Here is a 72,089-nt window from a genome sequence, read left to right as displayed (position 1 = left end):
TGCCAAAGCTTCCCCTGTCCGCGGATTGGCTCCCCAACCATGCCCGGCGGTGGTGGCACCGGACTCAGTCTGCAGCCGCCACGCCAAGTTCTCAAAAAAAAATAACACAGGCGACTGACGCCGCCGGGATGTCGGCCCATCGGGAGCGGATCATCGGGGGAGGGCCTCACATAACATCATGAGGTCGTTTCGCTGGCGTGCAGCATACTCGTACAGTATGCGATTTTGGAGGGGGCAGAGCATCGCAACAGCGCTGCCTAACCCGATTTCGGCCCCGACAGAGATTCTCTGGCCGATCGGCGAACGTAATTACGGTGTGGGATACTGGACAATCACGCCCCCTGTGTTGATGCCAATGTACAATTCGAGGACTTTCCTGACGTCAAATGTGGCGCTTCGTCTGCACCTCTTCATTTACTGTCGAGGAATTCGCACCAATGACATGTGAAACACAATCCATTCCAATGAAAAATGGTGCGGGATTCGCTGGGACCGTGATTTACATTCGGCAGGCAGACAAGGTGAAACCACACATATACATTGTAAACCCCAAAGACACTTAAACCAGCCAATAAGAGGGCACTGGTTGTGCTGGAGCGCATCCATACAACACTGGGTCGGCTGGGGCCAGAGGAGACCCAGGAGGCGGCCTGGAGGGTGAGGGGGGCGGGGGGGGGGGGGGGGGGGGGGAGGGGGGGGGACGACAACTGTATGACTCGTGGCCATGATTCACGGTGGACTGCAAGCGGCATTTGCTGCTGCATGGTTGCCATGCCGTGTAAAGTAAAGGTGGGAAAATATGTCATTTTAAACATGGAAGCCTCACAAATCCTGACCTGAGGGTACATGGGAAAATGTAGGGAACAATACCACGAAAGGATAACAGCAGCTGCAAAAGAAGGTTTTGAACTGCGGCCTTTCGCAAACAGGCGTTAAGAAAGCAGCTTGTGACTGCTGAAACTGTAAAACTGATGCATATTTTTCCAGTCAAAGCAGATTGAACTTTTAGTTGCATAAAAAAAACAATATTTCGCACCATCTTTGAAGTTAATTATTTTAGTGAGCAGCCAAAAAATAATTGCCAGGATCTTCAGTTGGATTGGGTGACAAAATGTTTAGGTGTGAACTTCTGCTGACAACATTTGAATATGCGAAGCTGGAGACAACATACTAACGCCAAATCAGAGTCTGAATTCTGACAAGCTAAGGGCACTATTTGCGAATAAAACCACTTTAGAAGTGATAGGATCCAGAACCGCTCTAGGATCAAAGAACTTTTGAACATTACAAAAGAAAAAAATGTAATAAGAGTTCCATGAGCTGAAGTCATGCTCAACATAAATATATAGTCGTGTTGGAAGTAATTGCGATTAAAGGTACCTTGAACAATCAATAGAAAAACAAAGTTATTTTCCGGTAATATCATCTAAACTTCAGAACTGTGGTAAGGGAAATATAAACCCTGAATCGGTAACAGCGAACAGAGTGAGCTCTCATAGCTGGCGTCGGTCATGGGACGAACAGAATACAGACACTGAGCAGAACAGCGAATCCGTCAGGAGAAAAGCAAAAGATAAATTAAAAAGCTTGTGAAGATATCCTGAAGGTCTATCAACTAACAAGCAGAATCCAGAAGGAAGATATTTCTACTTTTCTGTGAAGACTGTGATTGCAGCAATTAAAACAACAAATATAATAACGAAATAACGTGATGTTTTAACCTGAAACAGTAGTTATTACAAAGTCTACTTCAATTACGAAGAAACGCGTGATCCAGGATCGATGTTACTATGTGGAAAGTAGATGAAATCGTCTATAAAGATATGGGTTATACCGGGGGATAACTTGAAAACATAGATTGACCCGAATAGCACACACCTAAGTCTGCATAGGTGACAGGTAGTGAAAGTTCCTGTTCACCATTTAGAATGCCGTATTGACCCTTTTTGGCATGTGGGGATTCTAAGAATAGAACATGGAACATAGAACATACAGTGCAGAAGAAGACCATTCGGCCTATCAGATCTGCACCGCCCCACTTAAGCCCTCACTTCCACCCTATCCCCGTAGCCCAATACCCCCTCCTAACCTTTTCGGACACTAAGGGCAATATAGTAGGGTCCCAATCCATCTAAACCGCATGTCTTTGGACTGTGGCAAGAAACCGGAGTGCCTGGAGGAATCCTACGCAGACACGGGAAGAACGTGCAGACTACGCACAGTCTGTGACCCAGCGGTTAAGCGAATCTGGGACCCTGGCGCTGTGAAGCCGCAGTGATATCCAGTTGTGCTACCGTGCTACCCATAGTGGTGAGTTTTTTTTACTTTAGACGGAAATGGTGTTCCATGCCCGTCCACCCCGACCCAACAGTCCATCTCCTGGTCATCCCCCACTACTCCCGCCCAGCTCTGGCAGTAACACCTCGCCGAGCAGCACAACTGTCAGCATGCTATGGCGATGTTGGACAATTTTTGTACCCCCTTTCTCTGCCTCAGCAGCCACCGTGCTGCTTTCACGATTTTTAAAAACGCACAGGAACCACGTCGTCGGGAACTCAGTCAATTGGAGGAGCAGAATCGCGGAGGCCCTTGAGAGTACCGAGTCAGTCCAACTAATGACATGGAAAAAGTGTTTACTGTACATACGTTTCGGAAGGCATTGGCGCTGCTGTCGACGTGACAGAGAATTCGATTTTGCGCTGGGGCACTGCCTGTGCAGAGTCTGCACGTTCTCCCCATGTCTGCGTGAGTTTCCTCCGGGTGCTACGGTGTTCTCACACAGTTCAAATGCGTGCAGGTTTGGTCGATTGGCCATGCTAAATTGCATTTAGCGCCCAAAAGGTTAGGAGGGTTTATTGGGCTCCGGGGATAGGTTGGAAGTGAGGGCTTAAGTGGGTCGGTGCAGACTCGATGGGCCGAATGGCCTCTTTCTGCACTGTAAGTTCTATGTTCTATGTTCTATTTCGAACAATATTTCGTTTTTATTACTCAAGAAATATATTTTCTAGAAAGATACGTTGAACTAAAATGAAGCCTGTGATCTCAAAAACATTTTTCTATGAATTAAGAATCATTTAGAATGTAAAAATATGAAGTCTAATTAGTTAGTTGCTTTCGAGGAACGGAAATTTCATCTAAAACAACAAATTAATAATTACAATATTCTAATGTATGGAATCAATGAGAAACCAAAAGCATGTTTTCTGATTTAAAGATACTGTGAAGATAATTATTCTCCAGTGTATTCCTCCAGGGCTCAGAAATGAGACAACATTACAAAAATTAAACTTTTTCAAGAGTACAGAATATAGAGCATAGAACATCGAGCAGAACTGCACAGTACAGGCGCTTCGGCCCACGATGTTGTGCCTGCCATTTATCCTACTCTAAATCAACCTAACCTATACCCATTCAATTTACGCAGTCCATATGCCTGTCCAAGCGTCGCTTAAATGTCCTTAATGACTCTAACTCCACCACCTCTGCTGGCAGTGCATTCCACGTACCCACCACTCTCTGTGAAATAACCTACCTCTGACATCTCCCCTGTACCTTCCTCCCATCACCTTAAAATTATGTCCCCTCGTAAAAGCCATTTGTGCCCTGAGGAAATGTCTCTGGCTATCCACTCTAACCATGCCTCTCATCACTTTGGATACCTCAGTCAAGTCACCTCTATTCCTTATTCGCACGCTAGAAAAGCCCTAGCTCCCTCAACCTTTCTTCTTAAGACATGCACCCCCATTCCAGGCAGCATCCTGGTAAATCGCCCCTCCATCCTCTCCAAAGCATCCACATCCTTCCTATAATGAGGCGACCAGAACTGGCCACAATATTCCAAATGTGGTCGAACCAGGTTTTTACAAAGCTGCAGCATAATCTCGTGGCTCTTAAACTCAAGCCCCCTGTTAATAAAACCCAACACACCATACGCCTTCTTAACAACCCTGTCAACCTGGATGGCAACTTTGAGGGATCTATGTACGTGGAGCCTTAGCTCCCTCTGCTCCTCCACCCGTCAAAAAATCCTGCTTTTAACGCTGCATTCAGCATTCAAACTCGACCTTCCAAAATGAATCACTTCACAATTATGTCCGTTGAACTTCATCTGCCACTTCTCAGCCAAGCTCTGCATCCTTTCAATGTCCTATTGACACCTGCAACAGCCCTCGACACTATCTTCAACTCCACCCACCTTACTAACAAACGTACTAACCCACCCTTCCACTTCTTCATCCAAGTGATTCTAAAAATCACAAAGAGCAGATGCCCCAGGATAGATCCCTGGGAGACACCACTGGTCACCGACATCTAGGCAGAATAATTTCTATCCATTACCACTCCCTGTCATCTTTCAGACAGCTAATCCTGTGTCCATGCAGCCAAATATCCCTGTTTACCATACCCCCTGATATTCTGATTGAGCCTACCACGGGGAACCCTCAAATGCCTTACTGAAATCCATATCCATCACATTCATTGCCTTGCCTTCATCAATGTGTCTCGGCTCATCCTCAAAGAATTCAATGAGGCTTGTGTGGCATGATCTGCCCTCACATTGCAATGCTGACTATCTTTAATCAAACTATGTTTGCTAAATAATCATAAATCATATCTCTCAGAATCTTTTCCAGTATTTTGCTCACCACAGACGTAAAACTGACTGATCTGTAATTCCCAGAGATTTCCCATTCCCTTTGTGAACAGGAGAACAACATTCGCCTCTCTCCAATAATCTGATACTACTCCAGTGGAGATTGAGGACGCAAATAACTTGCTAAAATTACAGCCCCGATGCGCTGGTAAAATTTACATAATCGTTATGGTTCACTTGGACGGTGGCTGCACGTGGAGCAATACGATTGTCAGCGATTTGAGAGGCGTTAGCCTAATTTTAACTGTGCAACTGATCGTGTGTGATAGTATTTTGTCTTTTTTCGTGTTAATAAACCTTTCACTTTTATATCAGAACACAAACATTTATTTGTTTCTGTACTGCCTAGATGAGTAAGTTTCATTCTCCATTTCAAGTAGTATTGCTTATTAAGCAAAATGTCCCCGTCGGATTTGGTTTACTCCGGAATTGCCCGCAGTTGTAGCAAAACACGGATAGCCAAATTAAACAATCTTTCAGCTCACTCACTACAAAAGACTGCAGACAAGGCCATCTACTCACCTCGCCAACGTAACTACCTTACATAATTATCGATGGCAACAACTGACGTGCATGATCCGGCTATCCACCTCATCTGAATATGCGCCTTCACAGTAGCACACTTCCAGATAGAAGATACAGTGCAGTAGGAGGCCATTCGGCCCATCGATTCTGTACCGATCCACTTAAGCTCTCACTTCCACCCTATCCCTGTAACCCTGCTACCCCGCCTACTCCTAACATTTTGCACACTAAGGTAAATTGAGCACGGCCAATCCACCTATTCTGCACATCTTTGGTCTGTGGGAGGCAACCACGCAGACACGGGGGAACGTGCAGACACGGCACAGACAGTGACCCAGCGGGGAATCGAACCTGGCACCCTGGCGCTGTGAATCAACAGTGCGAACCACTGTGCTACCGTGCCGCCCATAAATAATAGATAATAACCAAATACGTGACAACCAGCCAGTTGCCAATTCTTGCAGCTGGACAAATTCACGTGCCGCATCACTCACTAACATGGTCGACATCACTGAATTGCCATAAAAATATAGAACATACGAGCAGGAAGAGGCCGTTTAGCCATTCTAGACTTCCACGCCGTTCCTTATATTCATGGCTGATCTTTCAACTCAATAGCATCATGTTGTGTACCCCTCCAGCCTTTGATCCCATTCACCCCGAGAGCTACTTCGAACTGCGACTTGAAAATATCGTGTTGTGTCTTTTACTGATTTCTGTGGTTGGCGAATTAATCAAGCCAGCCACTCTCTGGGTAAAGGAAATTATGCTGATCACAGTCCTAAATTCTCTTCCTTTTTGGAAGACTGTGACCTCTGGTTCCGGCCACCACCTCAATCTCTCCAATATCGGACATGCTTCTTTCATCCACCATGATGTGCTGTTAGAATGTTATCAGTTTCAGTGAAATCTCCTTCTATTCGTCTGAACTTCATCTAAGAAAATCCTCTCCAACTCAATCTCTCCTCATAACTATGTATTTCCAACCAATGAAAAAAATCTGATAATACGTCTTTGCAGTGCCTCGATAGGAATAATATCCTTCCTCCGGTACGGAGACCAGAACTGCACTAAATGTACTAGCTGTGGCCTCGGCTAGACGCAATATAATTGCAACAAGACATTACTGCTCCTGTACCTGACTCCTCCTTCTATTAAGATTCCATGTGCCTTTTGAATGCCTGCTGCCCCTGCATGCATAGCTTCAGCTACAGGTGCCCGAAGATACAAAGGTCGCGCAAGGTCGGGTTATTAACAACCTAAGGTCGTGTTCATAGAATTTACAGTGCAGAAGGAGGCTGTTCGGCCCATCGAGTCTGCACCAGCTCTTGGAAAGTGCACCCTACCCAAAGTCAACACCTCCACCCTATACCCATAACCCAGTAACCCCATCCAACACGAGGGCAATTTTGGACACTAAGGGCAATTTATCATGGCCAATCCACCTAACCTGCACATCTTTGGACTGTGGGAGGAAACCGGAGCACACGGAGGAAACCCACGCACACACGGGGAGTCTGTGCAGACTCCACACAGACAGTGACCCAAGCCGGAATCGAACCTGGGGCCCTGGAGCAGTGAAGCAATTGTGCTATCCACAATGCGACCGTGCTGCCCTTAAGAACAAATTAATCGACACTATAGCTTTCTACCGTAATCCATGTACCTATCCAATTGCTGCGTGAAGGTTCCTAATCTTTCCGACTCAACTACTTCCACAGGCAGTGCAGTCCATGGGTAAAGAACCTACCTTTGACATCCCCCTATATATTCCACCATTCACCTTAAATTCATGTCCCCTTGTAATGGTTTGTTCCACCCGGGGAAAAAGTCTCTGAAATTCTATTCTATCTATTCCCCTGACCATCTTATAAACCTCTATCAAGTCGCCCCTCATCCTTCTCCGTTCTAATGAGAAAAGGCCTAGCACCCTCAACCTTTCCTCGTAAGACCTATTCTCCATTCTAGGCAACATCCTGGTTAATCTCCTTTGCACCTTTTCCAAAGCTTCCACGTCCTTCCTAAAATGGGGCGACCAGAACTGTACAGAGTACTCCAAATGTGACCGTACCAACGTTTTGTACAGCTGCATCTTCACCTCTCGGCTCTTGAATTCAATACCTCTGTTAATGAACGCTAGCACACCATAGGCCTTCTTCATACCTCTATCCACTTGAGTAGCAACTTTCAAAGATGTATGAACGGAGATAGACCCCACGATCTCTCTCTATCTCTCTGCTCCTCCACATTGCCAATAACTCTACCGTTAACCCTGTATTTCCACATTCATATTTGTCCTTCCAAAATGGACAACCTCACACTTTTCAGGGTTAAACTCCATCTGCCACTTCTCAGCCCAGCTCTGCATCCTATCTATGTCTCTTTGCAGCCGACAACAGCCCTCCTCACTATCCACAACTCCACCTATCTTCGTAACGTCTGCAAATTTATTGACCCACCCTTCAACTCCCTCATCCAAGTCATTAATGAAAATCACAAACAGCAGAGGACCCAGAACTGACCCCTGTGGTACGCCACTGGTAACTGGGATCCAGGCTGAATATTTGCCATCCACCACCATTCTCTGACTTATATCGGTTAGCCAGTTCGTTATCCAACTGGTCAAATTTCCCATTATCCCATGCCTCCTGACTTTCTGCATAAGCCTATCATGGGGAACCTTATCAAATGCCTTCGTAAAATCCATGTACACTACATTGACTGCTTTTCCTTCACCCACATGCTTGGTCACCTCCTCAAAGAATTCAATAAGACTTGTAAGGCAAGACCTACCCCTCACAAATCCGTGTTGATTATCACTAATCAAGCAGTGTCTTTCCAGATGCTGAGATATCCTATCCTTCAGTACCATTTCCATTACTTTGCCTACCACCGAAGTAAGACTAACTGACCTGTCATTCCCAGGGTTAGCCCTAGTCCCTTCTTTGAATCGGGGCACGACATTCGCCACTCTCCAATCCACTGGTACGATCCCTGTTGACTGTGAGGACGAAAAGATCATTGCCAATGGCTCTGCAATTTCATCTATTGCTTCCCATATAATCCTTGGATATATCCCGTCAGGCCCGGCGGACTTGTCTATCCTCAAGTTTTTCAAAATGCCCATCACATCTTCCTTCCTAACAAGTATTTCCACGAGCTATCCAGTCTGTTTCACACTGTCCTCTCCAACAATGTGGCCCCTCTCATTTATAAATACAGAAGAAAAGTACTCGTTCAAGACCTCTCCTATCTCTTCAGACTCAATACGCAAACTCCAGCTACTGTCCTTGATCGGACCTACCCTCGTTCTAGTCATTCTCATATTTCTCACATATGTGTAAAAGGCCTTGGGGTTGTCCTTGATCCTTTCCGCCAAAGATTGTTCATGCCCTCTCTTAGTCTCCTGATCCCTTTCTTCAGTTCCCTCCTGGCTGTCTTGTATCCCTCCAGCGCCCTGTCTGAACCTTGTTTCCTCAGCCTTACATAAGTCTCCTTCTTCCTCTGAACAAGACATTCAAACTCTCTTGTCAACCATGGTTCCGTCACTGGACCATCTCTTCCCTGCCTGATGGGACATACATATCAAGGACACGTAGAACCTGTTCCTTGAACAAGTTCCACATTTCACTTGTGTCCTTCCCTGAAAGCCTGTGTTCCCAACTTATGCGTTTCAATTCTTGTCTGACAACATCGTATTTATCCTTCCCCCAATTGTAAATCTTGCCCTGTTGCACGCACCTATCCCTCTCCATTACTAAAGTGAAATTCACAGAATTGTGGTTACTATCTCCAAAATGGTCCCCCACTAACAAATCTATCACTTGCCCTGGTTCATTGCCAAGTACCAAATCCAATATGACCTCCCCTCTGGTCTGACAATCTACATACAATGTTAGAAAAGCTTCCTGGACACACTGCACAAACACCACCCCATCCAAATTATTTGATCTAACGAGTTTCCACTCAATGTTTGGGAAGTTGAAGTCACCCATGACTACTACCCTGTGACTTCTGCACCTTTTCAAAAGCTGTTTCCCAATCTGTTCATCCACATCTCTGCTACTATTGGGGGGGCCTATAGAAAGCTCCTAACAAGGTGACAGCTCCTTTCCAATTTCTGACTTCAACCCATACTACCTCAGTAGGCAGATACTCCTCGAACTGCCAGTCTGCAGCTGTTATAATATCACTAATTAACAATACCACCCCCACCCACCCACCTCTTTTACCACCCTCCCTAATCTTATTGAAACATCTATAACCAGGGGCCTCCAATAACCATTTCTGCCCCTCTTATATCCAAGTTTCCGTGATGGCCACCACATCGTAGTCCCAAGTACCGATCCATGCCTTAAGTTCACCCACCTTAATCCTGATGCTTCTTGCATTGAAGTATACACACTTCAACCCATATCCGTGCCTGCAAATACTCTCCTTTGTCAGTGTTCCCTTCCCCACTGCCGATCTACACGCTTTGGCGTCCTGAATATCGGCTACCTTAGTTGCTGGACTACAAATCCGGTCCCCATTCCCCTGCCAAATTAGTTTAACCCCCCCCCCCCCCCCGAAGAGGACTAGAAAACCTCCCTCCCAGGATATTGGTGCCCGTCTGGTTGAGATGCAACCCGTCCTCCTTGCACAGGTCCCACCTTCCCCAGAATGCACTCCGATTATCCAAAAACCTGGAGCCCCCCCCCCCCCCCCCCCGTACACCATTCCTGCAGCCACGTGTTCAACTGCACTCTCTCCCTATTCCTAGCCTCGTTATCACGTGGCACCGGCAAGAAACCAGAGATGACAACTCTATCTGTCCTGGCTTTTAACTTCCAGCCTAACTCCCTAAACTCGTTTCTTCCCTCCACACCCCTTTTCCTACCTACGTCGTTGGTACCAATGTGCACCACGACTTCTGGCTGCAACCCTCCCCCCCCCCCTTAAGGATCCTGAAGACACGATCCAAAACATATCTGACCCTGGCAACCGGGAGGCAACATACCTTCCGGGAGTCTCGCTTGCGACCACAGAATCTCCTATCTATTCCCCTAACCATTGAATCTCCTACTACTATTGCGTTTCTATTCTCCCCCTTCCCTTCTGAGCCCCAGAGCCTAGCTCAGTGCCAGAGACCTGGCCGCTAGGTCTTTCACCGGTCGGTCATTCCCCCCCCCCCGCCCCCCCCCACCACGCCCCCAACAGCATCCAAAGCGGGACACTTGTTTTGAAGGGGAACGGCCACGAGGGATCCCTGCACTGTCTGCCTGTTTGTTTTCTTTCCTCTGACTGCAACCCAGCTATTCTTGTTCTGCACCTTGTGTGTGGTTACCTCCCTGTAACTCTTCTCTATCACTCCCTCTGCCTCCCGGATGATCCGAAGTTCATCCAGCTCCAGCTCCAGTTCCCTAACCCGGTCTTTGAGGAGCTGGAGTTGGATGCACTTCCCGCAGGTATAGTCAGGTATCCCTCACCACCCACATCCTACAGGAGGAGCATGCAACTGGCCTAGCCTCCATCCCCTCTTACCTTACAGAATATTGCTGCCTTGTGGACCAACTGGACCTCCGCCCCCCGACTCTGCTCCCAGTCAGCTGCACTCTCTGTTAACTCCTGGCTCCCTTCTCGCTCTTTGCGGAAATGTAGGAAACTAAATGAAAGGAGCACCTTACTCCCTCCTCACCTAACTCCCTCAGTCACCAAACTCTCACTATAGCACTCAAATGCACCAAATTCAGCACTCAGTGCAAACAAAGTCTGCACTGTAGGGGGATCACTTTTATACTGTGAATCTAGTCTCTGAAAACTGGCCTAATCCAATTAACTAATTAACAAGCTCCAGCTGCAAGTACCGACAAGTAGAACCTTTATTTAAAGCTGATTGATAATTCACCTTCTTCTAAACCAAACAGCAACGTTTAAGTTAATTAACTAAATAAAAGGAAGACTAGACTTTAGATAAAAATGAAGGTTATTAATTTGTTTTCACGTGTTTGCCACAAATGTGGATAGCCTAATATTTATCCATATAATATTGCTTCTATCATGTATTTGCCCACTCACCAACTTGTCCAAATCGCATAGAAGGATCGCTGCATCCTCCTCACAACTTATCTTCCCACCGAGCTTTGTACCATCCTCACTTTCTGTCACGCCCACGTCAGACAAAGGAACAATAGCTATCTAACGACTTCGCATATCTCACTCACCCATCACCACGTGCACCTTATAATCATTCACGTGTTCTCCCACCCACCCAGGTAGCGCATTATCATTACCACTTCATCTCATTATCAGGTCATTCACTTAGCGGCACATTTACGCATTTATTCATGTGACTGACGAAAGTTTGCACTTATCCACGCACTTTCTCATCGATTCTGCAATGTAACCATCACTTCACTGAATCATTTTCATCACAGCGTAACGGGAGATCAACCATGATCGTGGTAAGTGTGTATGTTCGAGTGGGCGGGGTGGGAGGGGGTGGGGGCGAGCCTTTTGGTGTCAATGGAAAATCGGTTTAACATAATTTCTTGAGTCTGTAATACTCTGCCTTTTATTTCCTGATCTCTGTAAAAGCCTTTGGTATTCTATTTCAGAACATATGATCAATGTCGATCCCCTTACAAAGTACACTAGATTTTCGCGATGTCCTTCCCCTTGGAAGAGAGCATTAACCACTTTGAATGAAATTAATTGTCACAAGGATTTAACAGCGTTGTTATGCAGTGGGTGCCTGGAACTCGCTACCGGAGGAGGTAGTGGAAGCAGGGACGATAGGGACATTTAAGGGGCATCTTGACAAATATATGAATAGGATGGGAATAGAAGGATACGGACCCAGGAAGTGTAGAAGATTGTAGTTTAGTCTAGAAGATTGTAGTTTAGTCGGGCAGCATGGTCGGCACGGGCTTGGAGGGCCGAAGGGCCTGTTCCTCTGCTGTACATTTCTTTGTTCTTTGTTCTTTATTTTGATTCAAATCTACCACCGCCCGCTCATCCCAACATTGCAATTTAACAGTCAAGTTTCAAATTAATCCTTTTGAGACATAAGTCTGAACGTTTCTCCGGTGTCCAACCACTTCGAATTTAACAGTGTAATGCTGATTTTAGTCTAATTTAACTCCTTTGGCAGTGGAAATATCGCACCCTGTGGTTCATCCATTTTCTGTGTGTTCCGTTGTTGCAAAATTGTCACCACTTTATACAGTTGGAACGCATTATCGAACCAGTCTCAGTTCTGTTATGGCTTTTGTTTGCAACGTTAGTGCACACTGAATCATCACCCACCTCCATCACCAATGCAACCACTCTCCTCCGCCCCCACACTGACGATCCCAATATCCAACCCCAAGGAAATTATTCCTTGCTAGCTTTATTTCTGTCACAATTCAAATCGGAGGTTGGGTGGATTTTGCCTCTTTTGGACGAGCTTAATCTCTGGCTGCTTATGGCCGATGAACTGACCGATCTCACTTGATAGTATCCACGAAAACTCCGTCTCCCTTCGACCGAAAACCCTCTTGCTTTCCAAGTTTTACTTGCTTCGTTATCTGCTGTGTTAAGTAACTGCCAACTATGTTAAATGTAGCTGGGCATGTGCCTGAAGCGTTGTAGCCTGGAACCTACTGGGCGGCACGATGGCACAATGGCTATTATTACTGCCTCCCGGGTCCCAGATTCAATTCCGACTTCGGGTGACTGTCTGTGTGGAGTTCGCACTTTCTCCCCGTATCTGCATGGGGTCCCTCCGGGTGCTCTGATTTCCTCCCACAGTCCAGGGCAGGTGCTAAATTGCCTCCTAAAGTACAAAAATATTAGTTTGGGTCACTGGAATCGGGTGGAAGCCTGGGCTTAAGTCCGATGCTCTTTCCAAGGTATAGTGCAGACTCGATGGGCCGAATCGCCTCAGTCTGCACGGAAAATTATATGATTCTATTCAATAATACAAGGCTGCAGACTGAGTGTTGGAATGCACTATTAAAATGAGAGCTGTTTATTTTATCTGTCTTTTCCTTGCTTGTACACTTTGGTTGAATTTGCTCCTCCTTCGCCATAGCATTTTTATGTTCCCTGATTCGAAACATGCATAAGACAAGACTGTCTGCGTGCTTTTGACCCGGGTGCTGCAATTTCTGCCCAAAGTCAAAAGATGGCAGACCATAAGAACATAAGAACTAGGAGCAGGAATAGGCCGTCTGGCCCCTCGAGTCTGCTCCACCATTCAATTAGATCATGGCTGATCTTTTCTGCACTCAGATCCACTTTCCGGCCCGAACACCATAACCCTTAATCCCTTTATTCTTTAAAAAACCTATCTACCATTATTTTAAGAACATTTAATGAAGGAGACTCTACTGCTTCAGTGGGCAAGGAAGTCCATAGATTCACAACCCTTTGCGTGAAGAGGTTCCTCCTAAACTCAGTCCTAAATCTACTTCCCCTTATTTTGAGGCTATGTCCCCTAGTTCTGCTTTCACCCGCCAATGGAAACAACCCGCCCGCATCTATCCTATCTATTCCCTTGATAATTATATATGTTTCTGTACGATCCTCCCTCATCCTTCTAAATTCCAACGAGTGCAGTGCTAGTCTACTCAACCTCTCCTAGTATTCCAACCCCTTCAACTCTTGGGGTTAGCCCAGTGAATCTCCTCTGCACACCCCTCCAGTGTCAGTACGTCCTTTCTCAAGTAAGGAGATCAAAACTGAACACAATACTCCAGGTGTTGCCTCACTACCACCTTATACAATTGAAGCATACCCTCCCTAGTCTTAAAGTCCATCCCTCTAGCAATGAATGCCAAAATTCCGTATGCCTTCTTAATCACGTGTTTCACCTGCCAATCAACTTTTTGCAATTCATGCACTAGCACACCCAAATCTCTCTGTACAGCAGCATGTTTTCATATTTTATCATTTAAATAATAATCCCTTTTGCTGTTATTCCTCCCAATATGGATAACCTAACATTTGTCAACATTGTATTCCATCTGCCAGACCCTAGCCCATTCACTTAACCTATCCAAATCCCTCTGCAGACTTCCAGTATCCACTGCACCTTTTGCTTTACCACTCATCTTAGTGTCGTCTGCAAGCTTGGACACATTGCCCTTGGTCCCCAACTCCAAATCATCTGTGAAAATTGTGAACAATTGTGGGCCCAACACTGATCCCTGCGGGGCACCGCTAGCTGTTGATTGCCAACCACAGAAACACCCATTCATCCCCACACTTTGCTTTCTATTAATTAACCAATCCTCAATCCATGCTACTACTTTACCCATAATGCCATACATCTTTGTCTTATGCAGCAACATTTTGTGTGGCACCTTGTCAAAGGCTTTCTGGAAATCCAGATAACCACATCCATTGGCTCCCGGTTATCGACCGCACTGGCAATGTCCTCAAAAATTCCACTCATTAGTTGGGCACGACCTACCCTCTTTGAACCCGTGCTGCGTCTGCCCAATGGGACAATTTCCATCCAGATGCCTCGCTATGTCTTCGTTGATGGTAGATTCCAGCATCTTCCCTACTACCGAAGTTAAGCTCACTGGCCTAAGCTCAATTGCCCACTTTCTGCCTACCTCCTTTTTAGACAAAGGTGTCACGTTTGTTAATTTCCAATCCGCCTGGACCACCCCAGAGTCTGGTGAATTTTGGTAAATTATCACTAGTGCCTTTGTGATTTCCCTAGCCATCGCTTTTCGCACTCTGGGATGCATTCCATCAGGGCCAGGAGACTTGTCTACCTTTAGCCCCATTAGCTTGCCCATCATTACCTCCTTCGTGATATCAATCCTTTCAAGGTCCTCACCTGTTATAGCCTCATTTCTATCACTGGCATCTTATTTGTGTCTTCCACTGTGAAGACCGACCCCAAAAACCTCTTCAGTTCCTCAGCCATTTCCTCAGCATCCATTATTAAATATCCCTTTTCTTCCCCCAAAGAACCAATATTAGCCTTCGCCACTCTTTTTTGTTTTATATATTTGTGGAAACGTTTACTATCTGTTTTTATATTCTGAGCAAGTTTACTCTCACAATCTATCTTACTCTTCTTTATTGCTTTTTTAGTAGCTTTCTGTTGCCCCCTAAAAATGTTCCAGTCCTCTGGTCTCCAACTAATCTTTGCCACTTTGTTTGCTTTTTGCTTCAATTTGATACTCTCCCTTATTTCCTGAGAGATCCACGGTCGATTTTCCCTCTTTCTACCGTCCTTCCTTTTTTTTGGTATAAACCTTTGCTGAGCACTGTGAAAAATCGCTTGGAATGTTCTCCACTATTCCTCAACTGTTTCTCCATAAGGTCTTATCTTCCAGTCTACCTTAGCTAGTTCTTTTCTCATCCCATTGTAATCTCCTTTGTTGAAGCACAAAACACTAGTGCTTGATTTTACCATCTCATCCTCCATCTCCATATGAGATCATGAACCAGATCTAGGACCGCTTGTTCCCTCGTAGGTTCCATTACATACCGTTCTAGGAAACTATCACGGATACATTCTATAAACCCCTCCTCAAGGCTGCCTTTACCAACCTGGTTAAACCAATCGACATGTAGGTTAAAATCCCCCATGATAACTGATGTACCATTTCTACATGCATTCGTTATTTTTTTGTTTATTGCCTGCCCCATCATAATGTTACAATTTGGTGACCTATAGACTACTATCAGTGACTTTTTCGCCTTACTATTCCTGATTTACACCCAAATGGATTCAACCTTATCCTCCATAGCACCAATGTCATCCCTCACTATTGCCCGGATGTAATGCTTAAATAACAGAGCTACACCACCTCCCTACCACCCACTCTGTCCTTCCGAATAGTTTGATACCTTCGGATATTTAACTCCCAGTCGTGACCATCCTTTAACTATGTTTCAGTCACAACTACTAAATCACAGTCATTCACGATGATTTGCGCCATCAATTCATTTACCTTATTCCGAATACTACGAGCATTCAGGTAAAGTACACTTATGTTGGGTTTTTTTTGCCTCTGTTTTGAATTTATCATCTCGATCAGTAACCTCGCCCTAGTTATATTTCCTCTTAACTTTTCTCCTAATTTTCCTTGTCGTTGAACCCAAATCTTCCTGCCGCGTCGCTTACCATTAATGTTTTTACTTCCAGTTTTATTCCTTTTAGTATTACTGGGCCTATTCACTGAGCTCCCCTCGGTCACTGTACCTTGTACTTTCGCCCTTTTTGATTTTTCACTGTGGCTTCTCTGCCTTACACTTTCCGACTTACTGCCTTTTGTTTCTGCACCTGTGTTACTACCTTCCAACATCCTGCATCGGTTCCCATCCCCCTTATTATGCCACATGAGCTTAAACCCTCCCCAACAGCTCGAACAACCCCCCCCCCCCCCCCCACCCACGACATCGGTTCCAGTCCCTGCACAGGTGCAGACCGTCCGGTTTGCACTGATCCCACCTCCCCCAGAACCGGTTCCAATGCCCCAGCTATTTGAATCCCTCCCGCTTGCACCATCTCTCGAGCGACACATTCATCCTATCTATCCTGACATACCTACTCTGACCAGCTCGTGGCACTGGTAGCAATCCTGAGATTACTTCCTTTGAGGTCCTACTTTTTAGTTTAACTCCTAACTCCGTGAAATCAGCTTGTAGGACCTCATCCCGTTTTCTACCTATATTGTTGCTGCCTATTTGCACCACGACAGCTGGCTGTTCACCCCTCCCCCACCCCTCCTTGCAGAATGTCCTGCAGCCGCTCCGAGACATCCTTGACCCTTGCACCAGGGAGGCAACATAGAATCAGAACCGGTCCGCAGAACCACCTGTCTATTCCCCTTACGATTGAGCCCCCTATCACTAAAGCCCTGCCATTCTTATTCCTGCCCTGCTGAGCACCAGAGCCAGCCAAGGTTCCATGAATCTGGCTGCTGCTGCCTTCCCCTTGTGAGCCATTTCCCTCAACATTATCCAAAGCGGTGTACCTGTTTTGCAAGGAGATGACCACATGGGACACCTGCACTGCCTTCCAACTCTTGCTCTGTCTTTTCGTCACCCATTTTCTATCTCCCTCAGTATCTTTCACCTGCGGTGTGACCAACTCGCTAAACGTGCTATCCAGGACGTCCTCAGCATCGCGGGTGCTCCAAAGTGAGTCCATATCGGTACCAATGACATAGGTAGGAAAAGGAATAGGGATGTAAGGCAGGAATTCAGGGAGCTAGGGTGGAAACTTAGATCGAGGACAAACAGATGTATTATCTCAGGTTTGTTACCCGTGCCAAGTGCTGGCGAGATGAGGAATTGGGAGACAGAACAGTTGAACAGAGAGAGGGTTTCATATTCCTGGATAACTGGGGCGCATTCTGGGGTAGGTGGGATCTCTACAAACGGGATGGTCTATACCTGGAGCAGACGGGTACCAATATCCGGGGGGAGGGGGGGGGAGGCATTTGCGAATACTCTTTGGGAGGTTTTAAACTGTATCAGCAGGTGATCGGGAACCTGAATTGAAGCTCCAGTATACAGGAGGTTGAGAGTAGTGAGGTCATGAGTAACGTTTCAAAGTTGCAGGAGTGTACCGTCAGGCTGAAAGGTGGTTTAAAGTGTGTCTACTTCAATGCCAGGAGCATCCGGAATAAGGTGGGTGAACTTGCGGCATGGGTTGGTAGCTGGGATTTCGATGTTGTGGCCATCTCGGAGACATGGATAGAGCAGAGACAGGAATGGTTGTTGCAGATGCCGGGCTTCAGATGTTTCAGTCAGCTCAGGGAAGGTGGTAAAAGAGGGTGAGCGGTGGCATTGTTCGTCAAGGACAGTATTACCATAAGACCATAAGACATAGGAGTGGTAGTAACGCCATTCGGCCCATCTAGTCCACTCCACCATTCAATCATGGTTGATTTCAACTCCATTTACCCGCTCTCTCTCCATAGTCCTTAATTCCTTGAGAAATCAAGAATTTATCAACTTCTGTCTTAAAGACACTCAACGACCCGGTCTCCACCGCCCTCTGTGGCAATGAATTCCATAGACCCACCACTCTCTGGCTGAAGACATTTCTCCTCATCTCTGTTCTAAAGTGACTCCCTTTTATTCTAAGGCTGTGCCCCCGGGTCGTCGTCTCCCCTACTAATGGAAACAACTTCCCTCCATCCACCCTATCTCAGCCATTCATTATCTTGTAAGTTTCTATTAGATCTCCCCTCAACCTCCTGAACTCCAATGAATATAATCCCAGGATCCTCAGACGTTCATCGTATGTTAGGCCTACCATTCCTGGGATCATCCGTGTGAATCTCCGATGGACCAGCTCAAGTGCCAGTATGTCCTTCCTGAGGTGTGGGGCGCAAACTTGCTCACAGTATTCTAAATGGGGCCTAACTAATGCTTTATAAAGCTTCAGAATACATCCCTGCATTTATATTCCAAGCCTCTTGAGATAAATGACAACATTGCATTTGTTTTCTTAATTACGGACTCAACCTGCAAGTTTACCTTTCGAGAATCCTGGACTAGGACTCCCAAGTCCCTTTGCACTTCAGCATTATGAATTTTGTCACCGTTTAGACAATAGTCCATGCCTCTATTCTTTTTTCCAAAGTGCAAGACCTCGCACTTGCCCACGTTGAATTTCATCAGCCATTTCTTGGACCACTCTCCTAAACTGTCTAAATGTTTCTGCAGCCTCCCCACCTCCTCCATACTACCTGCCCCTCCACCTATCTTTGTATCATCGGCAACCTTAGCCAGAATGTCCCCAGTCCCGTCATCTAGATCGTTAATATATAAAGAGAACAGCTGTGGCCCCAACACTGAACCCTGCGGGACGCCACTCGTCACCGGTTGCCATTCCGAAAAAGAACCTTTTATCCCAACTCTCTGCCTTCTGCCTGGCAGCCATTCGTCAATCCATGTTAGTACCTTGCCTCGAAAACCATGGGCACTTATTTAACTCAGCAGTCTCCCGTCAGGCACCTTATGAAAGCCCTTTTGGAAGTCAAGATACATAACATCCATTGGCTCTCCTTGGTCTAACCTATTTGTTATCTCTTCAAAGAACTCTAACAGGTTTGTCAGGCACGACCTCCCTTTACTAAATCCATGCTGACTTGTCCAAATCCGACCCAGCTCTTCCAGGAATTTAGAAATCTCATCCTTAACAATGGATTCTAGAATCTTGCCAACAACCGACGTTAGGCTAATTGGCCTAAAATTTTCCATCTTTTCCATTGTTCCCTTCTTGAACAGGGGGGTTACAACAGCGATTTTCCAATCTTCTGGGACTTTTCCTGACTCCAGTTACTTTTGAAAGATCATAACTAACGCCTCCACTATTTCTTCAGCTATCTCCTTTAGAACTCTAGGATGTAGCCCATCTGGGCCCGGAGATTTATCAATGTTTAGACCTCTTAGTTTCTCTAGCACTTTCTCCTTTGTGATGGCTGCAATATTCAACTCTGCCCCCTGACTCTCCGGAATTGTTGGGATATTACTCATGTCTTCTACTGTGAAGACTGACCCAAAGTACTTATTCAGTTCCTCAGCTATTTCCTTGTCTCCCATCACAACATTACCAGCGTCACTTTGGAGCGGCCCAATGTCAACCTTTGCCTCCCATTTGTTTTTAATGTATTTAAAGAAACTTTTACTCTCATTCCTAATGTCACTGGCTAGCCTACCTTCAAATGTGATCCTCTCATTCCTTATTTCTCTCTTTGTTATCCTCTGTTTGTTTTTGTAGTCTTCCCAATCTTCTGACTTCCCACTACTCTTTGCCACATTATAGGCTTTCTCTTTTGCTTTGATGCATTCCGTAACTTATTTTGTCAGCCATGGCTGCCTCGTCCACCCTCTGATAACCGTTCTTTTCTTTGGGATGAACCTCTGTACTGTGTCCTCAATTACTTCCAGAAACTCCTGCCATTGCTGTTCTACTGTCTTTCCCACGAGGCTCTGCTCCCAGTTGACTTTCGTCAGTTCCTCCCTCATGCCCCTTTATTTAACTGTAACACTTTGACATCTGATTCTACCTTCTTTCTTTCAAATTGGAGATTGAATTCGACGATATTATGATCACTGCCTCCTAAGAGCTCCCTTACTTGAAGATCTTTTATCAAGTCTGGCTCATTACATAACACTAAGTCCAGAATGACCTGTTCCCTCGTGGGCTCCATCACAAGCTGTTCCAAAAAGCCCTCCTGTAAACATTCAATGAATTCCCTTTCCTTGGGTCCACTGGCAGCATTATTTACCCAGTCCACCTGCATATTGAAGTCCCCCATGATCACTGTGACCTTGCCTTTCTGACATGCACTTTCTATTTCGTGGTGCATTTTGTGCCCCCGGTCCTGACCACTGTTAGGAGGCCTGTACATAACTCCCATTATGGTTTTTTTGCCTTTGTGGTTCCTCAACTCTACCCACACAGACTCCACATCATCTGACCCGATGTCGTTTAGTGCTATTGATTTAATTTCATTCCTTTTTTAAAAAAAATATATTTTATTCAAACTTTTGTGGCCAAACATAACAGTACATAGTTTTTCTTTTGAACAACAATAAAACAATATAAATAACCGTGGCCAGTTTTAAACAAATAAATAAATAATATATAAACTAAAACAAAAACAAAACTGAGTGGCAACTGCCTTTTTCAAAAATAGTTACTCTCCAAAGATACAGTCCAACAATCCAATATACATTACCTATAACAAGTGTCTATACATACACAATGACATCCCTGAGAGTTCGTCCGGTTCCTCCCCCCACCCCCTCCACCCTGGGTTGCTGCTGTTGTCTTCTTCTTTTCCATTCCCTCTATCTTTCTGTGAGGTAGTCGACGAACGGTTGCCACCGCCTGGTGAATCCTTGAGCCGAACCACTTAATACGAACTTGATCCGTTCTAACTTTATAAACCCTGCCATGTCGTTTATCCAGGTCTCCACACCCGGGGGTTTGGCCTCCTTCCACATTAACAATATCCTGCGCCGGGCTACTAGGGACGCAAAGGCCAAAACATCAGCCTCTCTCGCCTCCTGCACTCCCAGCTCTCGAATATAGCCAACGCCCAGCTTGGTTCGACCTGGACCCCCACCACCTTCGAAAGCACCTTTGCCACCCCCACCCAGAACCCCCGCAGCGCCGGGCATGACCAGAACATGTGGGTGTGATTCGCTGGGCTTCTCGAGCATCTCCCACACCTATCCTCTACCCCCAAAAATGTACTAAGCCGCGCTCCCGTGATATGCGCCCTGTGTAACACCTTAAATTGTATCAGGCTTAGCCTGGCACACGAGGACGATGAGTTTACCCTACGTAGGGCGTCGGCCCACAGCCCCTCCTCAATCTCCTCCCCCAGCTCTTCTTCCCATTTCCCTTTCAGCTCATCTACCATGATCTCCCCCTCGTCCCTCATTTCCCTATATATGTCCGACACCTTACCATCCCCCACCCATGTATCTGAGATCACTCTATCCTGCACCTCCTGCGTCGGGAGCTGCGGTAATTCCCTCACCTGTTGCCTCGCGAAAGCCCTCATTTGCATATACCGAAATGCATTCCCTTGGGGCAACCCATATTTTTCCGTCAGCGCTCCCAGACTCGCAAACGTCCCATCTACGAACAGATCTCTCAATTGTACTACCCCAGCTCTTTGCCATGCTCCAAATCCCCCATCAATTCTCCCCGGAACAAACCTATGGTTATTTCTTATCGGGGACCGCACCGAGGCTCCCGTTTTTCCCCTATGCCGTCTCCACTGCCCCCAAATTTTTAATGTAGCCACCACCACCGGGCTTGTGATGTATTTCTTCGGTGAGAACGGCAACGGTGCCGTCACCATTGCTTGTAGGCTAGTCCCCCTGCAGGACGCCCTCTCCAATCTCTTCCACGCCGCTCCCTCCCCTTCTCCCATCCACTTACACACCATTGAAATATTGGCGGCCCAGTAATAGTCGTTTAGGCTCGGTAGTGCCAACCTCCCCCCCCCCCCCTCTCTGTCCCTACTACGCTGCAAAAATCCCCTCCTCACTCTCCGGGTCTTCCCGGCCCACACATATCTCATAATACTCTTCTCGATTCTCTTGAAAAAAGCCTTCGTGACCACTACCGGGAGGCACTGAAACAAAAAAGGAATCTCGGGAGGACGACCATTTTAACCGCCTGCACCCTACCTGCCAGTGACAGGGACACCATGTCCCATCTCTTAAAGTCCTCCTCCTTCTGTTCCACCAACCGCGTTAAATTAAGCCTGTGTAATGTACCCCAATTCTTGGCTATCTGGATCCCCAAGTACCGGAAGTGCCTTGTTACCTTCCTCAACGGTAAATCCTCTATTTCCCTGCTCTGCTCCCCTGGATGCACCACGAACAACTCACTTTTCCCCATGTTCAATTTATACCCTGAAAAATCCCCAAACTCCCCAAGTATCCGCATTATCTCTGGCATCCCCTCCGCCGGGTCCGCCACATACAACAACAAATCATCCGCATACAGAGATACCCGGTGTTCTTCTCCTCCCCTGAGTACTCCCCTCCACTTTCTGGAACCCCTCAATGCTATGGCCAGGGGCTCAATCGCCAGTGCAAACAATAACGGGGACAGAGGACATCCCTGCCTCGTCCCTCTACGGAGACGAAAATAATCAGACCCCCGTCCATTCGTGACCACGCTCGCCATCGGGGCTCTATACAGCAACTGTACCCATCTGATACACCCACCTCCAAAGCCAAATCTCCTCAGCACTTCCCACAAATAATGCCACTCCACTCTGTCAAATGCTTTCTCGGCATCCATCGTCACCACTATCTCCGCTTCCCCCTCTGGTGGGTGCATCATCATTACCCCTAGCAGCCTCCGTATATTCGTGTTCAGCTGTCTCCCCTTCACAAACCCAGTTTGGTCCTCAAGAACCACGCCCGGGACACAATCCTCTATCCTCGTTGCCATTACCTGGGCCAGAATCTTAGCATCCACATTCAGGAGAGAAATGGGCCTATAGGACCCGCATTGCAGCGGGTCTTTTTCCTTCTTTAGGAGGAGCGATATCGTTGCCTCTGACATAGTCGGGGGCAGCTGCCCCCTTTCCCTAGCCTCATTAAAGGTTTTCATCAGTAGCGGGGCCAGCAAGTCCATATATTTCCTATAGAATTCCACTGGGAATCCGTCTGGTCCCGGGGTCTTCCCCACCTCCATGCTCCCAATCCCTTTCACTACTTCCTCCGTCTCAATCTGTGCTCCCAGTCCCGCCCTCTCCTGCTCCTCCACCTTAGGAAATTCCAGCTGATCCAGAAATCACATCATTCTCTCCTTCCCTTCCGGGGGGCTGAGTTTCGTATAATCTTTCATAAAATGCCTTGAACACTCCAATCACTGTCTCCGCTCCCCGCTCCATCTCTCCTTCCTCATCTCTCACCCCCCCATCTCCCTCGCTGCGCCCCTTTTCCTCAGTTGGTGGGCCAGCAACCTGCTCGCCTTCTCTCCGTATTCGTACTGTACACCCTGTGCCTTCCTCCATTGTGCCTCTGCATTACCCGTAGTCAACAAGTCAAATTCTACATGTAGCCTTTGCCTTTCCCTGTACAGTCCCTCCTCCGGTGTCTCCGCATATTGTCTGTCCACTCTCAAAAGTTCTTTCAACAACCGCTTCCTTTCCCTACCCTCCTGCTTTCCTTTATGTGCCCTGATAGATATCAGCTCCCCTCTAACCACTGCCTTCAACGCCTCCCAGAGCACTCCCACCTGAACCTCCCCATTGTCATTGAGTTCCAAGTACCTTTCAATACACCCCCTCACCCTTAAACACCCCCCCCCCCTTCATCTGCCAATAATCCCATGTCCATTCTCCAGGGTGGGTGCTGTTCTTTTTCCTGCCTTATCTCCAGGTCCACCCAATGTGGAGCGTGGTCCGAAATAGCAATAGCCGTGTACTCCATCCCCGTCACCTTCGGGATCAGTGCCCTTCCCAACACAAAATAGTCTGTCCGTGAATAAACTTTGTGGACATTGGAGAAAAACGAAAACTCCTTACTCGTAGGTCTACTGAATCTCCAGGGGTCTGCTCCTCCCATCTGCTCCATAAAGTCCTTGAGCACCCTAGCGGCAGCCGGCCTCCTCCCGGTCCTGGACCTCGATCTAATACGGTCCAGCCCTGGGTCCAGCACCATATTAAAATCTCCACCCATTACCAACTTTCCCGCCTCTTGGTCCGGGTTGCGTCCCAACATATGCCTCATAAAATTGGCATCATCCCAGTTCGGGGCATATACGGTCACTAGAACCACCGCCTCCCCTTGCAATCTGCCACTCACCATCACGTATCTACGCCCACTATCCGCCACTATGGTCTTTGCCTCAAGCATTACCCGCTTCCCCACTAATATAGCCACCCCCCTGTTTTTTGCGTCTAGCCCCGAATGAAACACCTGCCCCACCCATCCTTTGCATAGTCTGACCTGGTCTATCAGCTTCAAATGCTTCTCCTGCAGCATAACCACATCTGCCTTAAGTTCCTTCAGGTATGCGAGTACCCGTGCCCTCTTAATCGGCCCGTTCAGCCCTCTCACATTCCACGTGATCAGCCGGGTTGGGGGGCTCTTCCCCCCCCCCCCCCCCTTGTCAAACTACCATCTCCTTTTTCAATCCAGCTCCTCACCCGGTTCCCACGTAGCCGTATCTCCCCCCAACGGCGCCCTCGCGCCCCGACCACCCCACCCCATACCAGCTCCCCCTTCTCCCCAGCAGCAGCAACCCAGTTAACCACCCCCCCCCCCCCCCCCCGGCTAGATCGTTTTCTAGCATAATTGCACCCCCCATGTTGCTCCCAGAAGTCAGCAAACACTGGCCGACCTCGGCTTCCCCCCGTGACCTCGGCCCCCACTGTGCGAGGCCCCCTCCTTCCTGCTTCCCTGTTCCCGCCATGATTACCATAGTGCGGGAACAAAGCCCGCGTTTCCCATTTGGCCCCGCCCCCAATGGCCGGCGCCCCCAGCTCCTCATCCTCCCTCCCCCCCTCCCCCACGACATGGGGAAGAGAGAAAAGTTACAGGGTCGCAGGATTAACAACTTGGAAATCATCTCTTCCCCCCTTCCCCCCCTTCACCCCACGTAATCACCCCACCACTTTATCCCAAACGTTCTTTTTCTAGCCCGCTTATTCCAATTTCTCCTCGACAATAAATGTCCACGCCTCTTCTGCCGTTTCAAAGTAGTGGTGTTTACCTTGATGTGTGACCCACAGTCTTGCCAGCTGCAGCATTCCAAATTTAACCTTCCTTTTGTGCAGCACCGCCTTGGCCCGATTAAAGCTTGCCCTCCTTCTCGCCACCTCCGCACTCCAATCTTGATATACACGGATCAACGCGTTCTCCCACCTACTGCTCCGGGTTTTCATTGCCCATCTCAGGACATTCTCTCTGTCCTTATATCGGAGAAATCTCACCACTATGGCTCGAGGAATATCTCCAGCCCTCTGTCTTCGCACCATAACTCGATAAGCTCCCTCCACCTCCAACGGGCCCGTCGGGGCCTCCGCTCCCATTAACGAGTGAAGCATCGTGCTCACATATGCCCCGACGTCCGCCCCTTCTGCACCTTCGGGAAGACCAAGAATCCTCAAATTCTTCCTCCTCGCATTTTTCTCACAGCACCTCCAGCCTTTCCACACACCTTTTGTGTTGTGCCTCGTGCATCTCTGTCTTCACCACCAGGCCCTGTATTTCGTCCTCATTCTCAGCAGCCTTTGCCTTCACGACCCGAAGCTCCTGCTCCTGGGTCTTTTGCTCCTCCTTTAGTCCTTCAATCGCCTGTAATATCGGGGCCAACAGCTCCTTCTTCATCTCCTTTTTAAGTTCTTCCACGCAGCGTCGCAGGAACTCTTGTTTGTCAGGGCCCCATATTAAACTGCCACCTTCCGACGCCACCTTGCTTTGTGCTTGCCTTCCTTGCCGCTGCTCTAGAGGATGCACCGCAATCCGGCCACTTTCCTCGCCTTTTTCCATTCGTGTCCAGGGCAGATTCCCTTCTGGATTACCGCACAGTGTTTTTAGCCGTTAAAATTGCCGTTGGGGCTACTATTAAGAGCCCAAAAGTCCTTTCCACCGGGAGCTGCCGAAACGTGCGACTTCGCTGGTCATCGCCGCACCCGGAAGTCCGATTTAATTTCATTCCTAATTAACAAAGCAACCCCGCCCCCTCTGCCCACCTCTCTGTCTTTTCGATAGGTTGTAAATCCCTGGATATTTAAATGCCAGTCCTAAACCCACTGCAACCATGTCTCTGTGATGGCTACCTCATCATACCTGCCAGTCACAATCTGGGCCACAAGCTCATCTACCCTGTTCCGTACACTGCGCGCATTTAAATATAGCACCTTTAATTCTCTATTGACCGTCCCTTTTTGTTTTCTTAGTGTTGTGGACCTTGGTTTACGCTGGCAGAAAGAACGTTTGATGAGGACTCCATAGAATTTACCATAGAATTTACAGTGCAGAAGGAGGCCATTCGGCCCATCGAGTCTGCACCGGCAGTTGGAAAGAGCACCCTACCCAAGGTCAACATCTCCACCCTATCCCCACAACCCAGTAACCCCACCCAACACTGAGGGCAATTTTGGACACTCAGGGCAATTTATCATGACCAATCCACCTAACCTGCACAGCTTTGGACTGTGGGAGGAAACCGGAGCACCCGGAGGAAACCCACGCACACACGGGGAGGATGTGCAGACTCCGCACAGACAGTGACCCAAGCCGGAATCGAACATGGGACCCTGGAGCTGTGAAGCAATTGTGCTATCCACAATGCTACCGTGCTGCCATCACTCGTTGACTGATGGACTATGGGCTGAGGTTAGAAACAGGAAAGGTGATATTACCCTGTTAGGGGTTTTCTATAGGCCTCCGAAAAGTTCCAGAGATGTAGAGGAAAGGATTGCAAAGATGATTCTGAATAGGAGCGAAAGTAACACGGTAGTTGATATTGGGGTCTTTAACTTGCCAAATATTGACTGGAAACGCTGTAGTTCGAGAACTTTAGATGGGTCCGTTGTTGTCCAATGTGGGCAGGAGGGTTTCCTGACGCAGTATGTAGATAGACCAACGAGAGGTGAGGCCATAATGGATTTGGTACTGGGTAATGAACCAGGACAGGTGTTAGATTTGGAGGTAGGTGAGCACTTTGGTAATAGTGACCACAATTCGAATACGTTTACATTTGTGATGGAAAGGATTAGGTATGTACCGCAGGGCAGGACTTAAATCTGGGCGAAATGCAATTATGATGCGATGAGGCAAGACTTAAGATGCATCGGATGTTGAGGAAAACTGCAGGGGATGGGCACAATGGAAATGTGGAGCTTTTTCATGGAACAGCTGCTGCGTGTCCATGATCAGTATGTACCTGTCAGGCAGGGAGGAAGTGGTAGAGCGAGGGAACCGTGGTTTACTAAAGCAGTCGAAACACGTGTCAAGACGAAGAAGGAGACTTATGTAAGAATGAGACGTGAATGTTCAGTTAGGGCGCTCGAGAGTTACAAGTTCGCTAGGAAGGACCGAAAGAGAGTTCAGAAGAGCCAGGAGGGGGCATGAGAAGGCTTTAGCAGGTGGCATCAAGGATAACCCTAAATCTTTCTATAGATATGTCAGGAATAAAAGAATGACTCGGAATGACTAGGGCCAGTCAAGGACAATAGTGGGAAGTTGTGCGTGGAGTCCAAGGAGATAGGCGATGTTTTAAATGAATATTTTTCGTCAGTATTCAAACAGGAAAAGGACAATGTTGTCGAGGAGAATACTGAGATACAGGCTTCTAGACTAGAAGGGCTTGAGGTTCATAAGGAGGAGGTGTTAGTAATTCTGGAAAGTGTGAAAATAGATAAGTCCCCTGGGCCGGATGGGATTTATCCTAGAATTCTCTGGGAAGCTAGGCAGGAGATTGCTGAGTCTCTGCCTATGATATTTAAGTCATCTTCGTCTACATGAATAGTGCCAGAAGACTGGAGGATAGCAAATGTTGTCCCCTTGTTCAAGAAGGGGAGTAGAGACAACCCCGGTGACAATAGCCCCGTGACTCTTACGGCTGTTGTGGGCAAAGTCTTGGAAAGGTTTATAAAAGATAGGATGTATAATCATCTGGAAAAGAAAAATTGGATTAGAGATGGTCAACACGGTTTTGTGAAGGGTAGGTCGTGCCTCACAAACCTTGTTGAGTTCTTTGAGATGGTGACCAAACAGGTAGATCAGGGTAAAGCAGTTGATGTGGTGTCTATGGATTTCAGTAAAGCGTTTGATAAGGTTCCCCACGGTAGGGTATTACAGAAAAAACGGAGGCATGGGATTCTGGGTGAAAGGGCAGTTCGGATCAGAAACTGGCTAGCTGGAAGAAGACAAAGGGTGATGGTTGAAGGGAAATGTTCAGATTGTAGTGCAATTACGAGTGGTGTATCAAAAGGATCTGTTTTGGGGCCACTGCTGTTTGTCATTTTTATAAATGACCTGGACGAGGGCGTAGAAGGATGGGTGAGTAAATTTGCAGGTGACAGTAAAGCCTGTGGAGTTGTGGACAGTGCGGAAGGATGTTACAGATTACAGAGGGACATAGATAAGCTGCTGAGCTGGGCTGAGAGGTTGGAAATGGAGTTTAATGCAGAAAAGTGTGAGCTGATTCATTTTGGAAGGAAAACCAGGAAGACAGACTACTGGGCTAATGGTAAGATACTTCGTAGTGTGGATGAGCAGAGAGATTTCGGTGTCCATGTACATAGATCCTTGAAAGTTGCCACCCAGGTTGAGAGGGTTGTTAAAAATGCATACGGTGTGTGAGCTTTTATTGGTAGAGGGATTGAGTTTCGGAGCCATGAGGTCATGTTGCAGCTGTACAAAACTCTGGTGGCCGCATCTGGAGGATTGCGTGCAATTCTGGTCGCCGCATTACAGGACGGAAGTGGAAGCATTGGGAAGGGTGCAGAGGAGATTTACCAGAATGTTGCCTGGAGGGAAAATCTTCTGAGGGATGACTGAGGGACTTGAGGCTGTTTTCGTTAGAGAGAAGAAGGTTAAGAGGTGACTTAATTGAGGCATACAAGATGATCAGAGGATTAGATAGGATGGACAGTGAGAGCCTTATTCCTCGGATGGTAATGTCTAGCGCCAGGGGACATAGCTTTAAAATGAGGGGAGATAGATATAGAACAGATGTCAGAGGTAGGTTCTTCGCTCAGAGAGTAGGAAGGGCGTGGAATGCCCTGCTTGCAACAGTAGTGGACTCGCCAACAGTACGGGCATTCAAATGGTCGTTGGATAGACATATGGAAAATAAGGGAATAGTGTAGATGGGCTACAGAGTGGTTTCACAGGTCGGCGCAACATCGAGGGCCGAAGGGCCTGTACTGCGCTATAAATGTTCTATGCTCTATCCGCAGCTCCAGAGCCGTCAAGCGGTCTAATAAGACCTGCAACTGGACACACTTCTTGCACGTGAAGGAGCCAGGGACAGTGGACGTGTCCCTGAGCGCCCATATCGCACACCAGGAGCATGACACGGGTCTGGGATCTCCTGCCACGTCTTAAACCTTAGGTAAATGTATACAACTACAAGTCCAAAAAACGAAAAGAAAAATAAATAAATTAGACAATGAAAAGAAAAACTACTTACCAGTCACTTACCAGGGATACAAAGCGTCCCCCCCCCCCCCCCCCCCCCCCCAGCTTCGAATTCCCACCAAGCTTCAAATTCCCAAACTCACTCTTGGTTGTGTCTCACTCTGGCTGTGTCTTCTCTGGCTCACTGCGAGAATTCACTGGTAGTGAGTTACAAGCTGCTCTTTTAAATTGGACTGGGTTGACTCCCCTCCCCCACCTGCTTTTAGATCAAAGTAGATTCAGTTGACTGACACTTAACTGCCAACCTGTTATGTGAGTTGGTGGGGCAGGCCTTGTTAACCTACACTGCACAACTCTAGGTTAATTTAAATTAATTTAAACTCCTGAAATTTAAAAGCAACAGTCTTACCGATTGGATTCGATTTAATTCCCACCTAGCTTCAAATTCCCAAACTCACTCTTGGTTGTGCCTCACTCTGGCTGTGTCTTCTCTGGCTCACTGGGACAACTCACTGGGAGATCTGGTAGATTGACCACGCTAAATTTCCACATAATGTACACAGATGTGCAGGTTAGGTACGGTTACTGCGATTGGGCGGGTGAGTGGGCCGGGGCGCATTGTCCTTTCAGAGGGTCGGTCCAGACTTGATTGGCCAAATGGCCTACTTCTGAACAACTGATCTTCTATGGTTCTATAGTTCTAGAAGAATTGAAACAACAGATTAATATTCCATGTTAGGCTCTCTAAACTGCCGCTCACGCCGTGAACATAGCACATAGAACATACAGTGCAGAAGGAAGCCATTCGGCCCATTGGGTTTGCACGCACACAGTTGCACCCTATCGCTGTAACCCAATAACTCCTCCTAACCCTGTCAATAAGGGCATGTGTTCATGGCCAACCCACCTAATCTGCACATCTTTGGGCTGTGGGATGAAACCGGAGCAGCCGGAAGAAATGCACGCAGACATGGGGAGAACGTGCAGACTCCGCAGAGACAGTGACCCAGCGGGCAATCAACCTGGGACCCTGGCTCTGTGAAGCCACAGTGCTATCCACTTGTGTTACCGTGTTGCCGATAATTTCATGAGAGCAAGACCGACTTCTGAAGACAGTTCAGCTGTTTAATATATGCCCTGCACACATATGGGTTTATCCGGCGAACAGTCACATTAAATCTATATCCACTTGTAATTACACCCACCAGCTGGGAAAGCATGTCTTTCCGGTGTATCTTATTTAGGGCGTTGATAATTTTGTTGCCATCAATTAAGTTCCACCTGAGCCTCCTCGAATCGAAGAATAATAATGCAACTTCTACATTTGGTCTAAAAGCTGCAATTTTCAACAACCATCACCATTCTGGAAAGTCTCCTCTCTCCTCTCCCCAGCGGAATTATGTCATCGCTGAAATGTAATGATTCTCGCCAGCGGAATTATGCCCCTCATGCAATGTGATGACCATATCTGCATACAAAATTCCAGCGGTGGTCCAACCCGTGTGTTAGGCAGAGCCTCAATTACAAAACAAATTGGCATAGGGAGGCAAGAAGAAGGGAAGTTAACACGTGGCTGAAAGAGGGGGTGTGAGAAAGAGGGGTTCCTTTTCATGGGACACTGGCATCAGTTTTGGGACAGCGGTGACCTATACCGTTGGGATGATCTCCATCTGAACGGAGCTGGGAGCAGGCGAAAAGAGTAAATAGGGTGGTCAATAGGACTTTAAACTAGAGATTGGGGGGGGGGGGGTGGGGGGTGGGGGAAGGGAAAGTCAGGAAAGCAAGAGTTGAAGTAATCATTGGGAAGCGTAGCTGCTTAGGAATACAAAAAAGCACGAAAGGACAGAACTCAGGAGAGGTTACGATAATCCCCATCTCACAAAATATGGCACAGTGTATGGAAAGGCTCAGTAAACCAAGGTCCACCACACTAAGAAAACAAAAAGGGACGCTCAATAGAGAATTAAAGGTGCGATAAATAAATGCACGTAGTGTACGGAACAAGATTAGCTTGTCGCCCAGACTGTGACTGGCAGGTATAATGTGGTAGGGATCACAGAGATCTGGTGCAGAGGGTTTAGGACTGGCATGTAAGCATCAATGGATTCACAACCTATCGAAAAGACAGAGAGGGGGGAAGAGGAGGCGGGGTTGCCTTGTTAATTAGAAATGACATTAAATCAATAGTACGAAACGACATAGGGTCAGATCATGTGGAGTCTATGTGGGTAGAGTTGAGGAACCACAAAGGCAAAAAACCCTAAGGGGAGTTACGTACAGGCCTCCTAACAGTGGTCAGGACCTGGGGCACAAAAATCACCACGACATAGAAAGGGCATGTCAGAAAGGCAAGGTCACAGTGATCATGGGGGACTTCAATATGTAGGCGGACTGGGTAAATAATGTTGTCAGTGGGCCCAAAGAAAGGGAATTCATTGAATGTTTACAGGAGGGATTTTTGGATTAGCTTGTGATGGAGCCCACGAGGGAGCAGGCCATTCTGGACTTAGTGTTTTGTAATGAGCCAGACTTGATAAAAGATCTTAAAGTAAGGGAACACTTAGGGGGCAGTGATCATAATATGCTGGAATGCAGTCTGCAATTTGAAAGAAAGAAGGTAGAATCAGATGCAATGGTGTTACAGTTAAATAAAGGTAAATACAGGGGCATGAGGGAGGAACTGACGAAAATCGACTGGGAGCAGAGACTAGTGGGAAACAAGTAGAACAACAATGGCAGGAGTTTCTGGGAGTAATTGAGGACACAGTACAGAGGTTCATCACAAAGCAAAGAAAGGTAATCAGAGGGGCGATTAGGCAGCCATGGCTGTCAAAGGAAGTCAGGGAATGCATCAAAGCAAAAGAGAAATCCCATAATGTACCAAAGAGCAGTGGGAAGTCACAAGATTGGGAAGGCCACAAAAAGAAACAGAGGAAAATAAAGAGAGAAATAAGGAAGGAGAGGATCTGGAAGGTAGGCGAGGCAGTAACATTAGGAATGATAGTAAAAGTTTCTTAAATTACATTAAAAAAAAACGGGAGGCAAAAGTAGACATTGGGCAGCTCCAAAATGACACGGGTAATCTAGTGATGGGAGACAATGAAATAGCTAAGGAACTAAATAATGACTTTGCGTCAATCTTCACAGTGGAAGACATGAGTAATATCCCAGCAATTCAGGAAAGTCAGCGGGCACAGTTGAATATGGTAGCCACCACAAAGAAGAAAGTGCAAGAGAAACTAAGAGGTCTAAAAATTGATAAATCTCCGGGCCCAGATGGGCTACATCTTAGAGTTCCAAGAGGAGATAGATGAAGAAATAGTGGAGACGCTAGTTATGATCTTTCAAAAGTCACTGGAGCCAGGGAAAGTCCCAGAGGATTGGAAAATCGCTGTTGTCACCCCCCCCCCCCCCCCCGCCCCCCTGTTCAAGAATGGAACAAGACAAAAGATGGAAAATTATAGGTCAATTAGCCTAACCTCGGTTGTTGGCAAGATTCTAGAATCCATCGTTAAGGATGAGATTTCTAAATTCTTGGAAGTGTAGGGTCGGATTAGAGCAAAACAGCATGGATTTAGTCAGGGGAGGTTGTGCCTGACAAACCTGTTCGAGTTCTTTGAAGAGATAACAAATCGGTTCGACCAAGGGGAGCCAATGGATGTTATATATCTTGACTTCCAAAAGGCCTTTGATAAGGTGCCTGACGGGAGACTGCTGAGTAAAATAAGGGCCCATGGTATTCGAGGCAAGGTACCAACATGGATTGACGATTGGCTGTCAGGCAGAGAGTTGGGATAAAAGGTTATTTTTCAAATGGCAACCAGTGAGGAGTGGTGTCCCGCAGGGTTCAGTGTTGGGGCCACAGCTGTTCTCTTTATATGTTAACGATCTAGATGACGGGACTGGGGACATTCTGGCTAAGTTTGCGGATGATACAAAGATAGGTGGAGGGGCAGGTAGTATTGAGGAGGTGGGGAGGCTGCAGAAAGATTTAGACAGTTTAGGTGAGTGGTCCAAGAAATGGTTGATGAAAGTCAACGTGGGCAAGTACGAGGTCTTGCACTTTGGAAAAACGAATAGAGGCATGGACTATTTTCTAAACGGTGACAAAATTCATAATGTTGAAGTGCAAAGGGACTTGGAAGTCCTAGTCCAGGATTCTCTAATGGTAAACTTGCAGGTTGAGTCCGTAATTAAGAGAGCAAATATAATGTTGTCATTTAGCTCAAGAGGCTTGGAATATAAAAGCAGGGATGTACTTCTGAAGCTTTATAAAGCGCTAGTTAGGCCCCATTTAGAATACTGTGAGCAATGTTGTGCTCCACACCTCAGGAAGGATATACTGGCACTGGAGCGGGTCCAGCGGAGATTAACATGGATGATCCCAGGAATGGTAGGCCTAACATACGATGAACGCCTGCGGATCCTGGGAGTATATTCAATGGAGTTTAGGAGATTGAGGGGAGATCTAATAGAAACTTACAAGATAATCAATGGCTTAGATAGGGTGGACGGGGAGAAGTTGTTTACATTAGCAGGGGAGACTAGGACACAGCATTGGAATAAAAGGGAGTCATTTTAGAACAGAGATGAGGAGAAATATCTTCAGCCAGAGAGTGGTGCGTCTGTGGAATTCATTGCCACAGAGGGCGGTGGGGGCACGGACGTTGAGTGTCTTTCAGACAAAAGTTGATAAATTCTTGATTTCTCGAGGAATTAAGCCTATGGAGAGAGAGCGGGTAAATGGAGTTGAAATCAGCCAAGATTGAATGGTGGAGTGGACTCGATGGGCCGAATGGCCTTACTTCCGCTCCTATGTCTTATGGTCTTATGGTCTTAAAACAGAAATAATTCAATTTGCTTTCTTCACCACCTTATCCAGCTTCGCGTGTCGTTTTTAATTACCTGTGCAGATGTACTCCAAGGCCTCTTCCAACACTAACCATACTCAATGGACGAGTAAATGTTGACTTTCTTGGACGGATGCTGTGTCTCCGGACGCTCTGAGGCAGGGATTCACGCATATTCGCTCAGGGTTTCCATCATATGAGACCCTCGATTGTGTATTTTCTCACTATGCTCTTTGCAACTAACATTCCACACTTCCCCTATTAAAATAGAATATCTACAGCTTTCAAATAGTCAGTGAAGAAAGAGGCAAGTTATTCTCCAATGCCTTACCACTTATGTAGTTATTATGTTGCTAGTAGAGTTGTCCGACACCCTGAGCGATTGTGCCGTCAATCTCAGCCCCAGAGGCTCCGGAGACACAGCATCCGTCCAAGAAAGTCAACATTTACCCGTCCATTGAGTATGGTCAGTGCTGGAAGAGACCTTGGAGATCTTAGGTTCACAACTGCTCCAAAGATGGAAAGGCACCTGAATTGTAATTAAAACACAAAGAAAACAGTTTATTTAGAACAGGAGGATAGATAAACTTGTGTGGCGATAATATAGTAATGGGTCTTCTCCTCGAATTATCCAGCCCATGCCACATTTACCGTCTCACCATCGACCCACATGCACATAAGGCAGTCACACGATGGGAAGGGAAGGCTTAATATAATTGTAGAGATAATTAGGGATGAGGGATAGGACCTTCACTGCGAAAGTCGTAGTCGTGGCAGTTGGCAATGTTCTCGGGACACAAAGTTTTTAAACCACTGCTCTGGATTTTCTGGCTGGAACATAAAAGCCTGATTCTGAGGCTGTGAGGTCACCACCAGGGAGACACTTTAACGAACATTCACAAAATCCGCAAATCACAGAATACTACAGCGCAGAAGGGGATGTTCGACCAATCGAGTCTACATGGACGATTCAAAGTCACTGACCTGCCCAACTAATCCCACTTGCAAGCACTTGCTCCCTGGTCCTGAATGTTATGGCCAGCCAAGTGCTCATCCAGGTAGCTTTCAAGAATGTGAGGCACCTCGCCTCTCCCATCCTCCAAGGCAGTGCATTACAGACCGTCACGATTCCTGGGTAAAAAGGTTATCCCTCAAGTGCCGCCGCCCCCCCCCCCCCCCCCCCAACATCCAACTCCTAGCTTTTAACTTGTGTCCCTCGTAACTGATCCCTGAACGATGGGGAACAGCTGGTCCATGTACACCCTGCCCATGCCTCTAATAACCTTGTATACCTCAATAAAGTCACCCCTCAGTCTTCCTTGCTCCAGTAAAAAAAACAATCCAGGCCTCCGGAGTACTCTATGTGTAACCCTTCGTAAATTGCCTAACAGCATCCATAAGTCAAAGACCCTTTTAAAGACAGCAGGTGTGCATTCCTTACAGAAACAGGTACTACTTCGAAATCAATTGGAGACATTTTTTAGCATGCAGAGAGAGACCAAAATACAAGTTAGAAGTTACAGGGGGACATAGATAAACTGCAGTGCTGGGCTGAGAGGTGGCAAATGGAGTTTAATGCAGAAAAGTGTGAGGTGATTCATTTTGGAAGGAATAACAGGAAGGCAGAGTACTGGGCTAATGGTAAGATTCTTGGCAGTGTGGATGAGCAGAGAGATCTCGGTGTCCATTTGCAGAGATCCCTAAAAGTTGCCACTCAGGTTGAGAGGGTTGTTAAGAAGGCGTACGGTGTGTTATCTTTCATTGGTAGAGGGATTGAGTTTCGGAGCCAGGAGATCATGTTGCAGCTGTGCAGAACTCTGGTGCGGCCGCATTTGGAGTATTGCGTGCAATTCTGGTCGCCACATTATAGGAAGGATGTGGAAGCATTGGAAAGGGTGCAGAGGAGATTTACCAGAATGTTGCCTGCTATGGAGGGAAGATCTTATGAGGAAAGGTTGAGGGACCTGAGGCTGTTTTCGTTAGAGAGAAGGTTAATAGATGACTTAATTGAGGCATACAAGATGATCAGAGGATTGGATATGGTGGGCAGGGAGAGCATTTTTCCTCAGATGGTGATGTCTAGCACGAGGGGACATAGCTTCAAATTGAGGGGAGATAGATAGAAGACAGATGTCAGAGGTAGGTTCTTTACTCAGAGAGTAGTAGGGGCGTGGAATGCCCTGCCTGCAACAGTAGTGGACTCGCCAACACTAAGGGCATTCAAATGGCCGTTAGATAAACATATGGATGATAAGGGAATAGTGTAGATGGGCTTTAGAGTTGTTTCACAGGTCGGCGCAACATCGAGGGCCGAAGAGCCTGCACTGTGCTGGAATGTTCTATGTACACCTCCTTGGTTTGAATGCAGCTCTCCATCTGAAAACGAAACCAAAATCTCAGCTGCAAAACACCTTCCAAAAATCAAAGCCAGATCCCCGCTCCACCAACACAATGACATCACTGCAGTCACTTGAGAAGGCAAACGCTTCTTAAAGTGACATTCCCATGACAGCCCTCACACATTTCGGAGTAAAATTTAATCTGCACTCATCCGCCGATTTGACCATCCCATCTATATCTTCCTGTTTCCCAAGACACTCAACCTCACTTTTAATCACCCAGATAATGTTTGTGTCATCCTCAAACGTAGCGATCCTAACCCCACCGATTTCTATGTAATTTATATGAATGACAAACAATAGGGCCCCGAGAGGGAACATATTGGGCCTATATCGTCCTAATTTCCCCTTTGGACATCCCTGGTTGTTTTGTATGTTTCCCCACAAGGAACTCCTCATAGTCTACCTTGCCCAGATTCTGCCTTATTTCTTTACTCTCTACTTTCCCTCAATCGCAAAACTTTTATTTCTTTGTCCATAACAAATTCAAATTGAACCATGTTCTGGTTGCTCTCATTAAAATACCCCCCCCCCCACAACCCCCCCCCCCCCCACCACCACCGCCATCAATACATCAACCACCCTTGTCCCGTCATTCTGCAGAATGAGGTACAGTACTGCACCATCCCTTGCTAGATCCTCTACATATTGAGAAAAAATGTTCTCCTTTATAAATGTTAAGAACTCCTCATCATCTAAGCCCCTAACATGACGGCTATCCCAAATAATTTTGGGCAAGTTCAAATTACCTGATATAATTAACCTCATGACTTCCGATGGTGCGAGGGAGCGTATAGGCTGCATGAGGAGGACGAGCCGCCATCGGATATTTCTTTCGGCGTTTTCGGTTTTTTTCCCCACCGTTTTGTTCCCCCAATCTTTTTCGGCCTTTAGAGCCCAAGAGACCGGTACGAAACCAAACCGGTTAAAAACCGATGAAAAACCCCGCCGGGATTCGGGAAGTCGGAGCAAAGGCGTGAAGCCGGAGTGCGCGGCAGTTGGAGTGGCGGGTGCGTAGTCTGACACGTGCCAGTCGGGGCGGCAGGTCCAGATCCAGGAGCGAAGCAGCCTAAACGGTGGCAGAGGATGAGGCAGCTGGAGCAGCAGGACCGAAGGCAAAGTGTGGAGCAGCAGAACTGAAGGCGAAGTTTGAAGCCACTGGTGCAGCAGGACTGAGGGCAGAGTGAGGAGCAGCTGGAGAATTGAGACTGAGGTCAGTGCTTGAAGCAACCGGAGTAGTGGGGCAGGGCCCAGAATCGAGGCAGCCGAAGCCGAGTGGCCGTCATACTTTGGGTGGCTCCTGTCTGAGGCGTATATCTTGTTTTCTTTTTAGGAATTGTTAATGCCCGATCCCGGGGGAAATTCATGAAGAACTAATGAACGGCAATGAGGCGATCTCCAAAAATAAGAGGAAGACATCAGCGAGGAAGGGAGAAAATGAGAGCTCACCGTCGAGCGTGAGGATCAACCTGGGGCTGACAAAATGGACGGCTTCCTGGCCGCTGGGTGGAGCAGCGGTGCTTAAAGCATAGAAGATAGCTGAGCTGGTATCTCTAGAGCTCAAAAAGCAGTTTAAAAAGCATGTGGAGGTGATGAAAATGGAGATTGCCGTGGCACTGAAGGCATTGTTAAAGAAGGCAATTGCCCCGGTGATGGCAATTGTTGAAAAGGCATCGGCTCAGGTGAGGGAACTGAGTGCGAAGATGAAGAGTGGTCGTCATGTCGGGGCACAGCGATCAGCTCACCTTGATGGGAGATGAGCTGCTGAGGGTGGGTGAGGCCAATAAGGCGCTGCGAGCAACGCTGGTAGATATGGAGAACAGCTGAAGGTGAAAAAAATTAAGGCTTGTTTGCCTGCCAGAGGGGGCAGAGGAACCGACGCCAACAGAATATTTTGCCAAGGTGTTGGCAGAACTGATGGAGGAGGGAGAAGAACCGTCTCGCTATGAATTTGACAGGGCTCATCAGCTGCTAAGGCTTAAGCCTAAGTTAAACGAGCGGCCAAGGGTAGTAATTTTCTGTTTTCACTGTTAGCACATGAAGGAGAAGCTATTGAACCGGCAAAGAAGGAGCAGGAGGTGAAATTGGCTGGTGCCAACGTTCGTATCTATTAGGACTTGAAAGTGGACCTGGCAAAGCAGAGAGCGGCAATATATGACAGTGGAGTGGGGTTTGTAGTGTTGTATCCAGCAAAGCTAAAGATGACCTAGGACTCCAGAGACTTTTATTTTGAGGCGGTGAAAATTGTGGAGGCATTTATGAAGGCAGAGGCTTGGGACGGAAGTAAAGAGTGGGATAACTTCTATAAGTAACTTTGAATAATGTTCCTACTTGGATTGGATTGGATTGGATTTGTTTATTGACACGTGTACCGAGGTCCATTGAAAAGTATTTTTCTGCGAGCAGCTTAACAGATCATTAAATACATGGGAAGAAAAGGGAATACAAGAAAATACGTAATAGGGCAACACAACATATTCAATGTAACTACATAAACACTGGCATCGGATGAAGCATACAGGGTGTAGTGTTAATGAGGTCAGTCCATAAGAGGGTCATTTAGGAGTCTGGTGACAGTGGGGAAGAAGCTGGTTTTGAGTCCGTCCGTGTTCTCAGACTTCTGTATCTCCTGCCCGATGGAAGAAGTTGGAAGAGTGAGTAAGCCGGGTGGGAGGGATCTTTGATTATGCTGCCCGCTTTCGCCAGGCAGCGGGAGGTGTAGATAGAGTCAATAGATGGGAGGCAGGTTCGTGTGATGGACTGCACGGTGTTCACGACTCTCTGAAATTTCTTGTGGTCCTGAGCCGAGCAGTTGCGATACCAGGCTGTGATGCAGCCCGATAGGATGCTTTCTATGGTGCATCTGTAAAAGTTGATAAGGGTTAGTGTGGACATGCCGAATTTCCTGAGTTTCTTGAGGAAGTAAAGGCGCTGTTGTGCTTTCTTGGTCGTAGCGTCGACGTGGGTGGAACAGGACAGATTTTTGGAGATGTGCACCCCTAGGAACCTGAAACTGCTAACCATCTCCACCTCGGCCCCGTTGATGCTGACAGGGGTGTGGACTGTACTTTGCTTCCTGAAGTCAATGACCAGCTCTTCATACTGGTATAGAGATTAAAGTTTTGTTGTTGTTGTGATTTGTAGCTTCGTATAATGTTCTCACTGTTATTGAGGTGAAAGATTTTTGTTGCTGCTCTTTGTAGCGACGATATTTTATGAAAAGTATATATCTGATTTTTTTTTTCCCCCGGGACAGGCCGAGATGGGGGAAAAGGCCTCAGCACGGGACCCCGCAATATTTAACTGAGGTCGACTAGTGAATGGAGATTTTTTGGGGGGGGAGGGGCTGCAGACGTTGGAGCCTGGTTATCCTATACCAATGGAGGTAGAAAAGGGTGGGGATGGGGATGCACACAGGGTGGGGTATCCTCGGGAGGGAATGTAGGGGGGATTCTTGGCGAAGGGATGGTGTTCGATGTCAACAATGAATAGGGACGGTAGAGACTCAGTGGGTAGGCCGCACAATTATTATGATGGTGGATAAGCAGGGAGAGGGGGAGACCTCCTGTTAGGATAGTTCCATGGAACGTGAGGGGCCTGGGAGGCCCAGTGAAGAGCCGAGGGTGCTTGCAAATTTAAAAAAGTTTAACAGCAGATGTGGCCCGCCTGCAGGAGACTCGCTTGAGGGTGCGGAATCAGACGGTGCTTAGAAAGGGCTGGGTTACCCAGGTGTTTCAATCGGGTTCAAGAGGAGGACGTGGGGGTAGCGGTTCTGGTGAATAAAAGAATGTGGTACCTAATGGATAATGTTGTGGCAGATAAGGGAGGTTAGCACGTAGTAGTGACAGGGGCTTGGGAAGGAAGGTTGGTGGCGTTGGTCAGCGTGCATGGTCCCAACTGCGATGATGCAAGCTTTATAAAGAAAGTGTGTGGGGCCATTCCCGCCTTGGATTCACATGAATTGATAGTAGATGTAGACTGCAATGTGGTGCAGGCGCCAAAATTGGTCAGGGGTCGCGAAGGCATTGACTGGGCGAATGCTAGAAATGGGAGGAGTGTACATTTGGAGGTTCTTGCACCTGGTGGAGCGGTTGTATTCTTTCTTCTCTTCAGTTCTTAAGGCCTATTCAGAGAAAGGTTTGTTTGAGGTGGGGAAGTCGATGTTGGCCGGGGTCAAGCGGTCGGAGTATTCGGCAGTTGCTATATCGGACCATGCGCCTCACTGGGCTGATATGGTGTTGGTGAAGGAAATCGTGCAGAGACAGGGTGGAGCTTGGATGTGGGTCTGTTGGGGTTCGAGAGTTTTGTGATACGATTGAAAAAGAGATTGCGGAATATGTGCTGTTTAATTGTACGGCTGAGGTCTGGCAGGCGGTGATATGGGAACCTTTGAAGGCAGTGGTGAGGGGGTGGTGATATCATTTAAGGCAAAGGTGGATGAGGGGGAGAGGGTGGAACGGCAATATTTAATTAATGAGACGTTGAAAGTGGACAGGAGGTATGCAGAGATTGTGAATCCAACACTGTTGGAAAACAGGAAGGAGTTGCAGGCGACTTTTGGCTGGCTGTCCACATCGAAGGCGTTGCGCCAATTGATAGGGCACGAGGGGCAGTCTACGAGTAGAGAGAAAAGCTGGGACACGTGCTGGTAGATGAACTTCAAAGGGAGTCATTGGCGAGGGAATTTGTGCATGTGTGGGATAGGAAAGGCATGTTGCTGGTGGCTCCACATACGATTAACAGGGTGTTTGAGGAGTTTCACGAGATATTGTATAGGTCGGACCCACTTGGCTAGGATCACGAAATGTAGGAATTCCTGAATTGCTTTAAATACCCGAGTTTGGGGACGGGGGTGGGGGGGGGGGAGGGGGGGGGGCAGAGCCACATTGGAGGAGGCGATAGCGGAGCAAGAAATAAATGATGCAATTCGAAAGATGCAGTCGGGGAAGGTGCCAGATATGTTTCCGGTGGAGTATTACAAGAAATTTAAAGATACGTTCTCACCGCTGATGGTGGAGATGGTTGAGAAGGCGATCGGGAAGTTGATGTTGCCACTGACTTGCGTCAAGCATCGATCGCCCTATTGCTTAAGAAGGATAACGATATGGCTGAATGGGAGTCGTATAGACCCATATCACTTTTGTCTGTGGCAACTGTGGGAAAGGTATTAGCGGATTGATTGGAGGAGTGCCTACCGAAGGGGATAGGGGAATATCAGACGGGGTTTGTGAAGGGGAGGTAGCTTTTTCCTAACATTAGGAGGATATCAAATGTGGTTACGATGCCTGCGGAGGGGAGGGTAGCCAGAGGTGACTGCGGCATTGGACGCCAAGAACACATTTAACCGAGAAGAATGGTGGCATTTGAAGGCCTTTCTGGGCAGGTTTGGGATTGTGCCACATTGGTAAGGCTGCTGTACAGGGAACCGAGGGGGAGTGTCCGCTCGAATAACATGAATTTGGGATATTTTGCTATGCACCGTTGGACGAGGCAGGGATTTCCAATGTTACCCCTATTGTTCGAGTTTGCAATTGTACCTTTGACCATCACGCTGAGGTGTCTGGCGGTGTGGAAAGTGATAGTGCGGGGTTGAGAGGTAGAGCATAGGGTACATTTGTATGCAGAAGACTTGCTATTCTATTTATCGGAACCGAGTGTGATTGTGGCGGGGCTTATTGGAGCTGGTTCGAGTGTTTGGGTATTTTTCGGGATACAAACTAAATTTAGATGGAAATGAATATTTTGTGGTTTCTCGGCCGGGAGAGGAGGGGAGGGGGGCAGGTGGCACGTGATTGGGGGAGGGGGTTTCCGTCGGTATAACATTACTCGTCTGGTGGGGAGGGTGAAAGCGAATCTTGTTGGGGTAGATTTATGGGACATTGTGGAATTATCTCCCTCTGGCGCTGGCAGGTCGTATCTAGGCAATTAAAATTGGGAAGCGCGGTAGCATAGTGGTTAGCACAACTGGTTCACAGCCCAAAGGTCCCAGGTTCGATTCCCGGCTTGGGTCACTGTCTGTGGGGAGTCTGCACGTTCTCCCCGTGTGTGCATGGGTTTCCTCCTGGTGCTCCGGTTTCCTCCCACAGTCTAAAGATGTGCAGGTTAGGTGGATTAAACATGCTAAATTGTCCTTTGTGTCCAAAATTGCCCTTAGTGTTGGGTGGGGTTACTGGGTTATAAGGTTATGGGTACAGGGTGGAGGTGTGAGCTTGGAAAGGGTGCGCTTCCGAAGAGTCGATGGGCCGAGTGGCCTCTTTCTGCAGTGTAACTTCTATGACTTCTATGAAAATTAACGTGTTGCCACGATTCTTGTTTATTTTTCAGTGCCTGCCGATCTTCCTGCCAAAGGCATTTTTCAAGGAGGTTAAAAAGATGATGACCTCGTTTATGTAGTGGGCAGGGACGAGGTGGCTAAGATTAGGAACATGCTGTTGCGGAGAGGACGACAGTCAGGGGGTTGGGTCTTCTGAATTGACTGTACTGTTACTGGGTGGCAAACGCTGGGAAGCTGAGGACCTGGTATGGAGGGGGGACTCCCAGTGGGTTATAATTGAGAAGAGTCTTAGTAGGGGTCGGGCTGAACGCGTTGGCAACTGTGCCGCTCCCGATGGTCCCGGGGAAATACTCAGGGAGTCAGGTCGGAATAACTGCGCTGAAAACCTGGAGGCAGTTCGCCAGTACTTAAGGCTGGGGGCGGGGGTAAGATAAAGGCCGATTCGGGGACAATCACAGATTTTAACCACGGAAGTGGGATTGGAGTTTTCGGAGATGGGAGGAGAAGGCCTTCAGAGCACTAAATGACTTGTTTACAGGGGGCCGTTTTGCGGGATTGAAGGAACTGGTGGAAACTATGGGTTGGGGAGGGGAAAATGTTTCGGTGTATGCAGGTGCGATATTTCACAAAGAAGGAGATACAGAGATTTCTGGTGGTAGTGGCCTCCACATTGTTGGACGAGGTGCTGATGACAGTGGCAATATAGAAGAGATCCTGTCAGCGATTTATGGGACGATTCTGGGAGAAGAGAAGGCACCACTGGAAGGGATTAAGACAAGTGGGAGACAGAGTTGGTAGAGGCTATGGACGAGGAGTGGGGTTATCAGGTGGGCCGGACGGTGAATGCGTCAACTTCTTGCGCGAGGTTGGTAATGATACAGCTGAAGATAGTATTTAGGGCGCACCTCACAAAGGCGAGGATGAGCCGACTCTTTGAGGGGGAAGAGGATGTTATTGAACGTTGCGGGGAAGCGGGGGGGGGGGGGTGGGGGGTGCAAACCACATTCAGCTGTTTTGTTCCTGTCGAAAGCTGGAGGGGAATCTGAGGCAGGTGTTCAGGGTAATTTCGAAGAAGGTAAATATGAGCCTTAGCAGGGTCCTCTGGTTACCATATTCGGGGTATGAGTCTGGCCGGGGTTGGAAGCAGGTGCGGAGACAGATGTTTTAGCCTTCACTTCGCTGATCGCAGGAAGGTGAATTCTGTTGGGATAGAGGTCAGTAACTCCACCCTGTGCCGTACCGTGGCGGGCGGATCTGTTGGTATTTTTAACACTCGAGAACGTGAAGCTTGAGTTGAGGGGAAGGCTCAAAGAGTTCTAGAATTCGTAGGCTTTCAAGAATTGAATGACATCGTACATCAGCGGCGGGGTTGGATTGTACATGACTATGTAGGGGTGGATGATGGATTCCTGATTCCTTTTCTTTGATGTTTGTAATGGAAATGTTGAGGGGTGTTTGGTGGTTGGTGGGAGGAAGTAATTGTTGGCCAGGGTTTTGGCATTGTATTTGTTACCCTTGATTGTTTGTTGCTGGGTATAAGTTTGGATGTAAATGTTTAAAAGGAGGAGAATTAAAATATTTTTTGAAAAATGTGTCTAATTACCCTCTCCGTATGTTATACCAAGACACAAATTACGCGCATACATGCTCCACTATTTACCGCATGTTCCTAACATGCCTGCTTCAGGATACCAATAAAGGTCCAGCTTTAACAGTTCAAATTTTTTTCATTGCCGGGTTCTGAATACATAGTGCCCATAGAATACCACTTTTGACTGCACCTAATGATTTGGCTTATTGTAGCTCTATCCATGCCGCTTACGTCAATTCAGCTCTCCGCTTTTTTACTCCAAACACGCCCCTTCCGCCAACTAGGAAGGTTGTTTCTTTATTTTTAATTTTTTTTTTTAACCCTGACGAAGTTCTGCATCTTCATAAAAATAAGCAACATAGTGTGTGTTGTCGAATATGAAGCAACGGCACTGGGCTGTTAAAATCTCACTTCGTCTGTCAGCATTTTTTCCGATAGGGACAGAGCAATCGGTTCGAGTCCTTAGATTCCTTGTGAGAACTGAAGGGAGGTAAAACTGTTGGAACTGTCGAAGTTGCATCAAACAGTAGAAAAGTTAAGAACAAAAAACAGAATGCGGTGTGAGGAGGTTGAGCATTGAGCGAAACCACTCATGGACAATTGTAAAATATGCTTTAAGGTGGAGGAGAAAGGCCAAATTCTAATGTGGTTGGACTAAATGTGTAGCCCTGTAGGTTGCAGTGTACCTAAGCTGAAGTTAATATGTGCTCCCGCATGTTGCACAGACTTCACTGGAGCGTTGTAGTAAACCAAGGACGGAAATGTAGACATGAGAGCACGTTTCGGAGTTTAAATGGTGCGCAATATGAAGATTGATGTCATATAACGCGGTCCCACATTTTGGCTTTTCTTCTCATGATCACTCGATGAATTCTCTATGTAAACTGCACTTCTGCCAAATTGATGTTGGACGAATTCGTGATTTTTCCCACCGTCCGCAGTTCCAGAATTTTTGTGATATATTTACCTATTCTGAGCCTGCTGTTGGCCTTTGTTGGCCTTCTGAACTCTGAAATTACACTGCGAGCGTCATGGTAGATTTCGTGTAACTGCCAAACGTTGGCATTTTTCCCTATTTCCCGGTTGCAACTTGTTCTTTTTTAAATTCAAAAGATATTGGAGCAGAATCAGAATATTTGGCCCATCGAGTCAGCTGCGCCATTTGACAATGGGAGATCTCATCCTGACCTGAACTCCACCGTCCTGCTCGTTCCCATAACCCTTCAACCCATTTCCAATTAAAAGCCTGTCTAACTTCTCCTGCAATTTAGTCACTGCCCCCAAATCCACCGCAATCTGGGTTAGGGCTTTGCACAGATTCACAAACTTTTGGGACAAATAGTTTCTCCTCATCTCTGTTTTAAGTTTGCTGCCTCTTTCCCTAAGGCTCTGGTTTCTCGTTCTAGAATGCCGCACGAGAGGAAGCATCCGCTCCCATTCGGCCGATGATCAGTGCCGTCTGGTCCCCTGATCTGTTTCACAGTTTTCAGCTGCCACTCCCGTGACATCTGGGCCTCTCGGTGAGTTTATCTTCCCTTCAGCAACATCGGGGCATCCAAAGCTTCTTGTAGCATCACGCTTTCCAGATGTCACTCAAAAGCAGGTGCCTTGACATCATTATTACATCGACACTATGTATGTTTCTGCTTTTATTTCTGCGCTGAAAAAAACCTTCTCAACTATGCACCCTTCAACATCCCCGAGAATATCTGCAACTGCTGTCTTTACTTGAAATCCCTGATCTTTTTCCTGACCCACTGAAGCTCTTGTTCTTCCCAACACTATTCCCGGGTGTACGATGTCGTTCCAAATTACCTATATTATTCTTCAGTGAGTGATCCCCACTTTAGCACCCCTCGACGTCTTAAAGTTTTGCAGACAAAGCAGCTGAGAATCTGTTGGCATATTTCTACTTTGCGGAACATATTGCCTCTCCCGCTGAAACACATCGTAACCACTCAACATATTATCCAACATCGAAACAACAACGTGCATTATTTCAAAAACCATTGTCATCATTCTTCTGCCATTAGAAATGTTTCTACCTGCTGTCCAGTTGTCGGTCCTTTGAAAAGCCAGCCACCAACAGAATCAGTTTTACGGATCTGCTGTACTTTCCACTTCATTAGCCGATTTGAGACCCAGGGATGCCTTCTGAACGGTTTTATATTTGTGAGCAACCTGGACGCGTGACCTTTCAGAAGGTTACCACTGTTCCCTCCGCTTGCTGATTTCCATTAAATTGAATGGTATGCGCTAAATTTTCATAATTCTGGACATTCTGCACTGTAAATTCAATGATAATCTGTGATAAATCTAGGACAAAGGTTCGACACAACATCGTGGGCCGAAGGGCCTGTTCTGTGCTGTATTTTCTATGTTCTATGATATTCTCCTCACATTTTCCGTGAATGCCAGAACTGCTGACAACCATACTGTTCCACTTGTACTCTGTCCTTATTGAGGCTGGTGTTAAAAAACATTTTTTTAAACTGCACAATCAGAAGCTTTGACCAATACACTTCTTAAAATTTAATTTCTGGCTAAAGACCATTCAGCAGACAGCAGGTACGCAGAGACATATCACGGGACCGAAGCAATCAAAAGGAGCACGTTTCCCAGGAATCTATATATAATTCAACCAGGATGCGGAGAGCTCGTCTGAAGGTAATCCAATAGCGGAACTTTCACTCGACAAGTACGCAACATTTATCGCTAGCGAAACAATGTGCACCGTCGAGAATCCCCTCGCCTTGACGACAGTCGGGTGCACGACACGTTCCATGATTATCTCCGCACCAGTTGAAAAGGCCTGAAATTCATCAGAAAAGGTTGAGTTCGCAAAGGTTCTTTTTTATGACAGAACGATAAAGAGAGGGAGGGATGGGAACAAAGCGCCTGAGATAGGAGAATCAATGATGAAAACAGGAATGTAAGTCTGAAAATGTGACTACCTATAGATAACACATTTGCATGAAGACTTTATCTCACCCCTTTTAACCTATGTCCCTGGCATAAATCACAGACAGGGCTTTAACTGCGCATTATCAAACCCCATGTGAAACAAGCCATAATTAAAATAGAGATCTGACATTAATGTAGACGTTTCCCCTTCAGTGTCTGTCCTCAAAGATTTTCACATAGACTGCCGTGAAAGTAAGGAAAATATTAAGTTGTGGTGCACGGATACCGAATCAGGAAGCAAACATATCCGTGCTAATTTTAAGAAGGTTAGTTACGTTTCGCAAAGTTACAAGAAACAACTGTTATACTTTATACATTAAATAATTGGACAGAAATTGTATCCCACTCGCAACAGTTGAGAATAATTTACTGATTCCGGGGGGACACAATGACGATGTGCACAGTGTTTTGATGACAGTTACTTGTGGCAACAATAACTGCTCTGATCTATCTCTTTGGAAACACATTCCAACAGCCCCCCCCCCCCACCTCCCCCCCCCCCCCCCACCCCCGCCCGCTTCAGTTCCCTGCCCTCCGTTGGCCTATCATCCATTTTGATAACGCAACTGCATAACGTGTACTGCCACCTATTGTAAAATGACCACCAACAGCGAGGGTGGAGAGATTCTCTCCACTTTGTTAGACAGTGACATATTGCTTTGTGTGTGATAGGAAGAGATCTCCTTCGTGCCTGTTGAAATAATGAGCCAGACAATCACTGCTGAATGAAACTGAGCACAGGATGACAAGTTGATTTATCATCTTAATTCCCAAATTAACTGATTGACATAAATGGTTGAAATTGATTGGTTTACTAGTTCTATTATTTAATTCCTCCCCGCACACTGTCCCCATCCGATGGAAGCTCCAATATTGATCTATTGCAATAAAACTCGGCTACATTATTTGATTCTCATCTCTACGCCGCATCTAATGAACACCTAACTCAGTTTGGGATGTCAGCTCTGCAGGCAACACCCCTCATGAATCAGCATTGCCCACTTGTGATAATAGATACTGACTGTCAGAGAAAAGTGACCTAAATATCTAGCAATTGTGTTCATTAAGAAAATCTGGCACACTAACAGACTGTAGCAGGTACGAATGATCGGAAGGATACAATCAAATTTTTTGCACCGTGATACCCGGACAATTACGGCAACCCCAGCGATTCATAGATAGGTCAATGCTGCAGTTCACATCGAAACACATTTGTATCTTGTCTATTTGCATCAGCGCACATTCCTCACTCCCACGAACCGTTGATCTCGGAAAACTCCCATTTATGAATTAATCTGATGATGCTTTTCCCCACAAAATTTTACTTTTTAACCACTCAAAACAGGCTCAATCCGGGGGACACAATTTGGTTTTCAAATACAACTTGCACTCTTTCAACAGGGTCCCACAAGAGATGTCAAAATAAACAACCTGTCCAAGAAAACTTTGGTTCTCTAACGTTCCTTCTATTTTCCTCTCTAGGTCTACCAGTTATGGACTCAGTCAACAACAGGGAAGACACGACCAAAAACAACACGTGTCTCATCTTCAACACACTTCTTCAGGATTGGAAAGCTCATGCGATGTTGTGATTCCAGATTTGGGGCATTATCTAGGTTTATACTCGCAGAAACCTTCAAATGTAATGTTTAACTCCACGAGTCGTTCAGCAAGCTGGCAGCCACTTTGAGGTTGAATTTCAACATCATTCTAGTTATATGGATGGATAGGAATCCTGTCAGGTATCTCCATTCTCAAATCCACTGATACTATAATGTAATTTTACATTAAACGGCAGCAGCGTGGCACAGTAGTTAACACTCCTGCCTCACAGCACCAGAGACCCGAGTCCAATTCCGGCCTTGGGCGACTGTCTGTGTGGAGTTAGCACATTCTCCCCTTGTCTACGTGGATATTATTCGGGTGCACCGGTTTTTCCCCACAGTGCAAATGTGTGCAGGTTAGGTAGATTGGGCACGTTAAATTGCCCCATGCCCAGTGAGGTGCGTACAGAGAGGTGCCGGTTTGGTTATGGGTTGACGTGGATAGGGTTCTGCACGCTCGATGGGCTGAATGGCCTATATTTATAGTGTAGGGATTGAATGATTCGAACAGGAATTGAAGATCACCTATTTCAATTAGTAAACTAATGTGAACTCCAAAAACAAATCCAGAAATATATTATATTTATATAACTTCATGAAAACGATACTATTCAAGTGTCCTACTTGGACCAAAATTTCCACAATTCACCTGATGCTCATTATGCTGAGAACCTTCCAGCGAAACGACATCCTCAGTTTTAATATGTTAAGCCGAGCAGAGGCGCTGTCATTGCATTTTCCTGCGTCTCTGAAATCAAAGAAGCATGCAGTGCATGAAATTCGGAAATGCAATCAATATGTTTTTTTTAATTCAATCATGATTTTTAAGGTTAACAGCGGTAGTAAGAAAGGCTGAAGTATCCTTATGGCACTCCGAGCCATGTGGTAGACGAAATCAGCCATGTACTACTTCAACAGTTGAAGTTTATTTTCCCAACGTTTGACTGTCAACAGCTTAGCGACGTCATGGGACGTAACTCATTTCAATTTTACATTCTGTCCTAGTCAGACGTACTTTGAATTGAGAGCAGATCATATGGATCCACTTTTTCATAGAATTCGCTGTCTGTATATGGATTCATCAGCCATTCCTGATTGGGCAGTGTCCTGTAAATACTATTAGACTGAGACTTCGAGCTTCATTTCAGGAAATGTATTCACACGATGTGGTGGAGAGGCTGCAATGGTTAATGACCATTCATTAGCTCTCTGGGTTACAGCAAAAATAGAGAATATATTTATCCCGTAATAAACAGCTTTCCATGCAAAACAATCTCCAGTTTGGCCATATTTATATTGAACGAACTTGGGAGTGCTCTTCGCCCATTATCTCTGAACTGACAACATCCTGCAGTCCTTGGTCAGAAAAATCCGTCAGCACAATAGGATTAATGTAACAGTTGTTTTTCAAGTACTTTGAACATCATGCATCATTCTAAGATATGACTAAAACAGTTTTAAAATATATTCAAGGAGTCCTAGCATGCTTTATCAAGTGCACTGTATAATGGCAACTGATATTAATATATTCTCTCTGTGGTCCAAAAAAATTAATGATTCCTCACATTATTTTCCTTCTGCAGGTGGTCGCTATAACAATTGTCGGACATGCTGCGTTCTAATCATTTTAAACACGAGAAGATCATGCTATTTTGTTGGCACATAACATGCATTTGAAGGCGTCTGTCCTTGTTTCAAGTTTAGATAATAAATTCATTAATTCCCTGCAAGTTGTTCACCTTGAAAAAGCTGGTTTACTTGTACAATTACAAATCCCATCTGTCTGCTATTGAAACATTTTTCTCGGCTGATGCATAAGCTTCGGTCCAAAGGAACACGCTGTTCTTGATTTTCCCACTCCAATATTTCGCTGAAAATAGGCTGAATTCCCTTAATATCCCCGCTGTGACCGTTTTCAAAATCTAATCATGAAATCGGAACTTACACCCGACTCGTTTTCCATTTAAAACTCACCACCTAATCTATTAATCCCGGTTATAATGCACATACTGCCTCCTTCTTTCAGCTGGCAAACAAATCAGCTTTCGAAGATGCTGCTGAACAAGCTTTTTCCATTTGGGCCGTGCATGTTTTACACAATGCTACATCATATTTTCCATGAACATTTTGAAAACCGTACTCAAATACTTTCACAACTGTCAAGTTCCAGGGAATGCAATCCTATTTTCTTACATACCAAAACCGGAATTAAATATAAGCCCATCAAATACTTGTGCGACAAAGGTAAGAGGCACTGCCTGCATGGTCACTGTATCGTACATTGCTGTGTGGCGTTTAGAATTGCTTCCAGTATTCTTTGTCTGGATCCCCCGCGGGAATTTGCAGGTGACGCATGAATTTGAAAGAAGTATGGGTTATCTTCAACAGATAATTGGACAGTTATTCATCTCCAATTTTAGTTATTCTTTGTTTCACACAAGGCATGTTTAACTCTGATGCGCCTGGAAATACATGACACTTCGGCCTAATATTTATTTTCACTGGTTGTCCACTATTCTTACACATTCGAAAAATGTTCAGTTCCGAAAGCTTCTTCCAAAACTGAAATCTATTTGTAAATTAGATGCCTATTCTGTCACACTATTTGCTTGTATCTGGGATATTCTTCGCTTTATCTTGTATCTTGCAATTTGGAAGAAGTATCTTTCTGTACCGAGTAAGGTTCTCAGAGCAATTATAGCATGAGTTACGTTCAAAGTAAAGCTGCTGTGCCAGATTATGGAGGACACCGCAGACCAACAAAAAGCGGGCGACTGTTCGGGGCGTGGGGCTTGTTCTGCAGTCCATCATCATAGTGGTCATGTCATTGGAAATCTATTTTGAGAAGTTCGATGCACCACTCAATAACAGCTCACCTGTCCTATAAGGAGGTCGTGGTATCGAGTGTCATCATCGGTCAACATCCTCCGTACTGGTGTTATTAGCCAAGCTCTCAGCGGGTACTCCTTACCCTCCAGTAGCCCACTGGCCATCTCCGCGTGGCCTTGAAGAGGCCGGGGATGAGCGGCTTCCCCAGGATGTAGCCGTCGTGCACCGTCCCTGGGAAGAGAGTCTCGGCGGAAATGTTCCTGATACTGGGGCCTTTGTTTTTTCGAATGTTGGTCGCTGCTTCCCAGGTGTTCTCTCGCTCAGTGTGCAGGAACAGTGCCCAGGCAGAACAGTCTGTTTCACATGCGAGGCAATAACTCCCACTTGCTACATGGCAAGGTAACACACGAGAGACCACTTGGGATGTGGAACAGCTCACTTGACTATGATTGCTGACTCCTTATTAGCAATTGCATTTAGCGACGTGGGCAGTGGCGTCGGCCGTGAGTGACAGTTATGGGAGTTCGGTGGGCAGGCGGGCAGGGGATGGAGTAGCCTGTGGGCCGAATCTCTCGAGCGGGGGTTGGCATGGCGGACACCAGGCACTGAGGCACCAATCTGCCCCATTGCCCCCGAGCCGAACCCAATCTATTTGATGCAACAACCCCCCATCCCACCCACCCCCCATCGTTGTTCTTTAATCTCCCTTCCGAAGAGGCTGACCGAGGCTGAGCCCCCAGGAACACCGCAGAGCACGGGCCAGCAACCGCAGTACCCTGGTCTCTTCTGTGAGCGAAGATTGCTGCTCACCATCTCGTATCCCCAAAGCAGCCCTTCCGCCAGGTTCACGTTTTTCAAACGAAATACTATCTGTGTCCACGTGACTACTTGCAACGTAGCTGGTTAGATGGCCGGAGGTCGTTAGATAGAGGATCGAACCCCTTACTTACATCGGGCTTGGTCTTAAGTGTTGATTCTTGATTTCTCGTCACTATCAGGCGAGATCCTGATTTCGACAATGAGAGCGGGCCTGTTCGATGGCAATACAATCGGAAAGTGGTGCGGTTCTCCCTTCTGGCATCTTAAATTGTGCCCATACTAACTCGCTATATTATGCAGATTTACTAGAAACTGATCTAACCTACAATGGGTGGGATTTACACCGCAACATATATTCGTTTACAAACCCCGAACCGTGAAGTGATAATTTATGCCCATAATTGAAAAGTCTAGAATGCCACGAGGAAAACAAGCGAAAGTTAGAAATCCGACAAAGAATCAGCGGTTTCTGGGGGCTGATCAATGAAAAACGATGGCAGGGACCGCGTTTGGGACTCGGGCCCTCCAGGAACGGCCAAGATGATTCCGACTACGATGGTATTTCACAGGCGAATTGTACCTGGGCGCCTCCGCAAACCAATGGAAGGGACCTTAGTTCTCACTAATGTGGTGTTGGAGGGGACCACCGAAACGGCAAAGGCACATGGAGCCACGAATAAAGCACACGGAGGTCGTCTTGAGAGGCATTGTGACCATTTGCCTCTCTGGAAGTGGGGATGCCTGTAATGGCTAATACGAAAAAAGTACTCAGTGTCAACGTCAATGATTTGGCGATTTCTTCTGGAACACAGAACGTCCACACTTCGGGGCTGCCAAAGGGGATCGAAGGCCCAACTCCCAATATATTATGGGTACCGCGATCCTAGACCAGACCTCAGCAGTAGCTATGATATTGGACTGAAACCTCAATATTTTTGTTTATTTTGTAAGGCGGTGATTCACTCCAGAACTGATTCGGTGAAGAAAGAGATATTGTGCATTTTTAAAACAGAACTTATTATGAACGCTCTTAACTTCCTTATCGAAAATAACAGCTTGCGAGAGCTCAATAAACCCGACTATTCAATTCTCCATTCAACAACAAAATAAACCTGCAGCTCTCAATTTATCTCAAAATGCGAATGCCATAGACTAATAGTTGCTTCACAGTATCATTTTTACTCCTGTTGGAACATATTCCGAACCAGATTGAATGCCTTCAAAATGCTGGTTTAACTAGCATGTTTTAGCTTCTTCCTTGTGCTCAGACAAGACTACTCTGCTCTAACTATTATTACCATATCTATCCTACGAGGAGAGACTTGTGAACTCAGTGACAGATAGTTCAGAACTCAAATCCTCCCCAAGGCTGGCACAACATCTCTACTGAATCTCTGAGCGCCACTGAGCAATGGCATCATCTCGACAAGCTGAAGTACACATCACGCCTCCAGGCTAAAGGCCCCAGAGACTTTCCCCAGGTAAGCCAGAGTGCATTCGCCCAGCCTGAACACATAGATAAGCTGCAGAGCTGGGCTGAGAGGTGGCAAATGGAGTTTAATGTAGAGAAGTGTGAGGTGATTCACTTTGGAAGGAATAACAGGAATGCGGAATATTTGGCTAATGGTAAAGTTCTTGGAAGTGTGGATGAGCAGAGGGATCTAGGTGTCCATGTACATAGATCCCTGAATGTTGCCACCCAGGTTGATAGGGTTGTGAAGAAGGCCTATGGAGTGTTGGCCTTTATTGGTAGAGGGATTGAGTTCCGGAGTCAGGAGGTCATGTTGCAGCTGTACAAAACTCTGGTACGGCCGCATTTGGAGTATTGCGTACAGTTCTGGTCACCGCATTATAGGAAGGACGTGGAGGCTTTGGAGCGGGTGCACAGGAGATTTACCAGGATGTTGCCTGGTTATGGAGAGAAAATCTTATGAGGAAAGGCTGATGGACTTGAGGTTGTTTTCGTTGGAGAGAAGAATGTTAAGAGGAGACTTAATAGAGGCATACAAAATGATCAGGGGGTTAGATAGGGTGCACAGTGAGAGCCTTCTCCCGCGGATGGAAATGGCTGGCACGAGGGGACATAGCTTTAAACTGAGGGTTAATAGATATAGGACAGAGGTCAGAGGTAGGTTCTTTACACAAAGAGTAGTGAGGCCGTGGAATGCCCTACCTGCAACAGTAGTGAACTCGCCAACATTGAGGGCATTTAAAAGTTTATTGGGTAAGCATATGGATGATAATGGCATAGTGTAGGTTAGATGGCTTTTGTTTCGGTGCAACATCGTGGGCCGAAGGGCCTGTACTGCGCTGTATCGTTCTGTGTTCTATGTTCTATATGCCTCTGGTCAATTTCACCTCCTGGCTCCGAACAGTTCCGGGGTCCTGAGAAAAAAAATCCCTTTGTAAAGCATGACCACTGCAGTAGAACGCATTCTCACCCCAGCTTTTTACCACAAAAATGGCCAAAGGTTTATATTCCAATGTTCACAATATCTTTCATTTTTCACAGTAGATGGTTGGGAAGATGGTGGAGGAGGTTGACCCACATCCCATCGTGAGCTTGAACTGCAATGGAAACTGCATCCCAACAAACCACGGCCAATAGTAATCGTGAAATTTCAAAGCTTCAAAGAAAAATATAGTGTCCTGAAATTGGCGCAGGAGCATCACCACTACAAACGGGAAGGGCAAGCCATTACAATCGACCAGGAACTGGCACACCGTGCTGGCGAATAAGCAGGTGGCGTTCAATATGCCCAGACCGCTCTGTACGGCAGCAGCAACCGATTTGATTTTGTGTATCTGGCCATGCGAAGCGTGACTTTTGAGGGAGACGCCGAATTGTTTCATGGACAGGGCAACATGGATAACTCTGTAAAGAAGGATGCGCTGCGCGCCGGTTCATTGGAGTTGGTAGATGTTCACAATGGACATGTTGATATGTGACTGTTCAGATTTCTTGTTCATGTTTACGTTTTTCTGTTCTTGTTGGCGTCGAATGTTTTATAAGTTGGGCTTAGGCCTGGGGTTTTGTTTTACGTGGGTTTTCGGTTCAACTGTTCGAAAATTTATAACTCCCTGTTGGAGTATTATGTTTTAATGGTTTTGATACTTGCAAGTTTTTCTATTGGCATTTATCTTTGCTCCGGATGGGAGCCGCTAGCCCAAGATTTCAATCTCGAAAGTGGTGTTGAGCAGTTGATTGCAGCACATTTTTGGCGTGGTGTTTAAGTTAATAAACTTTATGTTTTCTTCAGTTTCGGGTTAGATTTAGTCGATGTAGGTTTTAGCTCTTTATGCTTGCATCGCTAATATATCCATGCATATGTAGGTGTACGAGTGTTTGTGGTCAAGGGCAGCGAAGGGATATGAGTTCGGAATAGTTTGCTGACTGGGTCTTCTGATTTTACTGTTTAATATTGTTGGCGAGTTTTACAGTTGATAAATCTGCTAAGGCAACACGGCTGAAAAAGAACGTCGAAAACGATGTACAAGGTTTACTAGTAGTATAATAAAACATCCACTTCCCGAATAGTCCCCCTCCTCGACCTGCATCCAGTTCAGGGGTTTTCCACGACTGAGGCATCCCTTATAATGGGAAGGCCGAACCCCGCTACCAGCGAAGTTAACATTCTGTTAAGGTCATGGGCATTCACATCCTCCTTATTGCTTGACAGCCTTGATAGTTATAACGCCGCGGCCCCCGCCAAGTGATGTCCATGTTTGTTGACTGATACCAAGGGCCTATCGGCTTCTTGGCTTGGAAATTGATGTCGTGCATTGTCATTGTAGTACCTGGAGATGAATACCTGACGGGGAAACTGCATTTTAGCGAGGAGTGTCTGGGCAACCCTGACTCGGCTGACTCGGTTGCGGGTTCTGACATTGCTGACTCTGGTGGAGGCAAATATCCATGTCTGATTCAGAATCAAAGCTCAGCGACACCTCGACGAGCGCCTCAGCATCTTCGAACACAGGGACAGTGGTGGAAGCTGCATCCGCGCGGGAGAGGGGGTGCAATTAAGGTGGTAGAGGGCTCTCAATCGGGGTTTCTGAAACATGCTCTGGCACCTCGACAATGTTGCAGCGGAGACATGTCACATGCTGATTGGGTTCAGGAATTTGTATCCGCACCCTTTACGAAACTGGTCCAATTTGTGCCAACGTCATGCGCGGGGTCCATCTGACTCGTTCCCAGAAATTCCGGACGTGCACAATATCACCAGTGGCAAACGTCCGTAACGCTGCTGCATCCTCCTCGATTCTGCCATGGCGGCCCTTCCTTACAATATCTGGGAAGACCAAATTCAGATGAGCCCCATCAACACCTCGGCCGGTGGTAGCTCCGTCATGATGTGGAGCGTCATGTGTTAACAAAACAAAAAGCGTGCCTGTCGAGTTTCCCAGGAACCCTGGTCCTGCTTCTTGATGCCGAGTTTAAACGTTTGAGCTGTCCGCTCTTCTCGTTCATTTGATGCCAGATGGTACTGGGCAGTTCGTCAGAGACGAATGCTAATCGCAGACATGAATGACCCACTTTCCACAATTGCGAATGTCGTCCCATTGTCGGAAATTAGCACGCCAGCTATGCCGTGTGTGCTGAATGTTTGAGATAACGGTTCAACTGTGGCCCGACCGTCGTAACCTATATCCTGTGGACCTCCATCCTCCGAGTGATCATCTAGGGGGATTAGAAACATTGGACCTGAAAACGTCCAGAAGACACCTTTAAAATATTTTTTTTTCCAATTAAGGGGCAATTTAGCGTGGCCAAACTACCGACGCTGCACATCATTGGGGTTGTGAGTGTGAGACCCACGCAGACAGGGTAGAATCTACATACTGTACAAGCACCGTGTCTCAGTGCCAACATTAACCATTGGTCCCGTCACCGGGTGGCTTTGTCACTGTGCCCCTGCATCCCGTGAAGTGGATGTGAAGGCGCGACCACGGCCGACCTGGAGCAGCGCCATTAAAGGGAGCCTTTAATGCTCCTGGCATGGCGTACAGAGGTAGGTCAGTTTTTCAATGTGCGTCAATCCCTGCGCACCACACGTACCTGCAGGCCATTATCTTCATCTTTGATGCGCCTGGGAGTCCGTTGTGGAGGTCTTGCAAGAGCAGACCGTGCCGTCGCACCACACGTGCTCCCCACAGGATAACTATTTGGCTTGCAAATGTACGTTTTCTGATCGCCGGGAACAGCTCGGTACAGCTCCGCACAGAATGTTGTGATTGTCAGGTACAACGGCGGATCCATCTGTGTCCAGGCCAGGATGTGTGAGGCCATGACCAGGAGGGAGACCATAAAATGGAGACGTCATCGGCCAAGGTTAGTGGGAGTGGCCCGGTGGGAAGGTGAATGCTGGGTAAACATTTTCCACCCGAAATAACACGGCCAAACCTTCCTTTTCGATCTGAGCATAGTTGTTCTCAAAGTCTGCAAACGTCCATGCTGCAACTCACCTGTCGTATATTTGGTGGGTGAGGACAGATCTACCCCTGTAGGGGGAAGCATTGCACTTCAGCAGTTGTGGTTTGGATGGGTCAAGGTGGGCTAGCGGTTTTGAGGGTGATAGTCGTTGTCCCTTGCTTAAGCTGTGTCCTGCGCCTGGGGTAATTCCCACAGTTTTCCCTATTTGAACAGGCGTTGGGGAGGGAGTGGGAGGCTAATTGTGTGACCAGGTTTGGGGTAAATTTCCTGTGATAGTTCACGAGGCATAAAAATGAGCAAAGTTCCCTCGGCCTGCTGTGTATGGGGACTGCCAAATTGGCTGTACTTCTCTTCATCAGGGTGCAACCCGTGGCGGTCCAGGCGGCAGCCGAGGGAAATGACCTCGCCTGGGTCGTTTTTCCCTCCAGAGGTGAACGCCAACCTCCTCAAATCTCTGGAGGACTTTGGCTCAATTATCCAAACGTTCTTGTCAGATGAGCCTGTAACTAGAACATTTTCCGTACACAGGCAGATGTGGTAGCCCGCGCAGGTTGTTTTCTACTTCCACCTGGAAGACGGTGCACATGAGGGAACAACCAACAGGCAGTTTGGTAGATGCGTACAGTCCACAGTTTGTTTTTATGAACACATACCTCAGGATTCTGGGGCCATAACCTGGGAGGAACATGTGGCTCATGTCAAGTTTGGAAAGTGTTAGCCATCGCTGAGCTTAGCGCATTTGCCTTCAATATGAGGAAAGGGATAGCGCTTCAATCATGTGGCTTGGATGACTGTTATTTTATAGCCCCCACATAGGTTGTGCCGAGCAATGAGGGTTCATGACGAGCACGACCGTCATTGCCTAATTTACGAATTGGGTGGACCGTATGATTTTCAGGCCATCGAAATGGCCTAACTCAGCGTCCATTTGAGGCTGCAATTCATAAGTTAGCGGTCGTACACAAACGTAAGGTGGTAGTTCCATAAGGCCAACGCTGACGCGGGTCTGCTTCCCTTTATAGTGCCCAAACCACCCTGGAAACAGAACATGCATCTCACCAGAAAGCCTTCATGGCCACGCGGGTGCATTCAGCAGACACGCTACCAATCCGACTGTAGATTCCGTAGCCAGCCCTGTCCTTAAAGACCTGGCCCGCTGCTGTGCACGACCACCAGAGGCAAGTTGCCAACGGATACCCAATACTGGGACATTTGGGGTCACCAGGAGTTCCCCCGTATAAGTAACAAGGCGGATGTTGGCGTCTCAAAGGGTCAATGTTTGGAGGCTGAACGTGATCTGGTTGAAAGTGCCGAACATGATCACGGATATCGCTGTTAAAATATCCACCCCATCCGAAGTGACTGCACACTTACGCGTGCAGGGGAACGACCATGTTGAGGCTAGGCAGTGTAACTGTTGGGAGGAGCTTCCATTGGCCTCCTCACAGTGACTGGATCTCTAGATCAGCGATCACGCCGCGTGCGACGGCGAGAAAGCAGTCCCTAGTGCTGTCAACAGCCCTTGTAGCGTACGTGGCCAGTGGCTGTCGGTGGGTGCTGGTACTCCTGTTCGTCTCGGTTATGAGAAAATGTGTGGCAGCACACCATGCCCTGGTCGGCGGCCAGTGTCTCTGCGATAGTCATCCCACTGTCGGGGGCATGCTCCTGAGCAACAGTTGAACACTGCGCGCTTTAGGTTTCAGGTTCAGCACCACCATTCTCTGTAGTTCCTGGACCCCTTGTTCAGCACGCTTGCCAGAGAGAGAGGTATCTCTCCCTCACGTGGCTTATCTAGGTTATTTCCTGCCAAACGTTTTCGTACAGGTGACGTGTCTCAGATTCTATGGACTAAGTTGTCACCGACTGACTCATTGTGTGTGCCGTTGAACTTCCAACTTTCGGTGTACTTTCTTATGCTTGCCTGAAAGCACTATTAGATTCAAACTCGGCCTGAATGGCCATTTGGAACCAGTACTTCTGGGCAATCAGCGGCGGCTTCACTTAAAATTGCTTCCCAACCAGGACCACGAAAGCGGGGGAACGAGTCCGAATCCGGCACATCTGCATAGCTTAGACTTCTGTTGAGGCTATAGCACCCCCCTCCCCCCACCGTCCATACAAACAAAGACAAGCTGTTAATAGGTTACTGGCTGCCTTTCTCACAGACGATCCAGTTGGTGCAAAATAAACATCTCATATGCTCAAGATATTGCGTCCAGTGATCGGTACCCTCATTAACTTACTCCAATTTCCAACCTGCTACATTTCGTCTGATGGACTTAACACCTTGCGAGGCGTAGATGAAGGGCCTTCAGTGCATAGTACTTCGCTCCTATCGCAGCTCCACTTTATCCTCATCGTCAGTGTTGCATCCATCAAAGCGGCACTCATAAAACAGCAGGTGGAAATCAATGAATAAGTTTCCTCAGTGGTACACCAAAACTCACCACTCCCCGAAGAGTATCACTCCAGGACCTGCACACAGGTCAAGGTTTTTTTAACAGGCAGGTCTCCTCTGTTGCTGACAGATTTCATATTGCATGGAGGTCACGGAGAATCAGATCATCCTTATTCCTTCACCTCCGTGGAGTTATAACAAAGTTCAGCTTGGGCGGGCCTGTTTGCTCTACTTTCTATTTAACTGTTGGATAACCCCTCTTGGTGGAAATATCTGACGTCTGATTGAGTGAGGTGTATTTGGGAGGACACCTGGAATGTTAGGGCGATCGATGGCACAGTGGATTGTTTGACGTAATTTTCTCACCTTTGGAGTATAAATGCCGAAGTGGTATTTTTTTCAAGTGAATCACTTGAGGGACAAGACAACATTGCGAAACGGATGGTTGGACACATTTTAGATTTTTCCCTTCATGGTTCTACCCAGAGGAGTGGCAATATTAATCAATAAATGTGTTCGGTTTTCTGCCATGAAGATCTTCCCTGACCCCCCCAATTGTAGACATTGTATTTTCTGCTGTGCCATCCCGGGAACGTCAGGTAGTTCTTCGAATGTCTATGCTCCAAACGGTGACGATGTGGATTTTATTAATAAGCTTTTGGCCTCCATCATCAATTTGGATTCGCATCAGCCGATTTTGGATGGTTACTTAAACTGTGACCAGGAGCCGAGTACTGGATCTCTTCGGGACAAAATCTGTCTCCATCAGGGGTGTCCAGGGCTTTGTTCAGATTTATGAGACAGATGGGGCAGTGTGGAATGGACAAATACAAATTCGCCTTTACATTGCAGGGACAACAGTATACGTGGACGTGTCTTCCACAAGGCTTCCACAACTCTCCCTCCATTTTCCACGACAGCTGGCAAATGAATTAGCAAAATTTCCCCCGATTGTCTGTTCTAGTATGTAGAAGACTTGCGACTACAGTCAGACACAAAGGGAGAGCTCATTTCGCTTCTCGCCGAACTCCTCGGATTCCTCAAACAGGTTGGATGTAAAGTCAACCCCAAGAAGGCCCAGATTTTGAAAGAAAATGCGATTTACTTGGGTGCAGTAATCACTCATGGTAAACGCGAGATCAAGCAAACGAGAATTGATTGGATCGTCAAATTGCCCCTTCCCCACAATGTCTCACTTTTAGGACTGGTTGGCTACTGCCGAAACCATATTGACGGTTTTGCCACAAAAGCGCCCCTATCCGACCTTGTCAACAAACAGGCACCTTGGGAATGGCTTCCACAGCTTACGGATGCCGTGGATGCTTTAAAAAGGGCACGCATAACAGGTCCCAGATCCACTATCCCCGTACGCAATCGATGTAGCAAGCACCGACCGAGCACTTTCGGCCGTGCTACTCGAGGAACGCTGTGACTAATTACACCTCACGCGTGTTAGATCCTATCGAGCAAAGAATTTCTGCCTGCGAAAGACACCTGCTCGCTTTTTTTGGGCAGTACAGTACTTCACCTACATTACAGGACAGGACCCCATCACCATTCTCATGAACACACCCCAACACAGCTATTGTTAGACGGCTGACTTAAAGATGGCACAGTCAGCCAAATCCGCGCAGCCCATTGCAGCCTTGTTTTATAGGGATAGGACATTACAGTTAAAAGAACAAAGATCCACACCTGCCTAGTCGCTAATTTGCATTATACCGGTACCCCTCATGAGTGTGAGATCATCACCACAAAACACAATGCAGGCCCATTTTTACCCAAAACACCTCCCAGGAAAGCAGGTAGTACACCCCAGAGACCCCAGCCCACAGACCCGTGCGCACTCCTGAAAATGTATGTGGATGTATCCTCCACAGTTTTAAATGGAAAGAGAATCACCGGTTGCGGCATTTATGTAAAGGACGCACAGGGACGCCCAGATAAGGTTTCACTAAAGTTGCCAGAACATCAAGGCTCGCAGGCAGAAGAACTGGCAGCAATCGCTTATATTGTTGCGGCATTTATGTAAAGAACGCACAGGGACGCCCAGATAAGATTTCACTAAAGTTGCCAGAACATCAAGGCTCGCAGGCAGAAGAACTGGCAGCAATCGCTTATATTGTAGACCACCCCGAATCGTTCCCGACCCCAGCAGGCATCTATTCGGACAGTTTGTATGTCTGTAATAGTTTAACGCAATTCCTACCCCTGTGGGAAACGTGTGGATTCGTTTCCGCAGACGGAAAACCACTACCCTCAGGCCCATTACTCCGACGTATCTTAGAGACAGCGAAGGATTGAAAATATCGTATCATTAAGGTTCGCAGTCATCACCGTTCTTCCCCCCCACCCCCCCCCCCCCACCCCCTGGCAACGTTAAAGCAGACGCCCGAGCGAAGGAAGGTTCGAGACATAGTTATTTCTGGAACACCCCCGAAAGCACCCCAGTACACGGGGTTCAGGTCTCACAGACCAACATTCAGGATCTAGCGAAGGCACAGAAGGAAGATGAAAAGCTCAGGGAAGTTTTGAAAGCAACTTTCGCAGCCCCGTATGATAAATATAAGAACGCAATAACCACACATGACGGTGTGAATTTGAAATAAGACATTTATGTAATTCCCAGCCAGGACAGGAACCAGTTCATTTGTCAGTTATATGACAATCATGGACACCAAGGTATTGACCCACCCTTCCCCACCTCAGACCACTCTGCTGGTGGTCTGGTTTAAAAGCCGACGTTACCCACTACATTGAGAATTGCTTGATATGTGCCCAGATCAATTGGATAGATATGCAAGAGAGGCTCAGCTTAGTCATACCCGTCCCGTTAATGCCCCCTCGACAAATTTACAGATAGATTATATAGGACCCCTACCAGCCTGCAGAAATGGTTATGAGTTGGTGGTCATCGACTCCTTCACAAAATGGGTGGAAGCTTTTCCATCGAGAACGAATACGGCGAAGACAACAGCTAAAATCCTAACACAGCACATCTTCACAAGGTGGGGCCTCCCTCGCAGTATAGAGTCCGATCAAGGCTCCCATTTTACAGGACGAGTAATGGAAAACGTCCTCACAATTTTCGGAATTAGGCAGACGTTTGACTTTAGCATACCACCCCAATCAAGCGGTATTGTAGAGAGGATGAACAGGACATTAAAAGCCACCCTCAGGAAAATGGTGCAGTTCAACAACAGCACCTGGGATTCAGTTCTCCCATTAGCTCTAATGTTTTTACGGAACACGGTATCCACGTCTACAGGATACACCCCCACACCCTCATGGCTGGATGCCCCATGAAGGGGACAGAGTATTTATTAGGACTGGATTTGGTCTCCCGCGCAGTCATGGAAACATGAAAACGCTGTACAGAAGCTTATTGAGAATAGAAACGCAGCCCAACTCACAACAGCTGTGAAACTTGGGGCACGGAGGAAACAGAGAAGGCTTGTTTCGACAAAGCAGTACACGCCACAGAGTTTGTGGTAGGACAGCAAGTGATGCTTTCCCTAACAATCCCAGTTCATTCCTTTCCCCTTAAGTTTCCGGACCGTACTCCATTCCAGACAAAGTCAGCCCCTTGGTATAGAAGTTTACATATCCCAATGGCAAGTCTGCGTGGTTTCACATAAACCAGCTTAAGGCTTATGGCTCGCAGAATAACCACACACAACACATCTTGCTCGCAGCAGCACGCCCCGGCCACAGATAACGCATTCCTACCTTCCCCCAGCCAGTTCCGCCCCTCCTCAGACACGACTTCAACTCCACCCCCAGACGCACGACTCCACCTCTCCCTTCCTTCAACCAGCAGCGACAGCGACAACAATGACGACAGCCACAGCGCACCACATTATGATTATCCCCCTGTACCAGGCCCCACTCCCAGCGAATCCGAGCATGATTCCAGTGACCCCTTCGAGATTACGTACATCGAAGCCCCAGAGCCACACCCACCGTCCGACGATTGCGACGATAGTAGCTCCACCTCGACACACAATGCTGGCACCGAGACAATTCGTTCAGGCTCATCCGGAATGATGAGATGGACCCGAATTCGCCCCAAGCTGATGTAGCCAATTTACTCCAGTCAAGAGAATGGCAGCCGGGAGAAGAACACAGAACAAAGATCAAAGAAAAGTACAGCACAGGAACAGGCCGTTCGGCCCTCCAACCCCGTGCCAACTATGCTGCCAGACTAAACTACAATCTTCTGCACGTCCTGGGTCCGTATCCCTCTATTCCCATCCTATTCTTCTATTTGTCAAGATGTCCTTTAAATGTCACTGTCGTCCCTGCTTCCACCACCTCCTCCGGCAGCAAGTTCAAGGCACCCACTACTCTCTGTGTAAAAAACGTGCCTCGTACATCTACGCTAAACCTTGCCCTTCGCACCTTAAACCTATGCCCCCTAGCAATTGACGCCTCTACCCTGGAGAAAAGCCTCTGACTACCCACTCTGTCTCTGCTCCTCATAATTTTGTAGAACTCTATCAGGTCGCCCCTCAACCTCCGTCGTTGCAGTGACAACAAACCGAGTTTGTTCAACCGCTCCTCATAGCTAATGCCCTCCATACCAGGCAGCATTCTGGTAAATCTCTTCTGCACCCTCTCTGAAGCCTCCACATCCTTCTGAAGCGTGGCGACCAGAATTGAAGGTTCTACACAGCTGCAACATGACTTGCCCATTCTTATACGCAATGCCTCGGCCAATGAAGGCAACCATGCCGTATGCCTTCTTGACAACCTTCTCCACATGTGTTGCCCCTTTCAGTGACCTGCGGAACTGTACACCTAGATTACTCTGACTTTCAATACTCTTGAGGGTTCTACCATTTACTGTATATTCCCTACCTGCATTAGCCCTTCCAAAATGCATTACCTAACATTTTTTTAAAATTATAGAATTGACAATGCAGAAGGAGGCCATTCGGCCAATCGAGTCTGCACCGGCTCTTGGAAAGTGAACCCTACCCAAGGTCAACACCTGCACCCTATCTCCATAACCCAGTAACCCCACCCCTAATGGCAATTTTGGATACTAAGGGCAATTAATCATGGCCAATCCACCTAACCTGCACACCTTTGCCCTGTGGGAGGAAACCGGAGCACCCGGAGGAAACCCACGCACACACGGGGAGGATGTGCAGACTCCGCACAGACAGTGACCCAAGCCAGAATCGAACCTGGGACCCTGGAGCTGTGAAGCAATTGTGCTATCCACAATGCTACCATGCTGCCCGAATTTGTCCATTTTAAACTCCATCTGACATCTCTCCGCCATAGTCTCCAAACAATATAAATCCTGCTGTATCTTCTTACAGTCCCCATCGCTATCCGTAAATCCACCAACCTTTGTGTCATCTGCAAACTTACTAATCAGACCAGTTGCATTTTTCTCCAAATGATTTATATTTCCTACAACCAGCAAGGGTCCCAGCACTGATCCCCGCGGAACACCACTAGTCACAGCCCTCCAATTAGAAAACCATCCTTCCATTGCAATTCTCTGCCTTCTATGACATAGCCAGTTCTGTATCTACCTTGCCAGCTCACCCCTGAACCCGTGTGACTTCACCTTTTGTACTAGTCTACCATGAGTGACCTTGTCAAAATCCTTACTGAAGTCCATATAGACAACATCCACTGCCCTACCTGCATCAATCATCTTTGTGACCTCTTCGAAAAACTCTATCAAGTTAGTGAGACTCGATCTCCCCTTCACAAAACCATGCTGCATCTCACTAATACGCCCATTTGCTTCCAAATGGGAGTAGATCCTGTCTCGAAGCATTCAATCCAGCAATTTCCCTACCACTGACGTAACGCTCACCGCCCTGCAGTTTCCTGGATTAGCCGTGCTACCCTTCTTAAACAGAGCAACAACATTGGCTATTCTCCAGTTCTCTGGGACATCACCTGAAGACAGTGAGGATCCAAAGATTTCCGTCAATGCCTCAGCAATTTTCTCTCTGCTCTCCTTCAATAATCTGGGGTAGATCCCATCAGGCCCTGGGGACTTATCTACCTTAATATATTTCAAGACGCCTAACATCTCGTCTTTTTGGATCTCAATGTGACCCAGGCAATCTACACGCTCTTATCCAGACTCAACATCCACCAGTTCCTTCTGTTTGGTGAATACTGATGCAAAGTATTCATTTAGTACCTCGCCCATTTCCTCTGGCTCCACACATAGATCCCCTTGCCTATCCTTCAGTGGGCTCACCCTTTCCCTGGCTGCGCTCTTGCTTTTTATGTACGTGTAAAAAGCCTTGGGATTTCCCTTAACCACATTTGCCAATGACTTTTCGTGACCCCCCCTTCTAGCCCTCCAGTCTCCTTGCTTAAGTTTATTCCTACTTTTCTTATATTCCACACAGGCTTCGTCTGTTCCCAGCCTTTTAGCCCTGACAAATGCTTCCTTTTTCTTTTTGACGAGGCCTTCAATATCTCTCGTGATCCAAGGTTCCCGAAAATTGCCGCATTTATCCTTCTTCCTCACAGGAACATGCCGGTCCTGAATTCCTTTCAACTGACACTGGAAATCCTCCCACACGTCAGATGTTGATTTACCCTCAAACATCCGTCCCCAATCTAGGTTCTTCAGTTCCCGCCTAATATTGTTATAATTAGTCTTCCCCCAATTGAGAACATTCACCCTAGGACCACTCTTATCCTTGTCCACCAGCACTTTAAAACTTACTGAATTGTGGTCACTGTTCCCGAAATGCTCCCCAACTGAAACTTCTACCATCTGGCCGGGCTCATTTCACAATACCAGGTCCAGTACAGCCCCGTCCCTAGTTGGACTGTCAACATATTGTTTTAAGAAGCCCTCCTGGGTGCTACTTACAAACTCTGCCCCGTCTGAGCCCCTGGCAGTAAGTGAGTCCCAGTCAATATTGGGGAAGTTGAAGGCTCCCATCACAACAACCCTGTCGTTTTTACTCTTTTCCAATATCTGTCTACCTATCTTCCGCTGGCTGTTGGGAGGCCTGTAGTAAACCTCAAACATTGTGACTGCACCCTTCTTATTCCTGATCTTTACTCATATAGCCTCACTGCCCTCTGAGGTGTCCTCCCGTAGTACAGGTGTGATATTCTCCCTAACCAGTAGCGCACCACCGCCACCCCTTTTACATCCCCCTCTATCCCGCCTGAAACATCTTAATCCTGGAACGTTTAGCTGCCAATCCTGCCCTTCCCTCAACCAGGTCTCTGTAATGGCAACAAAATCATAGTTCTAAGTACTAATCCAAGCTCTAAGTTCATCTGCCTTGCCCGTAATACTTCTTGCATTAAAACATATGCACTTCAGGACATCAGACCCGCTGTGTTCAGCAACTTCTCCCTGTCTGCTCTGCCCCAGAGCCATACTGGCCCTATTCCCTAGTTCTCCCTCAATGCTCTCACCTTCTGACCTATTGCTCGCGTGCCTACCCCCCCCCCCCCCTGCTATACTAGTTTAAACCCTCCCGTGGGACACTAGCAAACCACGCGGACAGGATATTTAAGCCTCTCCAGTTTAGATGCAAGCCGTTCTTCTTTCTAGGTCACACCTGCCCCGGAAGTGGTCAAGTGCCAAGTGGTCCAGATAACGGAAACCCTCCATCCTATACCAGCTGTTTAGCCACGTGTTTAGCTGTTGTATCTTCCTATTTCTAGCCTCACTGCACGTGGCACAGGGATTAATCCCGAGATTACAACCCTAGAAGTCCTGTCTTTTAAAGTACTGCCTAGCTCCCTGAACTCCTGCTGCAGGACCTCGTGCCCCTTCCTGCCTATGTCGTTAGAACCGATATGTACAACGACCTCTGCCTATTTGCCCTCCCCCTTCAGGATGCCCGCTACCCGTTGGGAGACATCCTGGACCCTGGCACCAGAGAGGCAACGTACCATCCTGGAGTCTGTTTCACGTCCATAGAAGCGCCGATCTGTGCCGCTGACTATACAGCCCCCTATGACTATTGCTCTTCTGCGCTTTGTTCCTCCCTTCTGAACATCAGAGCCAGCAGTGGTGCCACTGCTCTGGCTGCTGCTGTTTTCCCCTGTTAGGCTATCCTACCCGACAGTAGCCAAAGGGATATACCTGGTCGAGAGGGCGACAACCACAAAAGATTCCTGCACTGACTGCCTGCCCTTTCAGGTGGTCACCCATGTCTCTGCCTGCACCTTGGGTATGATCACATTTATATAACTGCTATCTATGACGCTTTCCGCCACCTGCATGCTCCTAAGTCCATCCAACTGCTGCTCAAGATGATGGCATAGTGTCTGACACCATCAAACGATTCCTTTTGCGACCATGTTCGCTACTGAGCACTGAGGTGTCCAGATGGTGGTAAAAAGGGACCGCTGGAGAGATACGGTGTCCTTTCTGATGGAACCTGCGCCTTGTTTGTTGTCTGTTTGTTCGTTAGTGTTAATGTTCAGTGTTGTTTTTGAATTGTGAACGTTTTTCACGGCCCCAAGCCTCCACTCCTTTAACGCCCACTCATTCAGAGGTACTAGTTTGTCGGCAGACACCGGTTTAGAGGAACAAGTTTGTCAGCAGACACCAAGGCAACCCCCAGGACAACCACATTATTACCCGTTCTTGCCGGTCGCTCAGGCAATGGAGAAACGGCACTCGTCCCCGCCCTGCCTCAGGACCACCCCCCCACCCCGCTCCCCTCTGGTCAGCTACGCTCGGGTAGAGCACAAACGGCACTGATCACCGTCCTACCCGCGGATTCCACACATTTCTTACCCGCCGTGGCCCATTTTGGCACTTTTCGTTCGAAAATGTTTTGTTTGTTTATGGCAACCCCTTGGTTGCGTTCCTATGCTATTTACATCCTCAAACACTGGGATTGTAAATCGCACAGGATGCGAGACGACTCGCACTGTGTCAGTATTTTTCTCGTATGTCTTGTCCAAATATTCGTTTTAAAACAAAAATGAGAGAGTCACAAATGGTGACCAATTATAAAGGGTCATTGGCAATAAAGGACAGTTTTTTAAATTTTGGAATGCATGTCTGAATGACATACCGCCCCATAGAGTTTTATAATGATGTATATATGTTAAATGATTTTAGGTAAACATTGTGTTTCACAGGATAGGGAAGTGTCGAGCCCGTGAAGTGCTTATGGGTGTTCCGCTTGGTCAGAAAACGAAGACGACGTGGTAATGTGATCATGAACACTTCGCGTTCAGGATCACAAGGAGGATGTGTAACCATCTTGGTTGGCCACGTCCCGATTACAAAATGGACAATTTGCAAGGAATGCAGGGAAAATGGAAAATACTGAGAAAGCAAGCAGGTGCAGGGTTTGTCTGTTAATTGGAGCCGTAGCTCCCAGAGAAGACCGATACTGCAAAGTCATTTCCATACTCATGAGCCAGCTCCGGGGACAAAAGAGTAACATTTAAGTAAACGATACCAAGGCAGACACACAGGCGCAGGAGGACACCAGAACAAAGCAGGCCAACGGCCAACTAGGACACGCCCAGCCATCAGGGCACCCACCCCTTTATTGGAGGAAATCGATCGGCACGATTGAGAAACGGCCCAATTAGTTGGGTTCAAGTTCAAGGCCCGCCCAAAAGCGCGCGAAGCCCCTTTTGGGCATAAGCAGGATCCCCCAAGACAGCATCTCTCTCTTGGTTCTGGCTCTCACCGAGGAGAGACCTGCCCAACACCTACATCAGATCAAGTAAGTTCAAGGTCAATGCACGCTACCAGACAGATGCTCTTAGCTGTTATTCCATACCAGTTCAACCCCAGCAGCCTCAGAACCGAACAACGGCCATTGTTCCTCTGACTGAGTCGGCGCCCGAAGCCAAGTATCGACTTTAGCAGTAGTGATAGTTTAGTCTGTAGAGTTTTGTGCATGAGTATATTTGACTGTGTGTGTAAATAAATGAGCATTGATTAACAATATTAGGCGGGAACTGAAGAACATAGATTGAGGGCGGATGTTTGAGGGCAAATCAATATCTGACATGTGGGAGGCTTTCAAGTGGCAGTTGAAAGGAATACAGGACCGGCATGTTCCTGTGAGGAAGAAAGATAAATACGGCAATTTTCGGGAACATTGGATGACGAGTGATATTGTAGGCCTCGTCAAAAAGAAAAAGGAGGCATTTGTCAGGGCTAAAAGGATGGGAAGAGACGAAACCTGCGTGGAATATAAGGAAAGTAGGAAGGAACTTAAGCAAGGAGTCAGGAGGGCTAGAAGGGGTCACGAAAAGTCATTGGCAAATAGGGTTAAGGAAAATCCCAAGGCTTTTTACACGTACATAAAAAGCAAGAGGGTAGCCAGGGAAAGGGTTGGCCCACTGAAGGATAGGCAAGGGAATCTATGTGTGGAGCCAGAGGAAATGGGCGAGGTACTAAATGAATACTTTGCATCAGTATTCACCAAATAGAAGGAAATGGTAGATGTTGAGTCTGGAGAAGGGGGTGTAGATAGCCTGGGTCACATTGTGATCCAAAAAGACGAGGTGTTGGGTGTCTTAAAAAATATTAAGGTAGATAAGTCCCCAGGGCCTGATGGCATCTACCCCAGAATACTGAAGGAGGCTGGAGAGGAAATTGCTGAGGCCTTGACAGAAATCTTTGGATACTCGCTGTCTTCAGGGGATGTCCCGGAGGACTGGAGAATAGCCAATGTTGTTCCTCTGTTTAAGATGGGTAGCAAGGATAATCTCGGGAACTACAGGCCGGTGAGCCTTACTTCAGTGGTAGGGAAATTACTGGAGAGAATTCTTCGAGACAGGATCGACTCCCATTTGGAAGCAAATGGACGTGTTAGTGAGAGGCAGCACGGTTTTGTGAAGGGGAGGTCCTGTCTCACTAACTTGATAGAATTTTTCGAGGAGGTCACTAAGATGATTGATGCAGGTAGGGCAGTAGATGTTGTCTACACGGACTTCAGTAAGGCCTTTGACAAGGTCCCTCACGGTAGACTAGTACAAAAGGTGAAGTCACACGGGATCAGGGGTGAGCTGGCAAGGTGGATACAGAACTGGCTAGGCCATAGAAGGCAGAGAGTAGCAATGGAGGGATGCTTTTCTAACTGGAGGGCTGTGACCAGTGGTGTTCCACAGGGATCAGTGCTGGGACCTTTGCTCTTTGTAGTATATATAAATGATTTGGAGGAAAAT

General features: G+C 47.1%; 1 long non-coding RNA gene across 1 annotated transcript; it reads right to left on the bottom strand.

The window, feature by feature from the left end:
- Positions 1–47,397: 47,397 nt before the first annotated feature.
- Positions 47,398–49,490, bottom strand: LOC140399487 (uncharacterized). The gene is made up of 2 exons (XR_011937696.1): positions 49,274–49,490; positions 47,398–47,690 (listed from the first exon to the last, which is right to left on the bottom strand). It is a non-coding gene; the product is annotated as an uncharacterized lncRNA (long non-coding RNA).
- Positions 49,491–72,089: the final 22,599 nt, after the last annotated feature.

The sequence above is a fragment of the Scyliorhinus torazame genome, chromosome 22 (assembly GCF_047496885.1).
Source record: "Scyliorhinus torazame isolate Kashiwa2021f chromosome 22, sScyTor2.1, whole genome shotgun sequence".
NCBI lineage: Eukaryota > Metazoa > Chordata > Chondrichthyes > Carcharhiniformes > Scyliorhinidae > Scyliorhinus > Scyliorhinus torazame.
This window is presented reverse-complemented; position numbering and strand designations above follow the sequence as displayed.